At 41.3% G+C, this 72,089-nt stretch overlaps 2 protein-coding genes and 1 long non-coding RNA gene across 5 annotated transcripts; 1 reads left to right on the forward strand and 2 right to left on the reverse strand.

Moving 5' to 3' along the window:
• Positions 1–20,908: 20,908 nt before the first annotated feature.
• Positions 20,909–43,392, forward strand: LOC127600284 (DEP domain-containing protein 1B-like). 2 transcript variants are annotated; one of them, XR_007962307.1, is made up of 12 exons: positions 20,909–21,070; positions 26,648–26,913; positions 27,658–27,799; positions 32,310–32,437; positions 32,512–32,642; positions 32,720–32,767; positions 34,553–34,693; positions 34,770–34,936; positions 36,867–36,972; positions 37,424–37,493; positions 37,961–38,069; positions 38,153–38,346. XR_007962307.1 is itself a non-coding variant. In XM_052064747.1 (11 exons), exons 1-11 carry the CDS (start codon positions 21,023–21,025, stop codon positions 41,977–41,979), a joined length of 1,596 nt encoding a protein of 531 aa, XP_051920707.1. In that variant the 5' UTR covers positions 20,909–21,022; the 3' UTR covers positions 41,980–43,392. The 2 variants fall into 2 exon arrangements, 1 of the variants encoding a protein (XP_051920707.1); XM_052064747.1 differs by lacking the exons at positions 36,867–36,972; positions 37,424–37,493; positions 37,961–38,069; positions 38,153–38,346 and adding exons at positions 39,269–39,445; positions 41,530–41,712; positions 41,815–43,392.
• LOC127600407 (uncharacterized) lies at positions 35,243–36,871 on the reverse strand. The gene is made up of 2 exons (XR_007962353.1): positions 36,527–36,871; positions 35,243–36,487 (listed from the first exon to the last, which is right to left on the reverse strand). It is a non-coding gene; the product is annotated as an uncharacterized LOC127600407 (long non-coding RNA).
• Positions 43,393–62,849: 19,457 nt separating the features above from the next.
• On the reverse strand, positions 62,850–70,006 carry galr1a (galanin receptor 1a). Of its 2 annotated transcripts, XM_052064814.1 has the most exons (3): positions 69,006–70,005; positions 68,855–68,920; positions 62,850–63,540 (listed from the first exon to the last, which is right to left on the reverse strand). In XM_052064814.1, exons 1-3 carry the CDS (start codon positions 69,663–69,665, stop codon positions 63,220–63,222), a joined length of 1,047 nt encoding a protein of 348 aa, XP_051920774.1. In that variant the 5' UTR covers positions 69,666–70,005; the 3' UTR covers positions 62,850–63,219. The 2 variants fall into 2 exon arrangements, with proteins under 2 accessions (XP_051920774.1, XP_051920775.1); XM_052064815.1 differs by lacking the exon at positions 68,855–68,920 and having other exon boundaries at positions 69,006–70,006.
• Between the last annotated feature and the right edge of the window lie 2,083 nt (positions 70,007–72,089).

Below are 72,089 nucleotides of genomic sequence, written 5' to 3' on the forward strand. Positions count from 1 at the left end.
GTATCTCATATCAAGACACCAAACACGCCCTTCTGGTCCATTTTATTGTAATTTACTCCCATATTGTGAAATGTTGTTTTACTGCTCACTGTTTTATTGAGCCAAAGGAGAACGATAAGAAGACACATTAACATTGATCATCTCATGTGAACCCTCAGAGGTACAACCAGATGCGGTTAAAGGAGAAATAACCAATCACAACTCGGGCTTCACTGAAAACCTTAACATGATTTGCAGCTAAGTTAGAGCCCAGTGTGCATGTGTGTTATCCGATTTTCAGTGTTCTTTGGGATTGAAGTGATGTTCCAAATCATCTTATGGGCACAACTAATGCAGTTTCAATTGATTACAGGTTTGAAGAAGGACCATTTTCTCATTGTCTTCTGGGTGCCTGAGGGAAGTGTGGACTAAGTGTATAAATGTAGTATACAGTTTACAGAATATGAGCAAGGGAGAGTTTTTTTTGGGGGGGGGGGGTTGTCAATGCACAAAGATTGTAGGCTAATCTCCATTTACAGAGAGCCCCTCTTCCTAGGATATAAACCCCAGTTCCCCGTAAACCCCGGCGGATCAAATAAAATACTGCACTCCTCTGTATTGACTGGGTGAAATGAAATAATCTATGATGCATGAACAAGCTCTAAATGAAATAATAATGTCTTTTGCGGTGAAAAACGAATTGCCGGTACAGTAATTGAGCAGATTTATTTCCACCCTCTAGAAAATAGGAGGAGAGTGGTGCAGTGGTATACTGCTGAAAATTGCCCTGCTATTTTATTTAATCTCATATTGGAGGAATTATTGGCTGGTAATCTATTGTTAAACACCATTTAGGGTGATGGATTGAGACCGTCCAGCTCCCCTCCGCACGTAATCAATTCATATCTCATTAGCAGGTATTATTTATGATTCTCATAATATCCCAGAGGGGACAAGGCTGGGAGAAAGCTGGCGCTACTGGAGGCCTCAGCTGTTGCTCAGATGAAATGCGGCCTACTGTAGCTGATGACTCAATATATAATACTGTACTCTGTATAAATATCATTGGGATTCCACTGTTGACTGATATCTGGCCATTTCATAAAATCATAGCAATCATTGGATCCCGCTTCCCCTTCCGCTCTGAAAATTAAAGGAAGAGAAAAAGAAAATGTTTGCTTTCCGTATGATAACATGATCAGGGAGACAAACACCCAAAGAAATATATGTATTAGATGAGCTATTATATACAGTATATACATACTGTATATACATATATATATACACATATATATAGAGAGAGATAGATAGATAGATAGATAGATAGATAGATAGATAGATAGATAGATAGATAGATAGATAGATAGATAGATAGATAGATAGATAGATAGATAGATAGATAGATAGATAGATAGATAGATAGATAGATAGATAGATAATCTATATATACATATATAATCTCTATATTATATAGATATACTATTACAATTAGATGAGCCTATCAGTCTCATACCTAATGGCAGTGTGTGGGAAAAAAACATTTTATGTCAAAAAAGGGAAAACTGTCATGATTGGCTGACCACTCGACCAAAAGTAATTGGTTGCATGAGTAACACTTGTGCTGCACAATAATACGATATGCTTGCCATAAGCATGTAGAAGTGTGTTTCATTCGTCACAAATTTCCATTTGGCATCAATAGTGGATTGATTTACGTGAACGGTTTGCGATCATTTCAACAATTTTGCAAGAAAAAAACAATTACGAAAATAACAATTGGACAAGAGTTAAATTGTAATATTTGTGTAAAAGCATACACACATTCAAGCACCTGCATTAAGATGAGAGCCATAGAAGATGTTGTCAAATTACACTTTTTCGAAAAAGTTCACAAACAATGAAAATGTGCTGCTAGTTTGGCATGTGGGTTTTGGTCAAGCTCATGCCACATTTATACAGCTAACTGTCATGATGTCGAAAGACAAATATAAAAAATTCAGATTTGTTGTGGATTTTGGATGGAAGAAAGGTGCTCATTTCTTTCCATCCAAAACCGTTGTACTTTTTAGAACACTGATTGTTTCAGATGAGGTAATTGCAACCACCTAAGAAGGGCCAATTGTTGCTTGGACCTGATTGGCCTGAAGCTCAAGTGAACTCCCTATAAAAGATGAATGAGGAAGTCACTGGGGGGGCGGACAATTTGGAGAGCAGTGCTACACGTGGGCTGCTCAAAACAGGTCAACTGTCACTCCTGAAAATAAAGAAAACTGGAAAATCTCCTTGCTGAATCCTGGCTGAATTGCCTTTTTATTCTTTTTCACCTGGCCTGCTGTTTCGCCACACACTAACATTTCTCACCACTTTCCTTCCATCCATAAACTCTAAAATTCAGGCTTCTTACACGGAGGAACATTATTACAGCTCACAGCACCAGCAAGGTAGACATCACGGACACGTTGTGATATGTATTTCCTAAAGTGTGCGTCCTCAACCTTTGCTGACCATTGACCATGAATAGAAACGAACATCAAGTATATAAAATTTCAATTAGTGCCTTTAGGGCTTTAAAAACCACATACCCTAGGTATGTACAATGTTTGTGCTTTATTTGACTGATAATAACAGTTTTAGGGTCGATGCGTAAAATGGTCTTACAAGTAACATTAATGCAATAAAAAGCAAAGAGGTCTTCCAGAAAATGTGCTGATGATCTCCAAAAGCGTGATTACACAGGATGTTGAGATGGTCATGCACTGTCAATAATGCATGACACGACTTGCCAGAAAAGAAAATATCCAATCAAAAAGGAGGCCTACGTAACAAATGTTACTGTGCTCCCGTAAAGTATACTGAAAGAAAATGGGATGTTGAATTGACTCAATTTTATTCTGTCGAGTGGTTGCACACAATGGAATCATTCTGGATTTAGCTCCATTTTTTGAGTCAGTGTATAATCTACTTCAATAATGTATCTGGATCCATATGATTTGATTTCATGAAACCACTTAACGAAAGGCAATTGAATAAAAACCAACACCTTTTTTGTGTTGCTGTGACATTTTAAAAATGAAAGAGGCACATGGATTTTTTCCCCCCCTCAAACACACTTGAGAGGTCTTAGGACTGAGATCTGTGATCAATATCCTGGACAGGAGCGCGGTGAGCTGCATGAGCTTTTCCCTCTGTTCACTGAGCCAGCACTGCAAAGGAAAAGTGTCATATTGTGATCTTTATCCAGTAATCGTCCTGACACAGAGTCAAGTGATATACCGGTATATGTCTGCTCCTTTGCTCCAAGGCTCGATGGCTGTCCAGAGTATGGTGCAGCTAAAATCTCGGCTGCTGAGACCTGGCAATGGCTGGCGAAAAGGAAATCTAAGAGCTGGAGGAATAATGAGAAAAGCCAATTATAGATGAGTTGTTTTTCAATTGTAACAAAGCAGTCAAGAAATGGATGGATCCTGATAATAAGCTTCAGGTTCAGTCAATGTTTATTTCCTGCATCCAAACAAAACAAGTTGTTCAGACAAGTAGATGCCATAGTCTGTTTGAAGGACAAAAAAAAAAACTCGCCCATTTGCTGTATGGAGTGGAGTCAAAGCAAGCTCTTAAAACCGTTTCGTATTAGCATGACACATCCTTTGGCTTGGCTTCTTCAGCTTCTTCCTATGTCTCTCTTCATATGTTGTCACAATATCTCGTCAGCTAACAAAACAGTCAGCAATGAGTGGCAGAAGTGAAGTATTTCAACTAGTGGAGGAGGTTGAGAGCAAGCTACCTGTGTCAATCCCGATTCAGCCCTTCTCACTACCCCCTTGCACTCCACTTTCCCTTTCTCCCTTTGGTGTAGTGACAGCATGCCCTTATAAAAACCACAGCCTGATGGTGCAGTTGAGTGCCAACATAGACCAAAAGTGATTTACAAATATGACAACAAAATAGCCAAACAACTCCGCCCATTGCTGAGAAAAATGCCCTGACAGAAGAAACAAAATGGTCAATCACCGAAACTCAAATGGTGGGTGACCGGTTCACACATAAGCCTCACAGTCCCTCAGGGCAGGGTTTGATTCCGGCTCCTGCCTTCCTGTGTGGTGTTTGCACGTCCTCCTCATGCCTGTGTGGGTTTTCTCCGGGTACTCCGCTTTTCTCTCACATTCCAAAAAACATGCATGGCAGGTTAATGGAATGCTCTTTATCATTTGTGTCAAACATACGGCCCGCGGGCCAGAACCGGCCCCCAAGGTGGTTCGATCAGTCCCACAGGATAATCTAAAAGTGAAAAAAATGTATAAAAGACACGGAATTAATATTTTTAATAAGGTGCCACTCATGGCGTACCCGCTAGGGGACACTCTGTTTTTATCAGAGACAAAGACAACAGCAGCCTCAGTCTGTCACTGAGACAGACCCTACACAGCAGGTGCTATCAAGGACATGTCAATACCTTCGTCTACACATTTAATAGCACTCTCCTTAGTTTGTAAATGTTGATTTCATATGCACATGTGTAAATGGTTTAAAAATTACTTTATAAATCTTGTTTAATTTTAAAGTACATTACTATATTTTTCAATACCAATTACTTGTTAAAGTTTTGTGCCTTTGTACAATCAGTGGGATCAGTTGCAATACAGTAATCCCTCGTTTATCGCGGTTAATGGGGACCAAAACCACCCGCGATAAACGAAAATCCGCGAAGCGTCCAATTAACATAAACAGGTAAAAAAAAAACCTTTTTTAAAGTCCGCAAATGGTCCGCGAGAAGCTGCAAAACAACAGCGAGTCACATAGAGCAACATATACAGTACTGTACTCCATGTATATGTAAAAAATAATAACAATATTTATGTTTTTTAATATGTTTGAAAAAATCCGTGATACATTGAACCCGCGATTAACGAACCGCGAAGTAGCGAGGGATCACTGTACATATATGTCAATGGTAAAAGTAAATTGCACATTTGTCTAAATAAATCTTAGGTGCTTCATGAAATGTTTTGTAAAATATATGTTCATTAAATTTCAACATTTTCCTAATGTTCTTGTGCTTCTTTAGACCAAAACAAAGGAAAGACATATTATTGTGGTTATTTATAGCAGAGTATGGTATAATTTTAATGGTCCGGCCCACTTGACATCTACCGAGGCCGTATGTGGCCCACAATGTGAAATTAGTTTGACACCCCAGCTCAAACTTGTCTCTAGTTGTAATTGTGAGCGTGGATCTTTGAATGCCCTGTGATTGGCTGGCAACCAGTTCAGGGTGTCCCTCACCTACTGCCCCAAGTCAGCTGGGTTAGGCTCCAACAGCTCCCCCGCCTCTATGGTGTCCCCTGTGAGGATGAAGTGGATCAGAAAATGGATGAATGGATGGATGGATGTAACTCACAAAACCATGCTTAGAATGTGTCATACATCTTCCAATCCAGAAGTTTTATTGACAAATTCTATAAAAGGATACTAATTCAATTAATAAATACATTCAATTAATAAATGTGTGAATTTGAGCATCATCGGTAGTTCCAACACCATTTAAAAACTGGAAAGTTTTTGTTTTTTTTACATTGAATCTATGTCATTTGATACTACTTACATGCACCACCCTCTGCTGGGACACAACAGTTAAGATTAATTACATTTTGACTGACATTTTGCTCGAAGTCTTGGGGGGGGATGTGTGCAACGCTGGGCCATCAGGAAGACACAGGTAGGGCAGTTGTGGTCATTTCCTCAACCCAACACGGCCAGCAAAACACAAATTGGCTGAATAAATGTGCTGTTTTGCTCACATGATGTGAGTGAAGTGATCTAAAGCAGCATAACACCCAGTGAATCAATGTGACATGCCAGAAGAATAGTGAAATGGGGATACGTAAAAAGTGACCGTGACAAGAAAATTGTGACAAGAAATGCTTTGTAATGGTGTGTTGTTGTTTTGATTTGTTTTTTAACCAACATTCAATTATCTAAATGCAATTAGAGCAGTTAAACAAAGTGCGGCCAACAAAAAATGCCTGCAAGCATTCAGGTGTCCAGTTAGGCATACACTCGTGTACTGTCATACAAAACGGCTTCTTGGTTCTTAGCCCCCCACCCCACACCCCCCTCGATTCTCACTCATGCGCAGAGACACCTGTGAGTGGCTTGTCAAGCGCTCACACACTTTTTCATTACTGTCATGGAGAGTTTTTGAATGAAAAAAGAAGTAAATTCGTTTTCATCTTCAAGTATTCAAAGCAACACTTAGTCAAGAGGATAACTTTTGCCGATGCGAGCTATGTGTTTCTAAGAGCTGAATTTTCTGGAAACAAATTATCCCTTGACAAAATAAAACATGTTTGTCAGAACATTTTCTCAGATAAGTGCACCAAAATCACATCTAAAATTAAAAAGAAAACAATGTCACGTTCTTTCTTTTTAAGAAGTGAAAATATGTAATTATCCGAAAGATGCCTTTGAACAATGATTCCAAAGTATATTCCACCAAAAAGATTGGTGAATCCAGCTTTACGAATACATGTGACAATACATAATTGGCAGAGGTCAGCAGCTTCACCACACTTTTGCTATGAATGAGGGGTACCGCAATAATGTGCCACCACTATGTGCCTTGCTCTTAAGAAATATGACTGATGATTATATTTTATATAAATTGGTTTCAATCTCGGGTCTGGAATTTGTGTTTCTCCGAGTGCATGATAGATGGATAGATGGATGGATGGTTATTGCGCAAGTATTTTTCATTTTAAAGTACTGTAGTTGATGACTAGGGTATATGGAACAATAGTCAATCAACACAAAGCTTATGAATATTAAGTGCTATATATTTGGAGACTCGTGTCCATCTTACAAGCTCGAGATTAAAAACGTTTGCTCGGATAGAACCTTTGTCTTGTAAATGCTCTTTACCCGATATTTTATCTCGTCACCAAGTCCAAATAGAGCGGCAGGGCTGGGAGTTTAGCCGTGCCGTCAACATTTCATTATACAAATCTGACATCTACTGGCCAGAGGCGGTACAGGGGAAACCCAAATGCAAGCCTATAAAAAAATAACCCCCATCCCCCAAAAAACGTACATGTTACACTGAGAATAAAATCAAACTAAAAGCTGTTTAAGCCCCGTAGCTTGTGGCTGACAAATAGAATTAAAACATTATGATAAAGAGCAGGAGATAAGTTTCCTATGGCAGTGTAGTGTAATTTATTGAACTGAATGTAAAGAATAAAGCCAACCTTATGCTGACACTCGGTGTCCTGATATTTAAAGCTGCCACGCATTGTATTGTACTGAAGCGTTCCGTTACTCTTACATTTGAGAGGCAGCTGCTGAGTTATTCATCAAGCCCCTTTACTCCTAATTTATTTTTAATTAACTAGACATTGCCTTTATGCCACAGTCAGGTTTTCATGAAATAAAATACACACACATTCAGAATCTTGCTCAACACACTCATAATACAAGTAGGATAAAATCTTAGTGAAAAGCATTGTTTTGCTGAGCTTAATGTATAAATGATGCCATTTTACTTGTCCATGCCTTGTTTATAGCGTACTTCTTTCTCATACATTTGCTAGCGAACACCCAATCAGACCCAACACCGTTTTGCATTGTGCGATTAGTAAATCTAAAAAAAGTAATTTCATATTTAAGTACAATATGAAAGTCATTGCATTGTATGAAAGCATGACTCCGATATGTTAAACGGCAATTTCTCAGTCATGTTGTTTGCTTGTTATGGGGTGAAAATAAATAATATAATTGTAAGCAGGTGCAAGAATGACATTTTTCATTCTAAAGGGAGATTCTTATAAAATGTGTATTTAGACATGATTCCTGGCTAGCACATAGGTCTCCAAACTGATGTTGATTGGTTCACTTTGCTATCTATGTGGTAAATGGATAAATTGGGCTGCTCCCTCGAAATTGTGGGCCGTTTTTTGGGGGGGTACAGTGGAGGAAAATAGTAATGAAATAGCACAACGGGCATCTTCCCTGTAAGGCAGATGGCCAGTCCTGGAGGTGACATCGGTGGGGTAGAGTGTGGTTATTTCAACATCCATTTAACGCTAATAATAATATTATTATTAATAATAATAATAATAATAACGCTAAATAATTAACTAAACACAAATATGAGTAGATATAGATCTATCTCTAGATAGATCGATATATATCTATCGCTAGATAGATATATATCTACTGTGATAGATATGTGATGTGTGTGCTAGATGATGTGATAGATGGATAGATATTTTTGTCTGTCTGATGTATCACAATTTAATTTTAACCGGTGATGTGTGATGAATTTCAGGGCTGGTGAGATGCTGACATTTGAGTCAAGATTTACAAGCTTGTGAGTCAGTCAATGTGATGTATTTGCCAGTAAATGAGCAGCTTGATGTAAAAAAATGTTCAGTATAAATAAAAAAGTATTATTATTATTATTGCTTAACATTTTATTCGCTATGTTTTATTTAATTTTGGTTTCGTTTTTGAAACATTTTAGCTTGTATTCGTTTTTATGAAGAGAGAGGGAGGGAGAGAGAGAGAGAGAGAGAGAGAGAGAGAGTATTTGTTGAATGCAAAATGAAAAAAAATCAAAATTGTGCAATCAAATAAAGTAAACTATGATTGCCAAACAACTGTTCAAACGGGCGGCACCGTGGTCGACTGGGTAACACGTCCACCTCACAGTGCAGAGAGGTTCCAGCTCCTGCCTTCCTGTGTGCCGTTTTCATGTTCTCCCTGTACCTGTGTGGGTTTTCTGCGGGCACTCTAGTTTCTCTCTACATTCCAAAAACATGCATGGCAGGTTAATGGAACACTCTAAATTGTCCCTAGGTGTGAGTATGCGTCCGTGTGGGATCGATTCCCACTCAGTGACAGTTTGAATGTGGGTGTGGATAGTTGTTTGTGTCTATGTGTGCCCCATGACTGACTGGCGAACAGTTCAGGGTTTATTCCGCCTGAAGTCAGCTGGGATAGGCTACAGCAACTCTCACGATCCGATTCAGGATAAGCGGTGTTGAAAATGGATGGTGGCCATGTTCGTTTCTCATGTGGCCTATCCTCCTGACTACCAGTAATTCAAATTTGTCCTCTGTAGAGGACATTTGTGAACCTAAATATCTCCCACCCAGTGCATCCAATCGCATTAACTCCTTTTGTTACCCGAAAGAGGACATTCAGTGCTTTCCAATGATACCAAATTTGTAGGGATTAGAACAAGTAAAAAAAATGGCTTCCCTCAGTGCAAGCACTTCTTATGGGAAGAGGAAAAGTAATACAGTGCACTCCGCTTAATAGAACACCGGTTAATAGAGTAATCCGCTTAGTAGAGCAAAAGGCTCTGGAACGGATTTGCCTAATGCAATTTACTATAAAGATACTCCGCTTAGTAGAACAGATCTCCGCTTAATAGAACAGGCCGTAAGCAATGAAAATTGTAAACTAGTGGTTTTCGAAGTGTAGCTATCGCGATACTGTACCACTATCGCGAGAAAACGCGGTAGTTCTAGCCGTATACAGTAAGAGGTAGCACGCGTCACTCCACACATAGACACACGCACGTCACAATGGCTTCAACTTCATTCAAGAGACGAGGGCTATCACCTGCGGATAAGAAGGACATACTCAGACGATACGATGCATTGCCGGATTCTCAGAAGGTACGCCCGCGGTTTCCAGGACTTCACTCTTATCCAGCGCATTGAGAGGGAAGTCAACCGCAAAATTACGGACTCCTGTTTCCAGACAAAAGTAACGAAATTTTTCTCGTGATTTGAGATGTTTGACTGAAGTTGATTAAAGTTGTTGTTTTGTTGTTTGATTAGAGATATGGACGTCCACAGTCGAAATAGCTCTTCTAACTCGTCAGCAGGGGTTTTTCTGCGTGCATAACTTGGTCGTCGACGTGTCTGAAGGTGTACCTAATAAAGTGTCTCCGGTTAATAGAAACCCCGCTTAGTAGAACAGAAGCGCTTCAGCCCAATGGTGTTCTATTAAGCGGAGTGCACTGTACTTTACTTTAATACTTTTTATCAAACACATTTTGTCTTCAAATGCTGATGGCATTTTATTTATAAGAATCTTATGAATACGTTAAAGTGTTGTTTGAGTTGTTTTAAGTGTATTTGAGCCTAGTATTTAAGTGTTTAAAAAATGCAGTGGAATTTCAAAAAAATCTTTTGGAGTAGTCCAATTACTTCACATAGATTGAGGAATTTCAAAATAAAAATGGACAACATTTTTTTTCCTGATAGTCAGGAGGCTATTTGCAAAATCAATTGCCCACCCCTGCTTTAGTTGTTTTTATTAACATAAAATGTAGTTTCAATTTTTGGGTTTTTTTTTGTCAGTTTCCATTCACTATAATAACATTCAGACACATACAAACAAATCTCCAATTCAAAAATTCACCATGGTTGGTCACTAAAGTGCATTCTCTCGGTGCTCAAGTAGGCTATCCACTGGATAAGATTTAGTTAGATCCATTCGTACTCTTCTAAAGCACTGCTCTTTTTAAACTTAAGCAAGTGACACCTGCATTTATTTTCATGAAAATAACTTCCTTGATTGACTTTCAAGAAGGAAGCCTCATTCCAACACGACACCTGTCTCTTATCTCCTTCTTATCTGTCAGGATCGAAGCATGCAGACTCTTGAATTACCTGCCTACACAATGTCATTTATTTGTCCCCCAAGATAGTGTAACCCAACCTTGAAATCAGAGCCGCCTAAACTGAATAAATGAAACCCTAATCAGAAATGCTGCTCTCTTTTGGAAGGGCTTCAGAGAGGAAGGATGAGACACCCAGATTTGATTTTCTTTTCTAAACCACATGATGCATTCAGAGAATTAAAATTTCACCAAGTCTTTCGCTGATACGTTGTGAGTGAGTGCCGCTGCGCCGAGACGTGGTTTTAGATTTCTTGTGGTTCTGCTGAGACTCTGAGGGCAGGTTGTTTATTTTGTCTAGTTTCTGTGTCCGTGAAAGCTGTGTTTCACCGAACCAAGTGTCTGGAGTCAGAAAGCAAGGTCAAATGCTTCAAGGACCAGTGAAGAGACCCAGCTGACTGACTGCAGGAACCCCTTTTGGCCACTGTATTAAATTCAGCTACACAACATCTATTCAAGGTCAACACACAAACTTGAAACGTAGCAACAAAAGTAAGGAAAATATTTGTTTAGCAGATAATTCCCATATTGTAACAATGTTTTGCATATCTTTCAAACGCCTAATAATTAGATTAAATTAAATTAATTCTGCTACATTTGGCAGTGAAATGTATTGGTAGGATCAGCATGATAGCTGAGTATAGGGGTGGCACGTTTTGCACAATCTTTTATGCTAGGGGTGTCAAACTCATTTTTGTCGTGGGACAGATTTTAATTATGGTTTCCCTTGGAGGGTCATAATAAACCATATAAAGAAGTCAGGAATAACGGTTTATTTATCTATTGTTTAAATTACCTTAATGAGGAGTTTGGTCACAAGAAAATGAGTACAGTATGTTATTTATTGCAAATGAGAATTTGACATTTTGATCGAGATTTTAGAAAGTAACATGAAAGTTGACATCTTTGTTTTGCTTTCGAGGGCCACATAAAATGATGTGATGTGCCAGATCTGGCCCCTGGCCTTGAGTTTGTCACTTGTGTTATATGCCATTTTTCTTCTCCTGATTATTTTCCTGTATTGCTTGAATCTTTGGAAAAGAACTGACCAGTAAGTGTACTAAATAATGTTTTCACTACTAATATAAGATCTGTTTGTGTGAAATCCAATTTTAAGTGTAAGATGTTCTATTGTTTTTACTTTTAATGAGTATATTGGTTGGCAATGACAATCTACCGGTACTCACATTTTGACTTGAAATTTAGATCAGAATATATGATATCCCCCTGACTACCAGTAGTTCAAATTTGGAAAGACAGCTGGCGTATCTACCAGCTCACAGTAAAAGAGGCCAAAAGAGAATATCTGTCGGACCTTATTCTAGCCAACCGTCACAACCCTCGTGCACTATTTAAAACGATAGATTCTGTACTCAAACCCCCTCTGCCTACTTGCTCGGATTCTTCAGCCGAGATGTGCAACAGATTCCTTCAGTTCTTTATTGATAAGGTCTCTACAGCTAGGATTCCGGTCCCAAATACCGCATCTGACCCCTCTGTCCATGTTCCATGTTCAGCTGTCCTAAATTCTTTTGATACTGTGTCCTTGGCGCTTTTGGAGGATGTAGTTCGCCAGACGAAGCCATCTGGCTCCCCTTGCGACTCTCTTCCCCCACGCTTCTTTCAGGAGGTTCTCCCGAGTGTTGGTGCATCGGTCTTGGATATCATCAACAGCAGCCTTTCTTCTGGTGTAGTTCCCCAACAGTTTAAATATGCTGTGGTCCAACCCTTGATCAAGAAACCTGGTCTTGATCCAGATGAGCTGTCAATTTACAGACCCATTTCCAAACTGCCTTTCATTTCCAAAATTCTGGAAAAAGTGGTGCACATGCAGTTGAAACTTTTCTTGGATGAACATAACATCTTGGAGGTCTTCCAGTCAGGTTTCAAGACGATGCATAGCACGGAGTCAGCCCTGTTACGCGTTTCTAATGACATCCTCCTGGCAAATGACTCTGGAGACCACGTGTGTCTGGTTTTATTGGACTTAACTGCAGCATTTGATACAGTGGATCACAGTATTCTGCTGACTCGTTTGCAGCACTTGGTGGGCATTGGCGGCAGTGCTCTTGAGTGGTTTAGGTCCTATCTAGCTGACAGGACCTTTTGTTTCAGCCTTGGCTGCTCTGAATCACGCACTGCTCCCCTGTCATGTGGTGTTCCACAGGGCTCAATTCTGGGGCCTCTGCTGTTCTCGCTGTATCTGCTCCCATTGGGTTCCATCTTAAGGAAACATGGTATTCCTTTCCACTGCTATGCAGATGACTGCCAGATCTATGTCCCACTGAGCAAGAAAGACACCTTCTCATTAAGGCCACTCCTATCCTGTCTGGAAGAAATCAAAACCTGGATGGCACAAAATTTCTTGAAGTTCAACGAAAAGAAGACAGAGGTGATATTGTTTGGCCCCAGTGGACCTTGTACATTCCATCCTGTAGACTTGGGCCCCCTATCTCCTTATCTGAAATCAACGGTCTCAAACTTGGGACTTAAACTGGACAGTGATTTCAAACTCGATCGGCAAATTGGTGCCGTTGTTAAATCCAGCTTCTTTCACCTTAGACAGCTGGCCAAAATAAAACCTTTCCTCTCACATGAACACTTTGAGACAGTAATTCATGCCTTTGTCACATCCCGGCTCGATTACTGCAACGCCCTGTACTTTGGAGTCAGCCAGTCCTCCATCAAGCGCCTTCAGCTGGTACAGAATGCCGCTGCTCGCCTCTTGACTGGTACTCGTAAGAGGGAGCATATAACTCCTACTTTGGCATCCCTTCACTGGCTCCCCATTCATTTTAGAATTATTTTTAAGATCCTCCTCTTTGTTTTCAAATCTCTGAATAATCTCGCGCCACCTTACCTCTCTGAGCTCATACGCCCCTACACCCCTGCCCGGCGCCTCAGGTCTGTGGACCAGTCTTTGCTAGACGTACCAAGAAGTAAACTGAGGCTCAGAGGGGATCGAGCCTTTTCTGTTGCTGGTCCATCTCTCTGGAATGACCTCCCACTGAACATTCGGCAAGCCTCCTCGCTGCCCATCTTTAAAGCCCTCCTCAAAACTCACTTGTATTCTTTGGCGTTTGACTCAGCATGACTTAGATTTGCTAATGGTTTTACTGCTTGGTGCTTTCTACCGCCTTATTACTTATTACTTATTACTGATTCGTCTTACTGTTTATTGTATATGTTAAATCGCTCCATGTACAGCACTTTGTATGCAGCGATGGCTGTTTGAAAGTGCTCTATAAATACTGTTGACTTGACTTGACTTGACAAATTTGTCCTCTGTAGAGGACATTTGTGAACCTAAATATCTCCCACCCAGTACCTCCAATCGCATTAACTCATTTTGTTACTCTAAAGAGGACATTCAGTGCTTTCCAATGATACCAAATTTGTAGGGGTTAGAAAAAGTAAGAAAATGGCTTCCCTCAGTACAAGCACTTTTTATGGGAAGAGGAAAAGTAATACTTCCTATGAAACACATTTTTTCTTGAAATGCTGTTGGAATTTTAATTATAAGACTCTTGTGAACACATTAAAGTGTTGTTTGAGTTGTTTTAAGTGTATTTGAGCCCGTTAAAAAAATGTGGTGGGATTTCAAACATTTCTTTTGGAGTAGTCCAATTACTTCACATAGATTGGGGAATGTCAAAATAAATGTGATTGGACAACATTTTTTTTCCTGGTAGTCAGGAGGGTATGATAGATGTGGCAGTAAGACCGTCGGAACTCCTTCAAATTGAACAAACTTAGCACTGTGTGCATGTATGTGCGTGCATGCGTGCGTGCATGCATGCCCTTGCATGTCAATGACTGCTCAAAGAGGCTTGTGTGCATTCACTTGTGGAAGTTTTCACTGCCGAGTTTGGGAAGACTGTGTTCAGATAAAAGAATCATGCAAAATATGATTAAGACAAAGTCATCAAGAATAATATGCTGCACAGCAACACTACAGAGGGAATAAGACCAGATAAGGAAGTGCAGCAGTCCATGACACCCTTTTACCTGCAGGGGCCCATCCAGAATAAGAGTGACAATGGAGATGAGGTCATCAAAATAGGCCTTGGCATGTTGTGTTTGAGAGCATTGCCCAGCTGGGGCCGAACTGCCGATTTAGTGAGCAGTGAAGCCTGACAACTCCACTACAGGCAGTGCATAATTCCCAGCACATAGAGAAAGGACATGAGTTGGAAAAAGTAACCGTATGGTTAAACCATAAATAATGAAACGCAAATGAGATTCTATACCTCCTGGCTTACTTTGCAGGGCTATTTTGTTTTTCTAATTCCACTCCATTGGTTTTGTTTCTCATTTAATTTTAATCTCAGTAAAACAAAGCCCGCTCTTCAAAAGCAAGTCAACAAGAAATAACTCAATGAGCACTCCTTAAGGATTCAAGACTTACTTTCTTAAAAAGGAGTTTTGACCCTATGTAAACAAACAACAACCATGTTTCTTGATCTTCAATTTCCGAGGGCTTGGTAAAAGTCATTTCAAAAACTTCATTATTGTGCTTGATATTACAATATCTAAACAAACTCCGATTGCACCACAAATACTAGGTGATGGATACCTGGATAAAAACAAACTATACACATATATTTTTTCAAGGTTTAGTGTATTTATAAGCGTAGGGTGGCGTAGTGGTACATACTGTATGCCTGACTTTGGTCAAGGCAATGTCGGTTCACCTCCAACTCAGCGATGGTGTGAACGTGAGAGGGAATATTTGTTTGTCGTTATATGTGGCCAACAACTGAGTGGTGAGTAGTCCAGGGTAGAGTCTGCCTTTTGCCTGAAATCAGCTGGGATAGGCTCCAGATAAAAGGCAACCTTGAAGAGCACAACCAGTAGAGATAATGGTTCGATGGATATAGTTGTAAGTAGTGATGTGTAGACAAACAATCATTTATACTCACATTCTCATCTAAGGACAATTTAGAGCCGGGGTTTTCTCTTTAGTTTCTCAAGTGTAGGCAGGGATTAAAGTTAGATTTTATATGCCCATTTGTAAATCATTTAAAATTTCCTTTCTTTATATTCATTCATTCATTCATTCATCTTCCTAACCGCTTGATCCTCACTAGGGTCGCGGGGAGTGCTGGAGCCTATCCCAGCTGTCTCCGGGCAGTAGGCGGGGGACACCCTGAATCGGTTGCCAGCCAATCGCAGGGCACACATAGACGAACAACCATCCGCGCTCACACTCACACCTAGGGACAATTTAGAGTGTTCAATCAGCCTGCCATATTTTTGGAATGTGGGAGGAAACCGGAGCACCCGGAGAAAACCCACGCAGGCCCGGGGAGAACATGCAAACTCCACATAGGGAGGCCGGAGGTGGAATCGAACCCGGTATCTCTGCACTGTGAAGCCGACGTGCTAACCACTGGACTACCGGGCCGCCCCCTTTCTTTATAAATCTCATTTAATCTTAAAATGGATTAGTACTATATTTTTCAATACCAATTACTTGTTAAAGTTTTGTGCCTTTGTAAAATCAGTGGGATCAGTTGAATGTGTGAATGAGAAAAGTAAATTGCACTTTTGTCTAAGGAAATCTAAGGTGCTTCATGAAATGTTTTGTAAAAGATATGTTAATAAAATTTCAACATTTTCTGAATGTTCTTGTCATACACTCTACCAAAACAAAGGAAAGACATGCTATGTTGGTTATTTATAGTCGAGTATGGTATAATTTGAATGGTCCGGCCCACTTGATATCGACCGAGGCCCACATTGTGAAATGAGTTTGACACTCCTGTGCTAATCAGTCAACCACCATACCACCAGTCCAATATATTCTTCCTAAATTGCTTTTTTGCCATAAAAAGGCATGGATATTGTTTAGAAATATATTTGTTTTCAATGATGGTTTTGGATTAATTTTGGAGAATAGGGCATACATTGTGTCCCTCCCGCCCCCCTCGTCTTTAAAGGTAGAATTTACAGTTTAAAGATAAGTAAACTCTTGCCTTCAGGCAGCAGTTCCATTAAATCCTCAATGAATGAAAACATCCACCATCCATCCATTGATTTATCGGATACGCTTATCCTCACGCGGGTGGCAGGCCTGCTGGAGCCTCTCCCAGCTCTCTTCGGGACACACTGAACTGGTTGCCAGTCATTCGCAGGACACATTTAGACAACTAACCATTCACACTCACAATCAGACCTAAGGACAATATAGAGTGGTCAATTAACCTACCGTGAATGTTTTTGGAATGAGGGAAGAAACTGGACTGCAAAAATGCTCCACACAGGAAGTCCCCGTGAGGTGGACGTGCTAAGCAGTCGACCACCATGTCACCCTAAATGAAAACATGTTCCCCATATTTTTGTGTGTCCAACCTTTTATAACAACAAATATTTTTTAAACCTCTTTGACATTTTGTAAATTGTCTTGTGAATTACTTTTTGGGGGAGATAATTTGCACCCTCATTTTGTAAATACTGTATTAACTAATAATACTAGACTAATATGATATATATATATATATTAACCATTAATGACACACTAAAATGTAAATGTTAATTTAAGTTTTCAAAAAGCGATCAGCTTGAAGAGGGACCGAAATGTAATTCCAATAGCAGTCAGTTATTTTGCTCAGTTATGGACCAATATTTGCTTTTCGTCATCACGCTGCCATCAAGTGGGTGCCTGTACACACTACAATTGATTCAAATGCATGGTTTTCAAACGCATGGTCATTTCAACATCTCTCTCTCTCTCTCTCTCTCTCTCTGTATACAGTATAATATACTGTACATATATATACCGTGTGTGTATAATATATATATATATATATATATATATATATATATATATATATATATATATATATATATATATACACACGCGCACACACACACACACACACACACACACACATGGACAGAAACCCAATTCCAATGAAGTTGGAGCATTGTGTTAAATATAAATAAAACAGAATACAATGATTAGAAAATAATGTCCAACCTATATTAAATTGAATACTACAAAGAGACAATATATTTTATGTTCAAACCGATAAACTTGATTGTTTTTCACAAACAATCATTCAACTTTAAAATGTTATGGTGCAACACGCTGCAAAAAAGCTGGGATAGCTGGCAAAGAGGACTGAAAAACTTCAGGAACGTTCAAACACCTGTCTGGAACATCCCACAGGTGAACAATCTAACTGGGAACAGGTGGGTTAAAAAAACAAAAAAAGGCCAATCGATAATTCAACAAGAGCCTCTGCCCAAGAAGAAAAGAAAGGTGCATTACACAAACAATACAGGAGACCTACCGGTACTTGAAATCTGGCCGCCAAAAGGTGATTTGTTTCCAAGCGCCAAGCACACTCTGCCCAGTATGCGGCGAGCGGCTCTCCAGTGAGTCAACAAAGCTATCAAAACTGATTTGCAAACAACTGCCCCGAGAGTATTATATCTAGTGGCTAACCGTATTGGATGGAGAACACAACTGCGGATTTGCATTGACTGTGTTGTAGCAGAAAGCATCGCATGGGGTTTGAAAAAGCAAAAAAATAGAAACACGTTTCCTTGGTCATCATCTTGAACAAAACCGTATTCAATCTCATCACGGTCATCACAACAAGAGCAACCATGGATTGACACAGCCCACATGCAATTCTGAACCCAGACAAGACTGTGGGATCCACTCACCAGTTGAACTTTCTTGATTGTTTGTGAATTGAGGGGAAATACTTAGATGTCAGCATGTAGCGCCTAAGGAAGTCAACATGTGGTTTGTTTTCCTTTTTGGGTGGTTGTGTGTTGTCTGTCAGTGGTGTGCGGGTGTGTTTAAAAACAACATTGGGATCACATTTTTTTGCTTTCGGTCACGCATAAACATTAAGAAGCAGTTTCACTGAACAGCGATAATACCAAAGACTGTTGTGTTGCCATTTCTTTATGGAAGCAAATTTGCCTATTTTACAGAATTGCAGTTCACTTTTGTCACCAACATTTTGTCAAAACAAACCATTTCATTTGAAGCCATCATCATACGCTTTTATAAGATACAGTATTGTATTTGTTCCATATTTTGCTGTATTAGGTGCACCTTGTTCGTTACTCAGGCACCTGAATTATATATTTTTTATGTAAATAAGTCATATCAGTCAAATCAATCATCCCCATGGAACTTTTACTGACATTTTAAGGATTACATTTTCCAACAGAAAAAAAGGTTCTCTTTAGAATGAAGAATAGTACTACGCAGGAAATAATTTTGGAATACTTAATTTAGAAACATTAGTTGGAGTAACGCGTGGCTTGTTCCTTTTAAACTCCTCATTACAAATACAGTTAGAGATTACATTTAAAAGTATTACATACTATACCCAACTCACACACTCACGCACATTTCACGTTGAAGCATTCTTTTTGTACAGCTGAACTTGAAAGTTTGGCACATTTCTTTTTGACTACCCCTTTACCTGCATTTTGGAAAGATTTGGAAAACTATATACATATCACAAATTACTGTGTTTGAATCTGTCACGATGCATGGTGGTGGTGGACCCCAAAAAGCAGGCAGGAGAGAGGAGCAGGGTGTATTTGAAGATGTGTATTGATAAAACACAGAAAACTAAATCCTAAGCAAACAAAGTCTAAAGTAGCAAACAAAAATCATGACTGAAGATAAAACATAACAACCAAAACATGACTCAAACAAACATGACAGTGGCAAAAGCAACAATGACCCGACACCGAGTCTGCGGGCAGGAGTCCTTTTATAGGCCTGATTACCGATGACCAACAGGTGTGCAGCTGCCAGGGGAGCGCTACAGTGCCACCTCCCTAAACCGAATCGTGACAGAATCTAAAGAAAAATATTGTGTCCTATTGTTAATTTTTACGTTTTCACATCCATAAATGTAAATGTTTGAATTCCACTCCGTTATTTAAATTATTTTTGTTTGGGGTAGAATTATTTTAAGTCTCTTGATCGAATAAAATGAAAATGTGAATCAAGAATTGCTATACATTCAGAAATGTTTAAAAAGTGCCTCACATTACAATTACTTTACATATCATTTATTTTTTTGTTATACCATTATGTATGTATCTATATAAAATATGTTAATTGGATTGCCTGACGTATTGAATATATTTTGTTTATGAAAAAAATACTTTAGCCATGGCACGTCAACGCCAGCAGGGGGCGCTGTCTTCCTGTGCAACTTCTCCAGTGACGTTGTTTTTCGCAGACTCGCAAAACTGATGCAAATAGACACTGGTTAGAACAGTCATTTCATTTTAAATCCATCCTAGTCAATGCTTCATGGTTATAACAAGAGAAGAGACACCAGATAATTGCTGGGAGGTATTTCCTCACATTTCGAAAATAATTAAATTAAATTAAACGCATGATGACTTCTTAGATAGATTTCCCAATAAACTCTCTACCAATAATCACATTTTTTGTCAAGAACACATATATATATATATAATATACACACACACACACACACACTAACACTAACACTAGAAACTCGAGAAATACCAAGGGCTCAGAGAGGAGCTGGAGAGAGCCTGGAAGGTAAAGGTGACAGTCGGTGGTCGGAGCACTCGGGGCAGTGACCCCCAAACTAGATGAGTGGTTGCAACAGATCCCGGGAACAACATCGGAAATCTCAGTCCAGAAATGTGCAGTGCTGGGAACAGCAAGGATACTGCGCAGAACCCTCAAGCTTCCTGGCCTCTGGTAGAGGACCCGAGCTAAATGAGGGACGGACACCACCCGAGGGGTGAGATGAGGATTTTTAATTAAAATATATATATATATAAAATATATATATATATTTTACGTGGCTATTGCTCACATGGCAGAAAAGTTCATATCTGTTAAAAAGAGATTGTTGCCATGTTCAAATCGTTTGAAAAAGGTGGAGAATGAGTGCGAGTGGTTTTGCTTTTATGAGAGCTACGTGTTCTGTTGTCAACTGACATTTGCAATAAAACCCAGGAAAAAATAAAAATTCAGTTCCCAATCCGTGACTGTGTGAAACTGAATCAGTTTCCGGCCTAGTAAAGTGTGCAGTCATTTCCCTGCGTAATGGCTGTAAACTACCTCGCCACCCTCCACAACACGAAGCAATAGCAGGAAAAATGCTAGCTGTTTGCTTGTTGTCACAGCAACATCGACCTCGCGTCATGACCGCTGTAGGTCACATGCTCAACTCCACACCCAATCACGTTCGTCAATTTATGTGACGTTGCAGATTCAAAGTTGGCGACGAAGTTTCTGTCCGTCGTCTGGGGTCTGGTCGTTATGTTAATCGGCTAAAAGTTATTTCAATGTTTTGGGACTAATAAAGATTATATCCGTCTTGTGCCATGGAGGGAAGAGTTATCGGGCCAGGTCCGTACAGGGCGACAAAGCTGGTGAGTAATGTTTAACAAATCAAAAAAAAAAGATAGTTTGTGTGTTAAGTTTTAATAACCTTGAAGTAGGACGAACTACGGATATTAAACAACCAGATAACGCACTCTCTACCTAAATGTAATTTATATGCATTTTTAGTTGCATTAGTAATAAAGGTAACGTAGTTTCATTTCCAAAAAAAAGTGGACTCTCGGTCCAGTCTCAAAATACAGAACTGAAATGATACTCAAATATGCCATACATTATAATTCTAATAATTTAAAAGTAGGGCTGCATAATTTTGAAAAAATATGCATATGCGACATTTGAATGTCAACATTATTCATATATGAACCCGCAGAAAAACATCTTTACGATCTAATTAAAGAAAAACAATTCATGCGGAAAAATATTAACATATTCTTATCACTTAAGTTCCTTATTGCTGGTAATGCCCATTAATACTTTTCTCTTATTGGATGGCGATGCATCTGATTGATCAAAGTTACCTTAAAGCACGCAATTCTGTATGAATTTCTTGCATCTTTTTACATGCTGCACTACATTTGCCATTATCAAAGTAACAACATTTGTTCAATACATTGGGCAGCCCTTTTTATATTATGCCTCCTCTGTATGGGGAGAAAATAAAACAGACGAAATAAAATAAGACTCACTGTCTTTTGAAGTCTTACCTTAATATGACCATGTTCTAAATAATACATTTTCTGCAGAAAATCCATCTTTAACAAAATATTTCTTGACATCTCTTCAGTGTAATAATGTACATAGTGATAGAGCAGTTTCACAGTGATATGAACAAAGAAAAAAAAGTCACTTCAGTCTTTAGTTTTCTTAATTATAAATGTTTTCCGACTGGCACCTTTATTAGTCAAGTCAAGTCAACAGTATTTATAGAGCACTTTAAAACAGCCATCGCTGCATACAAAGTGCTGTACATGGAGCGATTTAACATGCACAATAAACAGTAAGACAAATCGGTAATCAAGGCGGTAGAAAGCACCAAACAGTAAAATAAAGAACAAATCTAAGTCATGCTGAGTCGAACGCCAAAGAATACAAGTGAGTTTTGAGGAGGGCTTTAAAGATGGGCAGCGAGGAGGCTTGCCGAATGTTCAGTGGGAAGTCATTCCAGAGAGAAGGACCAGTAACAGAAAAGGCTCGATCCCCTCTGAGCCTCAGTTTAGTTCTTGGTACTTCTAACAAAGACTGGTCCACAGACCTGAGGCTGGTGTGTAGGGGCGGATGAGCTCAGAGAGGTAAGGTGGCACGAGATTATTCAGAGATTTTAAAACAAAGAGGAGGATCTTGAAAATAACTCTAAAATGAATGGGGAGCCAGTGAAGGGATGCCAGAGTGGGAGTTATATGTTCCCTCTTACGAGTACCAGTCAAGAGGCGAGCAGCGGCATTCTGGACCAGCTGAAGGTGCTTAATGGAGAACTGGCTGACTCCAAAGTAAAGGGCATTGCAGTAATCGAGCCGGGATGTGACAACGGCATGAATTACTGTCTCAAAGTGTTCATGTGAGAGGAGAGGTTTTATTTTGGCCAGCTGTCTAAGGTGAAAGAAGCTGGAAGACATTGAAATATGTACGTGTGAGCTTTCTTGTTACCTTTATCGTGTGTAGTAACAGTCCTTGTTCAGTCAATGTCGAGTCAAATTTATTTATATAGCCCTAAATCATAAAAAGTCTCAAAGGGCTTCACATGCCCACAGTTGACAAATATTTCAAGTCAAGTCAGGTTTTATTGTCAAATATGCTCTATGTGTAACATACAGCACAGATGAAATTACTTTCCTCTCTCAACCACAGTGCAGACATGTAGTGCATTGAATACACACAGCTAAAATTTACATATAAATTCCACAGACATATATATATATATATATATATATATATATATATATATATATATATATATATATATATATATATATATATATATATATATATATATATATTAAATATGAATAAATGAACAATGGCAACAACAGACAACCAAGGGCACTTGTGTGGATTGTATATTCGTAGTTACTTGTTTGTGCAATAATCGGATGTCAGATGCTGGGGGAGGGACACCGATTGTGGCAGGAGGCAGGGTTACGGGGGGGGGGGGGGGGGGACATGGAGGGAGTTTAGTCTCCTGACCGCCTGGTGGAATAAACTGTTCTTGAGCCTGGTGTATTAGCAGAGAGACATCGCAGCCTCCTCCCCGACGGCAGCACGTCGAAGAGGCTGTGAGACGGGTGGGTGGGGTTACCTGCGATTTGGGTGGCTTGGCGTGTCAGACGAGAGTTGTAAGTGCCCGCAAGTGGAGGAAGAGAGACTGATCTTCTCAGCTGCTCTCACAATGCGCTGTAGACTCTTTCTGCAGGACACAGTGCAAGTGGCGTACAATACGGTGATGCAGCTGGTCAAGATGCTCTCAATGTTGCCTCTATAGAAAGTCTTCTGATCTTAACCCCCAGGCGGGCACGGAGAAACTAAAAAAAAACATTTGGACAAAAACGAGAAACCTTGAGAAGGGACTGCAGATGGGTGATTCCCTCTTCTCGGATGACCAGGCTTCAATGGATGCAAAGTGGGCAACATAAGACAATTTTGTGCAATACAATGTTAGAATGGTTATAAATGTCCATTTAACGAGATGAAACGCTGCAGAAAGACGCCTTTGGAGAGGTGGGTGCTCATCAAAACCCGGCCCAGGTGGTCGATGAAGAAATCTTCATAGCAGCGCCTCTGAGTAGGTGGTCCACCCCAGATCTTGTTCAGCTCAGTCAGTGCAAATTTTGTCCGGATCAGTCAGAGCACAATCCTCAACTCTGAACCACAGTTATTTGGCTTGTTCAAAAGGTAAATGCCACACACCTCTCGGTCGAGTGACTTCAAGCACAGCAGTCAAACACAGATGAATGAACAGGATGTCTTACAGCTTGCTTATTCAACTGGGGCTTTGTTCCATCCCATTTCAGCAGCAAACATTTGGCACTTACCATTGTAACAGCGCATTTATCTTAACTACTACTACTTGTTTTCGTTTTTGGCTTGTACCGTTCCACCAGTGTCACATCACACGCACAGGTTACAGTGCACTTCGCCCCACATAAAATAAAAAAATGAATACTGCACTTCACCTCTCATTTGTCCCGCAAAACACCAGTCAAATTAAGCACGTGCTAATTGGACCCATAAAAACCAATTCAAGTCGGATATTTTCATGAATTTATAAAATCCTCCTGGATGCCCGGACAGGGTGTAAAAAAAAAGTGTACATGTCTGTACAAAAGAGGGTGTGCCATCACCATCAGTAAAGGAGCTACCGGGTACTCTTTTTAACTGTCCTAGCTAGCTAATATAAATAGTTTGGAATGAACTGTTTTCCCAAACTCAAATTTAACTAAAACCCACTTTAACATAAATAGTGATAATTTTGCTATACTTAAGAAGATGCTGCATTACATTTGCATCAGGTTACATAAATCAGGGGATCAAAACACTCAAATGAAAGTCTCTGCCAGAAAAACGTGAGTTACAAAGTTAAGTGTCCCATAAGAAATGGAGGTGAGGAATGATAATAACGACCACATTTCTCGTGTATTTCGAAAAATGTTACAAAGTGTCGCATGGCTATGCTGCCTGAATAGTACCAAAAGTACTAAAGCTACTTTTACAACTAAAGTTCACAAACAGTACTGTATGTGTTCAATGATGTATTAATATACTGTACATTACCAATACAGTAGTTTATTGTCTGCATTCTGTAGTGTTTCTTTTTGCTGCACCGCTTCCATCATGTATGTGGGTGTGAGCAAGTTTTTATTAGCCTGAGTCTGCTGCCAAGTCCATCTCACATGCTTAAGGCCTTCAAAATATCAGGCTTTGTGAGACTCTGAGATATGGACAAAATTTCATGTCTTGATATTCAGGCCAGATATCTTGATTATGATAAGAATGAGAAAACCTTTATTCGTCTCACAATGGAGAAATTCCCAATTTACAGCAGCAAAGTTATGAAAGGAAGAAAGTAGAAAAACAAAACATATAGGAGCTGCTGTAAATTATTAACTATTTTATTATGGGTTACCTTCCTGTATGGAGTTTGCATGTTCTCCCCGTGCCTTTGTGGGTTTTCTCCGGGTACTCCTGTTTCCTCCCACATTCCAAAAACATGCAAGACAGGCTGATTGAAAAATTGCCTAGGGACAAAATTGTCCCTAGGTGTGATTGTGAGCGCGAATGATTGTTCATCGATGTGTAACCTGCGATTGGCTGGCAACTGGTTCAGGGTGTTCCCGGCCTACTGCCCGAAGACCGGTGGGATAGGCACACCCTGCGACCCTTGTGAGGATAAAGCGGATCTGAAAATGGATGGATGGATGGATGGAAAATATCAATCAAAAGGATATTGAAAGTGCAGGTTTTTTTAGAGGTGCAGTGTTTAGAATTTAGTGCCATCTAATGGTGAACTAATAGAACTGCCGTGCCTCAGAGAGACCACATTTCGCAAGCCGACCACCAGTTTCTTCGGCAGTGGTGCAAGCAAAACGTGCTAGAACAGATTTTTTTTTGTATATTATTGAAATTAATAGTGGGTCTTTGAAATAAGAACAATGAAAGCTCAACACACTTTGACACATTGTCACTGACAGTCAATGTTGATAAAGTCAGCAATAAAAAAAATCAATACACATACAGTATATATATTCATAAAAATACTGCATCTGTGCTTTAATGATCAATAAATTTATGCTACAATATAGGGCTGGGTGTAGATTTAGGTTTCCAAAATCTATTTAATTCGATTCATGAGGGCCAATTCAGTTCACATGACCAAATCAATACAAGAAGAATATCCATCCACCCATTTTAAAATCAGCTTCTCCTCACAAGGATGGTGGGCGTGCTGGAGCCTATCCCAGCTGTCTTCAGGCAGTAGACGACGGACACACTAAACTGGTTGAGTGAACACAGTAAACTCATAACATTTACATCCCTGACTGTCTCGCAAAATTTCAGTTTATTGATGTCTTCATGTTTTTAAACCCCCATAAACCACTTTCAAGCTTGTTGGCGCTGATGTCGGTGCTTCCACCATGTTATTTTAATATGCTCCTCTCGCATGCTGAGGTCCCCTGAATTTATGGGGAAAAGATTTATGTTTCAATATCGGGCTATGAAAAGGAAATTCATCCATCCATCCATTTTCCGATGCGCTTTATCCTCACAAGGGCCGTGGGGGGTGCTGGAGCCAATCGCAGCTGTCTTCGGGCAGTAGGCAGGGGCCCTGAACTGGTTGGCTATGAAAGGGAAATTCAATTCAAATCGAGTATTTTGTTGTTTTTTTTAATGATGACTGATATGATAATTACCAATGCAGAACACATTTATATTGGAATTTTAAACACAGGGTGGCGTGGTGTGGTTACCACATTGGCCTCATAGTGCAGAGGTGCAGGGTTCGATTCCGGCTCCGGCCTTCCTTTATGGAGTTTGCATGTTCTCCCCATGTCTGCGTGGGTTTTCTTTTTAAAATGTGGCAATTCCTCATTTGTGGACTATTTCCTGTTTTACAGTGGAATGAAACTATTCAACTCTTCCGTGCTGGCATGCCATTAAGAAGACACTGGATGCACCTCCGCTACTATGACTGGACTTTTTCAGGATCGGAGGCTGTGGATTATCTCCATCAGCTTCTTCGGCACAACTGCAACTTTGGGCCAGAGGTGACTCGGTACCAGACTTTGCAGCTGCTTAGGAAGTTCCTCAAGGCTCATGTCATCGAAGACATTAAGGGACGCCATGGGACGGAGAACTTTGAAGATACCTGTCATTTGTACAGGTAAACATACTTTTTAATGGAGGTGTGAGACTGGACTGCTTACTCTAGAGACACATGTTGGCTTTCTAAGGACCATAAATTGACCTTGAGCAAGGCATCCAACTACCAGTTGGTGTGGGGTGCAACCCCTGTGCACAGCCCCATTATGTTCGCTAACCGCATGCTTGTTAAATGTGAGCATCAAAATAATTGTTCCAAAATTGGTACAGTATAAGACAATAATGTACATATTTTTTTCAGATAGCGCTTTCACAATAGCTGCAGCTGTAACAAAGCGCTTGACAGAACATTGAACATAAAATAACAAAAATAATACAACAGAACACGACAAAAGACACAGACAATAATCCAATTGTAGCAAATATTTCAGCATGCGCCTTGTTTGAAGCACTTATAGATGAAGTAGGAGAGAATCAAAGTGTTAGTACAGTAGTCTGAAATGTTCCCCTCCTTTCGGGATGAAAAAAATTGTATTTTGTCTGGTTTCCTTTTGTCTTTCTTCCAATACTTATCCTAACTTTTGTCTTTAGCACCATTATGATCATCAGGAGGAAAAAAAGCAAATGTGTCATTGTTTGGAAAAGTGCATATGCTATCCTCTGTTGCATGAATTGACAATGATCACTTTTTTGTTAATGGAAACTGTGTGACGGATGATTTTATGAAGTCAGGTGATACAGTGAAGCACGTGATTTTATGTGTGTGGTACTCCACTAAGTGCGTTGATGTCTCTTTTTTGTATAGATTCCCCAGTTTGTCTCCCCTCAAATCTCTTCCATTGAAATCGCTGTCTCGACACAGCACTGACCTGCCAAGACTCATCCGCTGGGATGACTATGAGGAATTACCACAGCAGGAGAACGCAGCACCTGTGAAGTCTAGCATGGTGAGACAGTAACAATTGTGCACGCTCAATTAAATTCATAACTGAATGTGCAGGATGTAGTGGAAGCCTTCCAATTTCATTTTAAATTGCTGCATAGCACAAACTTCGCTTTACTAAGAGTTCTTAACAACGGCTTCCTGCCAAATGACTATTGACTAAATGAGTACTGCTGTGATGCGTTTCTTGTCCGGCTGGAGGCCCTGTCCGATACAAGATGTTTTGTACCAGGGGTGCCCACACTTTTTGGACGGCAGATCTACTTTTCGATCAATTAAGCTCCCGGGAGCTACCCTTACCGGCACACACACACACACACACACACACACACACACACACACACACACACACACACACACACACACACACACACACACACACACACATACACTCACGTGCACATTGCAGCCTGTTAACTATCACGCGTACCGTTTTAAAGTGGTTCCATGGACCCTCATAAATTCCTATTCTTTGCCTGTGCCTTCGGTGAATTGTACACGAATCAAACTCTGAATGAGAATAATGACGATAAAAGATAGATCGCAACAGCTCTGATTGCAGACTGCTGAGCGCTAACAGCTTCCGGTGATGTAATCACGCGCCATCGTAAATTCAAGATTTACCTGCTTTATTTTATTTTAAAAATATTTTTGTGTGAAAATGAGACTGATAGGATGATTAGGGTGCAGCGTACATTAACACAAAAAATATATATTAGTGACATGTACAAAGACACACAAATGGTTGTTTGTTTTCTCCTCGACACTCCTCGGATCTACTTGGGACCTGTCTTAGATCTACCGGTAGATCAGGATCGACCTAATGGGCACCCCTGTTTTATACTATGCCCCACAACATCTTAGAATCTCAGTTACAGCAATTTGTGCATCAGTGGTAGCGTTCTGGATTGGTCTAGATCAGGGGTCACTAATCATTTTGAAACTTAGAGCTACCACTTTGCTCCTGATTAATGCGAAGGGCTACCAGTTTGATTGGCACTACTGAAATCATAAATAAGCTCAACATCAGAACATTTTTGTACTAGAAACATTCATTCATTCATTCAACTTCCGAGCCGCTTGATCCTCACTAGGGTCGCGGGGGGTGCTGGAGCCTATCCCAGCTGTCTCCGGGCAGTAGGCGGGGGACACCCTGAATCGGTTGCCAGCCAATCGCAGGGCACACAGAAACGAACAACCACTCACACTCACACCTAGGGACAATTTGGAGTGTTCAATCAGCCTGCCACGCATGTTTTTGGAATGTGGGAGGAAACCGGAGCACCCGGAGAAAACCCACGCAGGCCCGGGGAGAACATGCAAACTCCACACAGGGAGGCCGGAGCTGGAATCGAACCCGGTACCTCTGTACTGTGAAGCCGACGTGCTAACCACTGGATTACCGGGTCGCCTTACTAGAAACATAATTATGTTATTGTTAATAATGATACTTATTGATGTGAAGATCTGATGTGAATTAGGGCTGAATGATTCATCGAAATGTTATCGTGATTTAGGTTTTGGATTCGATTTAATGGAAGAAAAACGATTCAGAAGAGCGCGGTGGATTTGCGAGTTCCAGATGTTGTCAAAGTACCCTAGAATGCACAATGTTGCTTGAGTAGCAAGCATGGAGCGCATGTAATTCTGTCCGCCCTGAGTGTGCTTCAAGTTGTTTAATGACACCCAATTACAGTTTATTGTAAAACTAAACATACAACAAAAAACTACAAACATTTAAATACAAAACATGTTCTGTTTTTAAAACTGGGGTTACATTTACGCTAGCTGTAAGGAGACACATCTTCCAAAAAGTTCCACTATAATCCAAAAGCCCGAGATATCATTCTGATGCTTTTTTGAAAAGGTAAAACCGGCCTCTATGTCAGAACTGGGCAAAGTATGGCTCAGAGGTCACATCCAGCCCGCCCATCGTCTCTGACTGGGCTTCACAGTGACCATTAAGTCAAAATGAAACACAAACTTTGCTGTGCTCTTCTTTTGAAAGTTATCATTTTATTTCATGAGTACATGCGAGGATACCAGTTCAGGCGAAGCAGCGCGAGCAAGAGCTAACCAATCTGCAGTGGTGCCTACTTTGCGACGTTTTCACTAATTTGAGTGATCCCAGCTATATAGCGCCAGTCAAAACTCATTTGTTTCTCATTCAATAGCCCTAGAAACCGGAAGTGTGTGCGAACACACAGATCATGTTTATAATTTATTGCACTTAATTGTCAAGCAATGTAGGAAAGATTCATGTCAAGATCAAGATGCAATATTTTCTTAATGTAAAGTCGAAGAAAGTGTTTGCATTCCTAGAACTTGGCACTGTTTCATGACTAGTAAATGATTTTTACAACATGCAGGTGGGCTACTCATGTGACTCATGTGGTCTTTGCAGGCTAACTGGAGCCCGTGCTCAAAATTGGATGTTGGCCTGAATGTGAGTGTGAGTGGTTGTTTGTTTCTGTCCCCTGACATTGGCTGGCGATCAGTTCAGGGTGTACGCCGTCTCTTGCCCAAAGTCAGCTGGGATAGGCTCCAGCACATGCATGGCCCCAGTGAGGATAAGCAGGATAGAGAATAGACAGATGGATCTTTGTCTGCATGCTGTATTCACATGTTTGTTGCTATCTTTACCATTAAAGTGGGGAAACTAAAAAAAATAAAAATTCAGAAGAGGGCAAAATTATAAATTGGTTAATGATGATGATGATGGTGATTAGTCGTAATAGTGGTACCGGTACTTTTTTTTGTAGTAGTAGTAGTTGTGGTTGTATCTGGCAGACATAAGTACCGGTAAGTGTCTGAGTTTTCATAGTTTTTAGTCCCAAACTGCTCCACTGTCTTTTGCAGTTCCACAGGATTTTAATTCTTGGTGTATCTACTCCGGTCAAGAACAACGCTTCGTACTGATGTCCACAATGGTTTTATTTCGCTTCCATTATGGAACACCGTGAAAACTAAAACAGACATTCCAAACATCAACAATCAACATTACAATAATCTGTTTGATAACAACATTAAATAAATCAGTAAAAATAAGATACTGTGTGCACCTTGGAAATCGACAATAGATAAATTGAAAACACAGTCAACCAGATGATATAATTTTCTCTCTCTCTCTCTCTCTCTCTCTCTCTCTCTCTCTCTCTCTCTCTCTCTCTCTCGCTCTCTCGCTCTCTCGCTCTCTCGCTCTCTCGCTCTCTCTAACTCCCACGCACCATCCGGCATTCGTGACCACAAACCAGAAGAAATCTTTCAGAAAATATCTCAAATAATACTGTAATTTGAAAAGGTTTCAAGAAAAAAGACACATATCAAGGTTCGTATGGAAACAAACACACTTTCACCAAACAACAACCTCAAATAAATGTTAGATCCTAGTTGTCATGGAAACCAAGTGAAACCAATTACGGGCGCCAGCTACGTGTGGACTTCACCTTGCGCAGGCATGCAATTTCCTTCCGTCGCTATTCTCATGTCACTCAGGTTTACTCTTTCTCACTACAAAGAAAGCTGTTTTCTTCATAGAAGTGCTTTTGTTGTGAACTGAAGACATGAAAGCCTGGATTTCCTTGAACCTTTTTTAGATTTTAAAGAAAAGAAAAAAATAAAGTGATGGTTTTTGGTTGGTCGCAGTGTTCAACCACCCACCACCAAGCTCCGACCCGTGAGCGTGGACCCCTTCCCACACGATACTTCGGAAACAGCCTCAAACTTGGGTTTTTAGGTTGGGCTGTGATTTTTAATTGGATCAGCAATTTGGCACAGCAGTGACTCCATCTTATTTTGCCTTTGGCTGCTGGTAAAGGTGAAGCTCTTTCTTGCACGGCAGCGCTTTGAATCAGTCATCTGGCCTTCATCACATCTCAATTGCATCACTGTAATGCACATTACATTCGAGTCAGCCAGTCCTACCTCAAATATGTCCACTTGGTTTAAAATGGTGCTGCTCTACTTTTAGCTAGAACATTTAAGGCGGAGCAGATAACTCGTAGACGAGCCTCTCTCCACTGGCTACCAAAGCCCTTTAGAATTCATTGTAAGATTATTTTATTTGTTGTTAAAGTGTCGAAATGGTTTTGCCCCTCCTTGCGCTGCTCCAAACCTACGCTCCTGCTTGATCCCTATGCTCCTGCTCCATACCTTATGTCAGCTGACCAGCTGCTCCTGTAGGCCCTGAAGTCAAAGCGGATGTTCAGTGCAGGTCATGTTCTTTCTGGTGTGGATCCCAGACTGTGGAATGACCTGCCAGAGCACCTTAGACAAGCCCCCTCATTGTCCATTTGTAAAACACATTCCTGTTCCTTGACTCTCAACTCAGCATGAGACTCTGCCTTTGTTTCATTTTTGCATTTGTGTGTGTGTGTGTGTTCTTTAATTGTTAAATGTCTTGTGTTCTATTCTGATTTATTTACAGCACTTAGTTTCATCAGTGGTTGTTATTTTAAAGTGGGGGTTGAACCAAAATGTTTGCAAAACGTTTACATCTCTGTCCTTTTGAACAGACTTCCGATTTTTGGACCAAAAGGCACAGTGTAGCAATCGGGGATGTGCATGAATGCAAGCTCATTCGCAGAAAAGATATTACTCCCAAGGAAGTGGACCACATCTGGAAATCAATGACAGCTGCACAGTACGTACCAATCCCTCTAATGCCATTCTCAATGTTGTTGTTTTTCTCAATCTACTACATGAATTGACTTTCAGCTTACAGCAAGTGCTGGGTTTAACAACATTGGATGGTGTATTAAATCCAGCACACGTGAAAGGCAAATACATAGTTCACAACGTCTTCAACATCAACAAGTCGGGCATAGTTGTGTTGGAGAACAATGATGGTAATGGCGTTGGACTTAGAAGTAGTTTGGATGTGATGAAATATCTGACTATTATCCGTCTGATTCCCTCTTCCCAGATGACATGCCCTACTGGGTGATATCAGCAATGAAATGCCTGGCCAAGTGTAAGTATACTCTTGTTTGCAACAACAACAAAAAGGCACTGAACTGACACTTGTTTTTCAGACTACAGCAGACAACATTTGTGTGAAGGATGTCTAAAAATAAAAACACTGTAATGAGACACAAGCATTTCTGCAATTATTTTTTTGCCGCAGTGAGATCACTTTAGGAAAACTCCTGTTCTGTAACAACTGTGCAGCAGTGCACGAAGTGTGCGCTCTAAAAGCATGGTTGGATGAGTTTGGTGTCGAAGAACCTGACTAATAAACAGGAATTGCATACTCAAAACAGTAAAATACATGACTGTAATTGCACCGCAATGCCAATCCTTATCAAAACTGAAAAGATTCTTCCATGGCCGTTGCACCATTCATTTACAACCGTGGTTCTAAAACGTTTTACACAAAGTGCCAACATCATAAACCGATTAAAATACGCTTGGATAGTGGGCCTAAGCGTTCGTAAGAATTAGGCAGAGGTTTTATTCATAATTATTCTTTAATATTCAGTGATAATTTTACAGTTTGAGCCCTAAGAGTCCGAGGGACTCGCTGATCCGCAAAGTATGAGTCCCATTATGCATTTTAGAGGGTCCCACATTTCGAATTCTGAAATGGTCTACTTATTCAATTGCATATGATAATAACAAACAACAACAATATACATTGATAATAGGTTTATTTCTGATAAACAAATGCTGCAAAAATTGAAATAATTCAGCCATACACGATTTGCTGAGAAATAGGTTCTTATTTCATCCCATGGCTCAGTCTTTGAGTTCATAAATTCTCCTCTCTTTACTCTGCTTCCAATGATGCAAGGCTTTCTCAAAGTCAACTTATTATCGCAAAAAACGATCCAACTCTAGCTCTGTGATATCACCGCAATAAACTTTCACAACACTTGTTCGCAACACTTGTTTTAACATTACACAATTTGGCAATCGTCTGCTTTCCGTGAGGTTTGAAGGCAGATCTCGCGAGCTTACTTAATGCAAGATCAAAACAAGAATGGCGGCGATTGTCGAACTTCGACACAGAGTTGCTGGGGAAAAAAATATGTACCATAATTTTATTTGTTTGTTTATTTATTTATTTGGGGACTGAGAAATTTCCTTGGGTCCCAAAAACACACATTATTTGGAACTGTGCGTCCCGCGGGAAAATTGTGTGTCTAGGACGCGGGATGCAGAGGTAACAAGATGACTGATGAATATTGTACAGAGTGCAAGTCACTGTGACATGATGCAGTTTGCCTTCCACTCAAACAGTAGTCCTTAGATTTCCTCGAAGAATGTGTACCAGAAGGTACTTAAATAATGATTGGATCAACATTCATTGCACATAAAAGTTAAAGAATTGCCCACATCTCTTGAACATACTGTTCACTCTACTTTGTTCTTCCATTCTCCACATTCCCCGCCTCCCTCGTTCAACCGTAAATCATACTCGGTACCCTCATGACTGCCCAGACAATGAGAAAATATCAAACTCATGAACAATCTGCTCAACACAACATGTTCAATGATTAGCTTGCATCCTTCCAGAGAGAGCCCCGAATACCACATTTTGAGAATCACCGCTCGACAGAACATTTTGAAAACTGGTTTTGTATTTTTTGTTCTCCTGCCAGTTCTGACCTATTGTTTTACCATGTCAAAGTGACTACTTTTGACAACCGTCATGAAATGAACAACGCTCGTCCTTTTGCATGGTATTTTATTTTGCAGTGGTAATTTCAGTGAAGGGAACACAAAACAATTACCGGTCACTCTTTTTCTGTTTAAGGGCCGAATGGCAATGACACCAAACAACCAGTGTACCCGGGATTGGAGAGAGATTACTTGAAAACCGTGGCCGACTACTATCAGCGACTCAAAGAACCCCTTCTGACTTTCCATCTTTATGAAGTCTTTGTCAACATTCTCAGTGAGCTAAACGTTTTACAGGATCTGTACCCCCTCGAGTGAAAACTTTACCTTTGCCTGTTTGATTTCCTCCCCAGGTCTACTACAGGAGCAAGACTTGGCTACTGAAGCTCTTCAAGTCAGCACTCTTTTGCTCTCGCCGCCCAATCGACGTCATCTTCAGCTATTGCTGAGACTCATGGCGAGGGTCTCGCAGAACCCCCATCTGCCACCACTCAATGACACTATTGCCACACGCACACTGGTATGGATTCCTTACGAGTTATTTTCTTCATGTGTTTCAATCATTACTCTATCTAGTGCCAGACAAAAGTTTGGAAACACAAAAAAATTAAGTGTTGATTCGTTATTTGAAATAAATAAATACAGTAATCCCTCGTTTATAGCGGTTAATGGGGACCAAAACCACCAGCGATAAACGAAAATCCGCGAAGTAGCGTCCAATTAACATAAACAGGTTAAAAAAAAGTGTGTTTTTTTTTGAAGTCCGGAAACAACAGTGAGTCACATAGAGCAACATATACAGTACTGTACTCCATGTATGCAAAAATTAAAATGTTTGGAAAAATCTGCAATGCACTGAACCCGCGATAAACAAACCGCGAAGTAGCGAGGGATCACTGTAAATCCAGATTGATACATAACAGGGTTCCCATGGGTCCTTAAAGTTAATAAAAATCAGGAGAAGCTTCTAAAATAAGAATCCTTAAAAAATAACCTGTGGTGTTCATTTCATTTGTGTGTGTCATTTTCCCCACCCTTCCAATTAATAGTTTTGTCGGAAAATCTTTTTCCTTTGCCCTCAAATCCCGCTGTCGGGCTACATGCCTTCCTGGTTCCCGCTCTGCTTTTCCCGCCATCTCAGATCAGTTTCAATGATGATCATGTGATCAGTACGGGTTATTTCGGGCCAATTTGACAAACAGTATGTCCAATAAAGGGTTAGCTGATTGCCCTTAAAGATATGCCCTTCCTTTGGCAGCAATGATTTGAACACCAGCTCAGTGATATGTGACTTTCTGTTCTTTAAATCCACCGTGAAAGCCCTGCTAAATGGAGAAAAAGTCCTTAAAAATGGCTAAATTAGCCCTCAAAGGTTTTTAAAAGGTCCATAAATAGAAAGCAAGTGGAAGAGTCGGAACCCTGCATAAGTCATCGATGTTATGAAGTAATATTGACAGAACTCAGAGATCAATACTGTGACCAATATGCACCACATGTGGACGACTTTACAGGGTGTGGTGGGAAGAATTTCATCAGGGCGCACCAGCGTGAGTTCACGTTTCCAAGAGATCATCTTTGATCTATGATCTGTACAGATCACACGCCATAGCTGGGGCAGCACATCGTCCGCGGATTGTTTGGTCAAAAGAAAAAACTGCATTCACTATCGCAAAGCGTAGCAGTGGTTATGATGAGAGGAGGAAGCCCCCCCACCTTCCCAATATTTTAAGAATGGTACAAAAAGTGAATGTCAAGAAGGACATTTTTCGGGGAACTAAGACATGCAATGCAACTTTTTGAATCGGCAAGAAGAAATGCCCACGTACTTATTACTGCCGAGCTCGGCGAGTTTAATAGTGCTCGGAAAGGCAAAACAAGTCCATGGAAGCTACAAAGTTGAAACAAGACTCCAAAAAAGACTCATGGATCACAATAGCCATCGAAGAAATGAGCGTCGAGGGGGAGAAAAAATGGTACGACCAACTAGACAACATGGGCCATTCTTGGACACTGGAGCAATGGATTCTGCTATGGTGCTACTATGAAGGTAAACATGAAATACAGTTCATATCTTTGGGGGAAATTATCATAGTTTTTTGTCTGTTGACACAATTTCCAGCAGTCTACTTTTTGTGAGTGTGTGTTTTGACTGCCGCACTGCAGTGAAAATGTTTTCCTGTTTCAAGTTTCATCACACAACTATTCATGAAACAGGATAGAGGATTTATTTACACAAAGCGTATTCGTTTTGTCGGCTACTGTAATATTCACTTTGAACGGAAACATTGCATTGACATACAGAGGAAAAATGTCCCACAAATAATGAATAAATGTAATGAAATAAATGTTAAAAGATGTTTGATATAACACAAATGTAAGGATCACTATTACAGGCTCATACAATGTAAGAGTGAACTCTGATCTTATTTGGCACGTATTTTGATTCACAGTTGTGGATGGATATTTGGAGACACTTTCAAGTGAAAGAAGCTCTCCATCATCTGCTACACAGAAGTAAGTCCAGCATCTCCTGCGACTCCAGCATTGCCTGTCCTGGTAAATTTCATTTCACATCACTTATAGGGGGCGGCCCGGTAGTCCAGTGGTTAGCACGTCGGCTTCACAGTGCAGAGGTACCGGGTTCGATTCCAGCTCCGGCCTCCATGTGTGGAGTTTGCATGTTCTCCCCGGGCCTGCGTGGGTTTTCTCCGGGTGCTCCGGTTTCCTCCCACATTCCAAAAACATGCGTGGCAGGCTGATTGAACACTCTAAATTGTCCCTAGGTGTGGGTGTGAGTGCGAATGGTTGTTCGTCTCTGTGTGCCCTGCGATTGGCTGGCAACTGATCCAGGGTGTCCCCCGCCTACTGCCCGAAGACGGCTGGGATAGGCTCCAGCACCCCCCGCGACCCTAGTGAGGATTAAGCGGCTCCGAAAATGGATGGATGGATCACTTATAGGACATTTAACTCATTTACTGTTCCTCACCTTGCGTTTATATGTCATTAGGTAAGCGGAAAACGAAAGCAACCAACCATTTCTTCCTGAATCCTGGATGTGCTACGCTGCTATTTTTGAGGTACAAACTACAGTATTAGACTTACCGAATTACTTAATGTTTGTATTGAGTTTGTCACCTGTTGTCGCAATTATTAGAAGCACTTTTTAGTTACCTAGACTAGATGAGATGCTAAAGCGAAGGTTCTGCCTATACAACAAAGTTTTTACTCACCACCAAACTAGACCCATGCACTTACAGTACCCATAAAACAAGACATATTATTCATCCAAATAAAGTACACAGTCATTAAAGTTATTAGCTGTCAGCCACTGTAATACGCACAATTTGTCTACAACTGCGCTAAGAGTAAAATAAAAGACGTGATTAAAACAACATTTAGTACACGTTAAATAAAACAAAAACAATATACCGGTACCTGAATAAATACATTCAAAGAAAATCAACTGTTTAAGATAAAATGCAAATGTATGCATAAAATCACTTCTATCCTCTTATACCAAGCTGTGACTTTTTTTTCCTGCAAGTTTTTGGGATTTACACGGACAGACACACTGAATACGTTTCCAATGCATGGACAAGTGTAAGCTCTTCTTCCGGCCACCAAGCAGCAGCCCTCATTCAGCATTCGTCCATGTCAGTAAGACTTTTTAATATGCAATAACCTGTCATACAAGTCTTTCTCCAACTGTTATTCATTTTGTGTTTCCATCTCAAAGGAAAGCGCACAACGGATGGGACCTTAGATTCACAGAAAATAGAAATCGCAAGCCAGGTGATTGCCAGGCCAGAAAATGACATGAGGCCAGGCGCACATTCCTCCAAATTGTGGACAATGTCAAGTTGGCCTGAGAGCAGGACTGGGAAGTTTTGTATTTTAAAATGTACGAATAAAAAGACGCAGTGTACAATTATTCTGTTTTTCACTGTACCATTTGTTCTTTTTTTTCCCCCTCAACTTCCCATGCAAGCAACATACCTACATATACCTAATATTTTACGCTGCTGTAATTAAAACAATGAAGTCATTATTTAGTTCATTTCTTTAACCTTCACTTATCTAGGAAAGGTATTTGAAGCGTAGGCACGCTTGCCATGGACCACTCTCAACCGTGTTTGCGTCTGCTAAGTTATGTATAATAGTGTGACATGGTTCCGGATCAGTCCGGAACAGGAGCGGCTCCCACAACTGCAAACAAGGATAAGATCGAGCAGAAAAAGGTTTCGTTACAAAATAAGGTCGCGAGACTGACAAAGTGCAACATAAATGGCTGGAACAAGTAATGCTACTCACAAAAAGAGCTTGCAAGAGAAATGAATAACGAAAAATCACTTGTACAAAAAAAATGACAAGGAAAAGCCAATCAATGAATAAAACAAAAATGCACCAAGATATCAAAGCAAATGAGAGAAAACAAACCAGAATACTATCATGTAAGTGATACCAATTTTGACTTTCCCTTGACCCATTTTATTACGTTTTGAATCTGTGATACTCACATTTCTTAAGTGCATATATCGCAAATGACGATCTTCAGTTCGGCGCTTGCCGTACCTTTCGTTGAGCCTCGAGTCGTTACCAACTGATGAGCTGTTACCTTCCACCCGAGTCGCGATCCAGACCTTTCTCGGCACCACCTTCAGACATTTACCACCATCATGAGGAATCTCATTTGCCTTTTGGATTTTTACTGAAATCTTCCATCACGGTGCTGTTCACTGGCTGGCTGTCAGCTGGTGGTTCAATTTGTTTTCTTTGAATGATGATACATTTAACTCTCAGAGCCATCATAGATATAATGCAAGTACTAATGATTGTACTCACCCCGGCCTAGATGGTGCAAATGTTCTCGCAGTGCGTTTTGGGCTCCCCGGATGAGATGGACTTGGATGAGCTGCTTGCCTCAAAACTGGTTACTTTCATGATGGAGCATCACCACACCATCTTCCAAGTGCCCAACAAGCTGCGCCGTCAAGTTGAGGAGCATCTTTCCCACCTGCGAAGAGTTCAGGTCTGTTATAATATCCATATTATACAGGAATGTATGAGTACAGTATGATAAATCCGTGAATGGTGAGATACCCGGTGCTGTTTTTCGGCATGGGTGATGGCAGCACCGTGAAAAAGTATTTGCCCTCTTCTCAACTGCTTGTTTTTTTTTTTTTTTTTTTTTTTGGCATTACATTTCTCATCTTACTTGAATTGCTTTGGATCATGGCCTTTTTTAGCAGCTTTTTGGCCAACTTTATTTTTATTTTTTAGAAGGGTTCTGTTTAAGCTATTCCTCTATTGAACAGGCCTTATGTGTTATGAGCAAAAATGAATTCCGCTTTCCCAAACTGATTCGCCGCAGTTAATTTTTCACACAAGGCCAGATAGCTTTGAAAAAAAAAAAAACTATCGATAAAAAAGAAAAAGGGAAATTTTTAAAACTGCATTTTATATTTCCTTGGGTTACCTTTAATATTTACATTTGTTTGATTATCTTAAACATTAGCGTGGATAAACTATGCCAAAAGATATTTGAGAAACAGATAAATACTTTTTCGTGGCACTGTAAATAGAGGATCGGCCCTCTCCTGCAGAGGCAACATGGCATGGCCTTACACAATAGTACACCTGCTGTTCTTGGTTTGTCTGTGCTTTTCAGCCGACATGCCTAACAAGAAGTATCTGAACAAGTGTGGCTCCTAATGGTTGTGCATCAGGAGTTGGTCTCTGTAATGATCTGTAGGAGCCTTTCATTGTATTTTTAATGTATTTGTTTTTTAAAGCAGCGAGCTTGTGTCCTCTCTCCCCAACGCAGCACACAAATATTGAATGACTCATGGACTGTGGTGATCATTCTCTCCTTAGCAAGCACAAGAACTGTCACGTTGCATGGTGGTGGTGGACCCCAAAAAGCAGGCAGGAGAGAGGAGCAGGGTGTATATGAAGATGTGTATTGATAAAACACAGAAAACTAAATCCTAAGCAAACAAAGTCCAAAGTAGCAAACAAAATCATGACTGAAGATAAAACATAGATAGCAGCAACCAAAACATGACTCAAACAAACATGACAGTAGCAAAAACAACAATGACCCAACACCGAGTGTTCGGGCAGGAGTCCTTTTATAGGCCTGATTACCTATGACCAACAGGTGTGCAACTGCCAGGGGAGCCCTACAGTGCCACCTGTTGGTCCCTAAACCGAATCGTGACAAGAACAGGATGAAACACCTTACAGCGTGGCAGAGAATTGATGGATATGATTACATACTAATCATACAGTGGGAGGTGGCGCTTATGGACATTACACAAACAGTTTTCACACGGAGACAGACCCAATGACACCGTTTTCTTCCGCCTTTATTGTACACATACCCATAATCTTGTTATTTCAGTTAATTAAGGGGGGAAACATGATTTCATGTAATCAAGCTCGCATACAATATTTGAGGTGGAGCTGATTTGAACGTCAAAGGCAACCATTTCTTCAAGTTCAAGTCAACTTTATTGTCAAATGTGCTCTATGTGCAACATGCAGCATGGACAAAATTTCTTTCCTCTCAACCACAGGAGAGAGAGGAGCCGCTGCGGGTGCCCGCGTCACCATCAACAGAACAGTTACTATAAAATGACAAAATAATACCACACAGCACATAAGACACAGACAGTCGTGTGATCTTAACCACTTTTTCCGCATACACACAGTTGTTTGAAGCAGTTATAGATGAAAGAGGAGAGAAAGTGTCCTTTCAACAGTGGATCAGAGACGTCATGCTGAAAATGTGCACGTCTGCTACAAGCTAAGTTTGAAAGCAAACACGAAGCTGTAGCGTCCATTGACGAAAAAGAGATAGGCTCACATCTCCTGTCCCATGTAAATCCGCTTCAATTCCAAGCGGCGACTCCCAGTTCCCATATGCATCTGCGCTGACGCTTCTTTCTTCTCATCGTCGGCTCCACAAGCCATCTATCCATCCAGCCGCAGACTCTCCAACAGCACCGACTTTTCCGCTGAACAAAACGGGCTGTGAAACATTCTTTAGTGTTCATACATGCGCAGACAGGCATAACTTTTACTTGCTTTTGTTTTTTTTTCCCCCATCAGATTAAATATTCAGGTTCTGATACAGACTTCAGCACATCTCCAGCATTTCACAAACAAATTCAACGGGTGGTGTCAGAGGAGCCAAAGGTGATTGGTACCCAGACTCCCCTTCAGGAGCTACTGGAAGGCCTTATCTCTGACAAAGAGCTTCCTGCCAAGGACAAAAAGAAAAGACTAAAACAGGTATGCCCTCATGTGCACAAATACGGATCTAATATGCCAGTTTCGAGAATGCGACACCCTCCCATTTTACTTTGCTAAGTCTGACGCCTACTTTTATTTCAGTTTCAAAAGTCTTATCCTGAAATCTACCGCAATCGATTCCCCTCTGAGGAAAGTAGAGCTGCTGTCATGCCTGAGAAAAACCCTCGCCTCAAACCTCACCTCCTGTTTTTCAACCTCAAGAAACCATCGAACCCTTTTCAGAGGAGCTGGAGTTTCAGGGCCTGAAATACCATCGCTGAGTCTGGTTTAGTTAAGCATGGTGTGTAACGGTACCCCAGAATGATTGTTCAACAAAACTTTGTTTCACAAACCTTTAGAGAAAGGTTGATTAAAAAGGTTGGGAAGAGGTTGACACTTTGCCATAAAGTATTTGTGGACTATGTTGTGTCAATTAAATTCATTATGAGCAAATCAGATCAACAAATAAGATCAATCAACAAGTGCTGCTGCAACAAATATGTGAGTGACGAGCAGCGACGTGCAGAGGGGCCAAACTGCCAAAGGAGGAATGAATATACTGTATCTGACCTTCAAACTTTTATTTTCTGCTCACACACGAAAAGAAGTTCTTTATTTTGAACTAGCCATGATACTGTTTTAACTTGTGGTTTAGAAAAGTCCAAATTTAACAGAAAGGGAGGTAGATAAAACCACTAACCATACTGAAAATGATAAATAATAAATAGTTTTACAACATATTTATGTTTACAATTCACGAGCGTTAAAAGAACCACTGCTGTTTGTTACAATGTATTCAAGGAGTTAAGCACTTATTCAGATTACGATTAAAATTGCATTCATTCATTCATCTTCATTCGTTCAGCCACTTGATCCTCACTAGGGTCGCGGGGGGTGCTGAAGCCTATCCCAGCTGTCTTCGGGCAGTAGGCGGGGGACATCCTGAATCGGTTGCCAGCCAATCCCAGGGCATTAAAATTGCACTCAAGTGAAATATATGCATTTCAAAAATATGAAAGTGTTACTGGGTCTAAACATCGTTGCACGTGAAAATCAAAAGCTTCGTGTTAATTTTCAACTGCATTCAATAAGTCAACTGTACAGGATACAAAGAAGAAACCAGCTGGTACACAGTTGCATGTTTCATTTGTAATAATCATGATGATCACACTTTCTTTAAATTACAATTGAAAATCAGCAAACAGAACCCTTTTCTACAAAAACGAACTTTAGATCTCATTTGATGTGCACTCTCAAACATGTTTTCCTTTTTAATGTATGTATGTACGGGTGTGTCGACTTTCCTAATCGGTACATATTTCAATGTATTGTAAACGGAATTATTTTTCACACTGCTGTGTCGTCAGTCATGTTCACTTCGAGGCTGTCTTAAGAGATGTTTTATTGTCATAGATGCTACTGTTCTTGATTAATACACTCAAATTGTTGTAATAATAATAATGCTGGAATGACTGTTACACTTGAGCTTAGACGTTGCTGGTAAATGAAATTCAATGTGTGTTTGATGTAGATTGATTCTATAAATCTTCGATGTATTTTGGTTTGTCCTCTAATATCCCAGATTAAGGGCATTATTTCCCACTGTAGGCTCAGAGCATAACTATGATCTTTGTTTTTGTTTTTTTAATACAATAAATGACACTGCAAGATGAAAAAATATCTCTTGTCTCCGTGTAAATATTTGTACCTTATTTACATTTTTTTCATTCATTCATTCATCTTCCGAGCCGCTTGATCCTCACTAGGGTTGCGGGGAGTGCTGGAGCCTATCCCAGCTGTCTTCGGGCAGTAGGCGGGGGACACCCTGAATCGGTTGCCAGCCAATCGCAGGGCACACAGAAACGAACAACCAGTTCTGGTCAAACCAGTTCTGGTCAAATACTGCCTACCCTCTCTGCTTCCCTTCATCTCAGCCATTATCCATTCCTCTCTGTCGACTGGAATTGTTCCTGTGCTCTTCAAAACTGCAGCTGTCACCCAAATACAGAAAAAAAACGGTTCAGATCCCAATGACTTCAATAACCTACGCCCCATTTCCCATCTTCCCTTCATTTCGAAAATTCTGGAGAAAACTGTCGCCTCTCAGCTCCACTCCCACCTCACCGACAATAGTCTTTAGGAACAATTCCAGTCCGGCTTCCATCCCCGTCACAGTACTGAAACAGCCCTCATAAAAATCGCAAACGATCTTCTCATGGCAGCAGACTCTGGCCTAATCTCTATCCTCATCCTCCTTGACCTGAGTGCAGCCTTCAACACAATAGACACCCCATCCTCCTCAATAGACTCTCTACCATAGGCATCACCAACACCCCTCTACGTTGGTTCCACTCATATCTCACTGGCCGCTCTCAGTTCATTCAACTTGATTCTTTTACTTCACAATCCCTCCCCATTTCTTCTGGTGTTCCCCAGGGTTCTGTCCTAGGTCCGCTCCTCTTCATTGTCTACCTCCTTCCGCTCTGAAACATTTTCCGCAAATTTGGCTTACACTTTCACTGCTTTGCGGATGACACCCAGCTCTATCTCTCCAGCAAACCCGACGCTTCTCTCCCACCCTCATCCCTCTGTCACTGTCTCTCAGAAATCAAATCTTAGTTCACCCATACTTTCCTCAAGCTAAACAGCAATAAAACTGAACTCCTACTCGTCTGTACCAAATCCACTCTAAACAAAGTCGACAGTTTCTCCCTCGTAATTGATAATGCCACTATACCTCCTTCCCCCCAGGTGAAGAGTCTGGGTGTCATCCTTGACAGTTCACTATCCTTTCACTCCCACATCAATAACATTACCCGGTCCGCTCATTTCCACCTTCGCAATATAAACCGCCTCCGTTCCTCACTCACTCCTCACACCACTGCTATCCTTGTTCACAGTCTCGTCACTTCAAGTATTAACTACTGCAACTCACTCCTCTTCGGTGTCCATCAAAAATTCCTCCATAAACTTCAACTTGTTCAGAATTCAGCAGCCCGGATCATCACGAGAACCCCCTCCTTCCATCATATCACCCCCATCCTCCGACAGCTCCACTGGCTTCCTGTCAAATTTAGAATCAACCTCAAATTACTTCTCTACATTCAAAGCCATCCATAACCTTGCGCCCCCCTATCTGTCAGATCTTCTTCAAATCTCCATTCCCTCTCGCTCCCTCCACCTTTTTCTACCCTCTGCCCGTCTCAGTACAATGGGGTGCAAAGCCTTCAGTCGCTCTGCACCCAAACTCTGGAACTCACTTCCTCCCAACATTCGTAATATTGACTCTCTTTCCATATTCAAAATCCAGCTCAAAACCCACCTATTCAGACTTGCCTACCCGCCTTAAATCTTTCTTTATTTATTATTTTATCTGTGTTTTACTATTGCTCTTGGTTGTACAGTGTCCTTGAGTGTTATGAAAGGCGCTTACAAATGTGATGTATTATTATTATTATTATTATTATTATTATTATTATTAGCCTCCAGCAACCCATTCTGACTGATTATGGGCAGCTTTCTTCTGAAGCAGTACTAACAGCCACTAACTTTATGGCCACAAGAGAAATGCCTGACCTGAATGCAAAGCAGGCCAATTGTTTTATTTTTTTTTAAAGCTACTGCTTCAGTCCCTCTTCACAAACCCTGGACATACAGTACATACTGTAGTGAAATTGTAGTTTTATTTCATGGACGCTTCTGGTACTGGATGAAAAGACACATTTGCAGATGCAATAGGCGGGAATAGGGTTCTTCTGTGGCATGTGTCCACCTTTGGATCCAAACTAGACCAGTGTGCCATGAGCGATCATGAAATTTTACTCTACTGATGTAAAATGTCATTATTTATGACAAATAATTTATCTTTGTTCAACAGTCTAAGGAAATGATATATTAAGATGAGAAAACCTTTATTTGTCTCACAATGGAGAAATTCCCAATTTACAGCAGCAAAGTTATGAAAGTGAGAAGTAGAAGAACAAAAAGCATAAATATAAATTATCCACATGATTTTTTAAATGCTTTGAACGACCTTTAAAAAAGAAAAAAAAAAGAATGTCATTTTTAACCTCGATTCATAAGCACTTACATGCTTTTTTGGTATGTTTTGAATATATATGTAACCAGGTGGACCTTACTTAGATGCTTGTAGTGAAGGCTTCCTTGTTTAACAAATGTAGCACTGTCACTTTAAGAGCCACATTAGATCAAAACACGTGGGAACATATGCAGCGTGTGAGAATCAGACCAGAAAGGGTGACATGCACGTAAAGGAGGGTAGTCGCTGAACTGTGCCACTGCTTGTCCCAACTTGATACACCCATGATCGTCCTCGTAACCCTGGCGATATTCAGGTAATTGGTAACTAGTTTACCATGACGCATTTTAGGTATTAATTTTGGACAGATGATTAATTAGTTGAATGGTATTTGTAGAGCACAATATCTGGAGTGGTTTGGGTTGGAGTTTGAAATCTACCACTAGTGAGTCGTGTGAACAGCTGTATGGTTTTTTTTTTACTGTAAATTATATGAACTGTGTTATCTGTTCTTTAGAGGGGAGATCATTTGTGTTTGACCACGTGCTTTGTACACACCCAACACACCGGAACATATCGAGTAAGTGTGGCTGCTAGTGATGTGTCGTTCGCGAACGAGCCGGCTCCCAGAGCCGGCTCTTTGAAGTGAACGATTGGGGCCGGCTCCCACCTCATTGGGAGCCGGCTCCTCATTGGGGAGCCGGAAGGGGAGGGTTACGCACGCACGCACGCACACACGCACACACACACGGCCTGCAGTTTAGAGAAGGGGGAGGGGTTAGAGAAGAGACACACAGTCAGCAGCACACTGAGCAGCACGCGAACAAGACAGACGAGGAGACGAGAGAGCTAGTTAGTGAAAAAAAACAACACGGTGGAAAGTGGAAAAGTGAGAAAATGGATAGGAAACGCAGTGAAACATGGACTCATTTCAATTTAATTGATAGTTCAAAGGCAGCGTGTAGACTGTGCAAGGTTAAAATATCCCATAGATCAGGCTCCACGAATAACCTGCACAGGCACATCAGAAATGTCCACCCATTAGTACAATTTGAAGAGAAAAGACGAGCAAGGGAACCAGCTATTAATGAAGGTGCTAGTGTGTCTGCAACTGTTGCTGCTACTGCAATGTCACAACTGCCTAGATGTACAACCCAGAGCTCTATGAGCCACTTTATGCAAAAAGCTATACAACCAGCAAAACAGAACACAATTGATGAGGAACTGGGTAAAATGATTGCAAGGGATTTTCATCCATTTTGTGTTGGCTGTGTGTTGTCGCAACATCTGTCCCCTCAGAGAGAATCTTCTCCAAAACAGGGCAAATATTAACAGAGAGGAGAAAGAGGATCAACCCCTCAAAGCTGAGGCACTTGTTTTTTCTTCATGCCAATCTTTGCTAAAGACAAGCTAAAACCTTTACCTGGATGCTGCTTTTTTTCTTTTTGTTTTACAAATTTTAATTTATAATTTCATCCATCCATCCATCTTCTACCGCTTATCCGGGGCCAGGTCGCGGGGGCAACAGCTTTAGCAGGGAAGCCCAGACTTCCCTCTCCCTAGCTACTTCTTCCAGCTCTCCCCGGGGGATCCCGAGACGTTCCCAGGCCAGCTGGATGACATAGTCTCTCCAGCGTGTCCTGGGTCTTCCCCGGGGTCTCCTCCCGTCGGGACATGCCCGGAACACCTCACCAGGGAGGCGCTCAGGAGGCATCCGAATCAGATGCCCAAGCCACCTCATCTGGCTCCTCTCGATGTGGAGGAGAAGCGGCTCGACTCTGAGCCCCTCCCGGATGACCGAGCTTCTCACCTTATCTCTAAGGGAGAGCCCGGACACCCTGCGGAGAAAACTCATTTCAGCCGCCTGTATCCGGGATTTCGTTCTTTCGGTCACGACCCATAGCTCGTGACCATAGGTGAGGGTTGGGACGTAGATCGACAGGTAAATTGAGAGCTTCGCCCTTTGGCTCAGCTCCTTCTTCACCACGACAGACCGATACAACGTCCGCATCACAGCAGACGCTGCACCGATCCGCCTGTCGATCTCCTGCTCCCCCTTGCCCCCACTCGTGAACAAGACCCGAAGATACTTGAACTCCTCCACTTGGGGCAAGATCTCCTCCCCGACCCGGAGGGGGCACTCCACCCTTTTCCGACTGAGGACCATGGTTTCAGATTTGGAGGTGCTGATTTTCATCCCAACCGCTTCACACTCGGCTGCGAAACGCTCCAGTGAGAGTTGGAGAGCCCCGTTTGAAGGAGCCAACAGCACCCCATCATCCGCAAAAAGCAGGGATGCAATACTGAGGCCCCCAAAACGGACCCCCTCAACGCTTCGGCTGCGCCTAGAAATTCTGTCCATAAAAGTTATGAACAGAATTGGCGACAACGGGCAGCCTTGGCGGAGTCCTACCCCCACTGGAAACAATTCCGACTTACTGCCGGCAATGCGAACCAAACTCTGGCATCGGTGGTATAGTGACCGAACAGCCCGTATCAGGGGGTTCGGTACCCCATACCCTCGAAGCATCCCCCACAGAACTCCCCGAGGGACACGGTCAAACGCCTTCTCCAAGTCCACAAAACACATGTAGACTGGTTGGGCGAATTCCCACATACCCTCGAGGACCCTGCTAAGGGTGTAGAGATGGTCCACTGTTCCACGGCCGGGATGAAAACCACACTGCTCCTCCTCAATCTGAGGCTCGACTTCCTGACGGACCCTCCTCTCCAGCACCCCTGAATAGACCTTACCAGGGAGGCTTGCTGTGTGGTATTCAAAGCTTACTTATGTTGTTTTACTGTAAATAGTTAAAAGCTTATAAATATACATATTCAGAGATTGGAACTTTTTGACGACCTTGTTTTGAGATGGGTCTTTGTACTTTGTTTTTATTTTTGTAGCACTCCATGTTGAGTATGTTCAGAAGAATATAAATAAAGCCATATAAATAATAAATATTTGATATAATGTCTATTTTTTGCATTAGTAATTCATTTTACACATAATATTACGTTATTTTTGGTATTAAATTAATTTAAGCAACAAAAAAACTGAGGAGCCATTTGGGAGCCGTAAAAGCCGGCTCTTTTTAGGGAGCCGATCCAAAAGAGCCGGCTCTCTAAAAGGAGCCGGAATTCCCATCACTAGTGGCTGCATCTCAAAACATTGGGTTGTAATGATTATTTGTTCTGCACTAAGAAGTATTGTGGCTTGGAAATAATGTATTTTTATTTCTGTTTTCCTATTAAGCAAGCCACTGCTGTTGTCTATTGTGGCCTAATTGTCTGTAATCTGTTAAATGATTTTCTTTGATCTCTTAGATCCCTTTTCGACCTCTTTTAAAATTCAGTTAACATCTCAGTCTTTCATCTTAATGCTGAACAATTTTTCATTGTTCAGTCGGGAATAAAGCCCACCTAAAAATTATTTTGTGTCCAGTCCAGTCTTTCCAAAGACCCGGCTACATATACATTCATTCATATACTATAAGATAAGATCAGAAAACCTTTATTGTCTCACAATGGAGAAATTTGCAATGTAGAGCAGCAAAGTTCAGAGGGAAGAAGTAGAAAAAAATAGAAAAAAAGTATTGTATTAGCATGCACAAAATATATATATTTTTTTCAATGAAAAAATTGTCTGATAATAAAAGATACCAGGGCCGTATCAAACACAAGTACAGAGTAAGGGTGTGGAAAATTATCGATATAAATCGATACATCGATGCGCATGTGCGCGATGCGAGTGCATCGGCTCATTCACTGGGTACGACGCGATTCACGGGTGAAATCGAGATTCATCACGATGCATTGGTAGGTATCGGTAAAATCCAATTCAAGCGCAGTTTTATTCATGTTAAACGTCACCTATCTGCCCTTTCCTAGGCGTAATGAATGCACCATCATTGTTTTGCGTTTTGTGTTGAATACGGACGGTAGCCGTGCGTCACATACAGTCCAGTACACAACTAGCGAAACACTATGGAAGTTCGCGCAAGCAGCATCGAGGAAACTACTGTATTTAATGCAGCCGCAACATTCAGATCTTATTTTTGGAAATACTATGGCTTCGAATAAAACACGGAAATCTTGATAAAACCTCTGTAATTTGCAAAGAATGTCGCACTACAAAGCCATACAACGGCAGCACCACAAATATACAGACCACTTAAAACGATGGCACCACATCACCGACAAGTTTCCCACCCCCTCCCTCGCCTCCCCGTCCGGTTCCTCGTTGGACACCGGAGAAACTCTTGGCAAACCAGGTCAGGATCAGAAAAAAATTGCCTTATTTTGGGGGTCCCCTTGCATCTCACTGTGACCGCGCAAGGAAAAACTATATATGGATGACTCTTTTGGACATTTCATTTTGACACTCAGTGAGAGTGGTCTGTGTACGCTACATTACACACAGCAGCTTTGAGGCTGTGACTGCCACATTGTTTCAATTGTATTTTTTTCTGTCCTATGGAGATGGATATTTCATATAAGACACTCGGTGAGTAGTCTGTTTGTGTTTACACTGCAGCAACAGCTGTGAGTCTCAGGTACCAAATTGTTTAAATTTTCTTTGCACAAAACCCAATTGTGAAAGGGCTTAAATAAGTTGTTTTACACATTCTACTGTTTATAAGGAATAAAGTGGTCTACTTTTTGCAATACCATACTGAATTCCATCTTTTTTTTTAAACTTTTTTTCTTTGCGTATTTGCATCATGTTTAATTACACAATATCACAACAAATTGCGCTGTATCGTATCGGATCGCATTGATTTGAACTAAATGTGTATCGTGTCGTATCACATCGTGAAGACGGTGAAACGTATCGCATCGTGTCGCCAGAAAATTCCATTTATCGTTTAAGTATCGCATCGCTGGTAGTGCATCGAGATGTGAATTGAATCGTCCTCAGTGCTGAGATTCACATCCCTAGTACAGAGACAATACCGATTTTGAAGTGTGATTTGCGGCCTGGGGCATATTATGCACATGGAATGACACAAACTTCTCTCCCTCTACTGTACATGGCAGAAGGTACGTAACATAATGAAACTGTATCTACTTTTGTGACATTTTTGATTGGTGGTTGTGCCACTCGGATTTTTTTTCAAGTTGACTATGGACATCTGTTGGGAAGCATCGATGTCAGATGTGAACACAAGCATGAATTAGCTTTTGGGCAAGTTCTCCTCTTCGAACGGAAGCTTCACCATTTCTAAATAAACATTGCATTTCATTTACTTTGATATCTGTTTCTGTTCATTGATTCCATCAAGATAATTGCAGTTCCCAACGCTTGTGTAGTTTCCATATCCTTCCAGCACCCTGGAGCAAATTATATTTTTGGCCTAATTCCAGTCAACCAAAATAGCATTGATTATCAAAAGAACAATTGTTTTTGAGTATGCAATGAAAGGCAATTACCGGTAGATCATTCACCGATTAACTCTGAGGCTGAGCCTATTTGCTTATTACATCGTGTAACAGAATGTGTAAGATTGAGGCACTGCCTGCTGAACTGAACTGGACTGCACTGAAGGTTCACACGATTTCTCCATAATAGGCTTCTGGGAATAGACTTGCAGCTGTGGCTTTTGAAAGCTTTGTCGTGTCCATGTTGTGCACGAACACATTGAGGGTAATGTGTTCCTCTGTGTGTTATGTTGCACTGTCATGCAAAAGTACAGCATTTTGATAATCATACGCCAGCCAAAAAGTGATTTGTCTATAACAGCACATGACGGAAAGAAAGGTAAACGGTCACATCTTTCCAACGTTCAGTATTCTATGTCCTTCAGTCACACGTGAGTTGCGTTGTTACAGCAGCAATTGTGTTTGCAGCACGAGCCTTTTCACGCAAGGTGCTGCAGGTGATTGAGTCAATAAAAATGATTGACGGAACACAAAATTTCAAGACAACCTTTGTTAATGTTGATCTCAATCAGTATATGACATGAACAACAAATACAAAATGTCATCTTAATGTGTGCCAATCCACAAAGGAAAATTAATACAGTGATTATATTTTCAAAGATCAGACAAACTTCTTCAAAGAAGTTTTCCCTCAAGGCACTTTTTTACCACCTCAGTGACTTCGACCATAGAGATGGGAGAGTCCACCTCCGAGTCCCCAGACTCTGCTTCCTGTGTGTTTGTGGAGTTGAGGAGGTCTTCAATGTATTTTGCCCACCGACTCCCAATGGCCCGAGTCGAGGTCAGCAGCACCCCGTCCACACTATACACAGTGTTAATGGTGTACTGCTTCCACTCCCTGAGACATCGGATGGTGGACCAAAATTTCCTCCAAGCCTTCCAGAAGTCGGCTTCTATGGCCTCACAGAACTCTTCCTACGCTCAAGTTTTTGCCTCAGCGACCACTGAAGCTGCATTCCAGCGACCGCTTGCCCAGCCAAGACCCATCAGCTGCCACTGAGGTTCCACAGGCCTTATAGGACTCTTTCTTCAGCTTGACGGCATCCCTTTATGTTCCCCCACCATTGGAGTCAACTCACCACCAGGTGGTGATCAGTTGAAAGCACCGCCTGTGTCCAAAACATGTGGTCGCAAATCTGATGCTACAACCAGTCAATCATCGAACTGCGGCCAAGGGTGTCCTTGGCACCCCCGCGCGACCCTAGTGAGGATCAAGCGGTTCGGAAAATGGATGGATGGATGGATATAGAGGGCTTCAGGCTTTTCAAAATTCGAATGCACAACGCAAGGGTGTGCGTGTGTGTGTGTATGTGTGAGTGTGTGTGTATATATATACACACACACACTGTACAGGTAGATATACACACACTGATTTAATCATCATCCAGTAAACCTTTAGTTGGAAATCCAACATTTAAAAACGTGCTCTATGTGGATTAAACCTGAAATACTGCCATTAATTTATAGACGGTGCTGTAATTTTACTTTGTAACGTTCATTTGTTTGAGCATGTTCCCACAGCTACTCTTATCACTGGAGGGGAAATCCATTTGGAGATATGATGGAGATTCTGGGTTTAAAAGCTTGTTTTAAAATTGCTAAGACCTTTTTTCAATTATTATTTTTTTAATAATGTGAGAGTCAGGGATTCAATTATGAACTCTATTGGTGATTGCCTTTACCTGAGAAAACCTTAACAGCTTTGTCAGAAATGTTTTGATCAGAAATCAACAAGATGGGTAAGGTAGGGGAAATTTTTACAACGAGGTTCTGGATAAATGAGCTGCAGCATTTCTGTTAATCTGTGCAGCCGTCTTATTTGTTGCTTGCCATGGCACTGCACAGATAAATTGGATTGCTTCTGCAGAAAACAGAGTAACCACACAAGCTCTTAGGCAAAAGTATTTGTTCTATACCTACAATTATAAAAGAAGTTGGTTTGCATGCATTCAAGTCTTAAACCACATCAGATTGGAATAACTCACCTTATTCTCTTAGATCAACCACTTTTCTGATTTTCAAATCATCTCTACATATCCATTGTCAAATATCTAGCTATTGTTTGCTTTCTGTTGTGTACCTTACATCAAAATACATTTACTCTGCCTGTGCTTGAAGTTGTATATACTCTTTATAGCAAGGGTGCCCATTGCGTCGATCCTGATCTACCGGTAGATCTAAGACCGGTGTCCCAAGTAGCTCCCAAGAGTGTCGAGGAGAAAAACAAACAAACAACCATTTGTGTGTCTTTATACATGTTAGTAATATATTTTTTGTGTTAATGTACGCTGCACCCTAATCATCCTATCAGTCTCATTTTCAGAAAATAAATATTTAAAAAATAAAATAAAGCACGTAAATCTTGAATTTACGGTGGCGCGTGATGACGTCACCGGAGGTTGTTCGCGCTCAGTAGTCTGCAATTGCAGCTTGTGATCAGAGCTGTAGCGTTCTATCTTTTACCGTCATTATTCTCAGTCAGAGTTTGCTTCAGCGTACAATTCACCGAGGACACGGGCAAAGAATAGGAACCTAGGAGGGCCCAGGGAAGCACTTTAAAACGCGTGCGCGCACGTGCCGGTAAGGGTAGATCCCGTGAGGTTAGTTGATCGAAAAGTAGATCATTGGTCCAAACAGTTTGAGCACCCCTGCTTTATAGCGTGTATTATTATTTTCATAAATGTCCATTTGTATGTTGAAATATTGGTGGCTGGTGAGAGGCGAGGCTTAAGGGCAACATTAAGCGTGGGTGATTAGGTGTGATCGTGTTTGGTATCCAGTAGTCCCTCGTTTATCGCGGTTAATGGGGACCAAAACCACCTGCGATAAACGAAAATGCGTGAAGTAGCGACCCCCTCCACCCTTGTATAGGTACATGTACATGTCTATGAGTATAAAAAAATATTTATAAGGCCAAATTTAATGGTATACATGCATGTAGAAGTAAATGTTGTCATAATTAACATTACTTAATGCTGTATACTAATAGATTTAAACATGTATAAGTTAGGTTAGTGTATGAATAACAAAATACAATAAACATATTCATGTAGTACTGTATATGTTGCTCTATGTGACTCGCTGTTGTTTTGCTGATTTTCGCTGCTTCTCGCGGACCTTCTGCGGACTTTTTGTGGACTTAAAAAAAAATTAAATTCTGAAGATGTTTGAAAAAATCTGCGATGCACTGAAGCTGCGATAAACGAACCGCGAAATAGCGAGGGACCACTATACCTCTAAGTGTGTTCGTGTTTGTTTGTATCATGTTTTGGCTTCACTTATAATCATTATTTAAAAAATCAGCCACACACACACACACACACACACACACTCGCGCACAAGCACACACACACACACGCACGCACGCACGCACACACACACACACACACACACACACACACACACACATACACACACAAACCATTTCCAAACGAACTATGAGACTACATTTGATATTTTCATCTAGATCAGATGCACCCAAAAAGAAAAGACAACACTCTTTGTTCAAACCCACCCATTTTTCATGTGGGCACTGTACTAGTTACAGCTGTAACCAACATGAAATCCAGAGAGCTGTCTCTTGGTCGAAGGACAGCCGTATTGCCAATCTTCACGTCAAACGTTTTGAAAGATTTGAAGAACAAAAAAATCCAACCATGTCTGTGAGATAACACGTTGAAAGGGGAAACGAACAAAAATAACAGCTCGTGAGAAGATGAACCTCTTCCAAAATGACAAAAGTTTTCTTGTGATTCAAAACATGTAAGCGCATTGTGTTAAAACAAAGTGGTGGCTCACATAATGGTGGCAGCCAAATAAACTCAGAAGTCTCCAGAAAACATTTTGTGGGCCACTTAAAAGTAAAACCAAACAAAGGGATTTTGAAGGTGAGAAATCATTCAATAAGACAATGGCTCAAAATGCATTGCAAAAAATTACAATGGAGGCAAATTTGACTCTCGAGTCATTCTCCCGATTTAAACCACGTGGAGGTTGATTGATTGATTATCTTCTGTCAAAAATAAATAAAAAACAGTAATTACAAAATTGTACAGGAAAATAAGCCACAGCTTATCAAGTCCATACATCTTTTTTTAACAAAACAAACATTTATACTTCAACAAAAGCAAAGTCAGCAAAGCTCCAACATAAATGTCATCATCTTTCGGACTGAAATTAATTAATTCCGTAATGAATTAATTTTACTTGCTAAGGTTAGGAGACTAGAGGGAGTTTAAAAAAAAACATTGTGAATTTCTGTTGGTGTCAGTGGGTTGCAGTAATTGCATGCAAAACATTTGCCACTCTTTTACTATTGAATTAAAGTGAATGTGACTTCATTTGTATGAGCTTCACTTGCCTCTATTTCAAGGAAACGTATGTCAGTATTTTTGCTCACCTAAAACCGCGATGTTCCGTGAAGGCTGTGAATCCATTTCAGATGAAAGGGCCCCGAAAAAAAAAAAGAAATGTCGATCTCTTGTCTCGAGTTCATCAAGTGATGTCACACCCAAATGTTTTCGGTCTACTTTTCCAATACCTCTGGAGGTTTTGGAGTTTAAATATTTTGTTTAAAAAAACTTTATTCATATACAGTTCCTGTCTCATATAAATCAACCATCTGCAAATTGCCATTGTCACAGCCCACTCTGATCCTTTTTTTTGTTTTTGTTTTTTGTAAAGACAGTCTATAATAGAACACTTTTCTTTTCCCAAATATTCACCCTGTGCTATCCAATAGGCCTTGCCCTTGCGTAATAATTCTTGGGATCAGGTCAAGGCCTTCAGATTACGACGTCCACAAATGCCCTCCACTGCTGTGTGATCAACAAAACAAACTGGTGGTGGAACACCAGTGATGGGAACCTTATCTGCTATTTTTCTTCAGCTCATTGTGGGAGCAAAGGAAGTCTAAATAATCAGTTGGTGCTTTCACTGGGAACCAAGAGAAAGCTCCTTTTATGGAAATGAAGTAAAATGGAATGAGCAAACCAAATTTCAATTCAACGTAAACACAAGGGAATTTTAAACATGAAAACCACCGATTGAACTTGTAATAACAAAATACGTATTGGTGGAAATGCCACAGATTTTATTACATACACTGAATAAAGACACCGTTAATCACAATATCAGATTTGGACCACTGCAGGGAAGTGAGCTTCTCTCACATACTACACAGACAACGGCAAATGACAAGAACGTGTGTGTGTGTGTGTGTGTGTGTGTCACACCTTTATTTTGCATCCAAAAATCAATAGCATGCTTTTGTGTGTGCGCGGCTTCCTCGGCAAAGGCTGTCGTTATCTTTTTTTCTCTCTATTTATATTTGATAATGTTTACAGAACAGGGGCACGAATCTCACATAAAAAGTGACACACATGCCTGAACTTTTCACATCTTTCTACATCAGAATATATTATGCAAGAACACATACAAGCCATTTTACAATCATGATTCATGAGGAAAAATGACAAAAAGGAAAGCTTCTGAACAATTATCCACACCTTGACAAGTCCAAGAGCTTTGCTCAGTGGAGTAGACTTTTAGACAGATTACCTGTACAAAAACCAATGGCCAACAGCAAATTTGAACCAGAGATGGCTTCATCTCGCCTGAAATGTATGGATTTTTTGGGCACTGATTTGGAAAACGTCTTCACTTTACTCGAGCGCATCGAGTTTTTAGGATATTTTCATTTTTATAATTTTATGTTTGGCTTATAAAAGCTAACACATTTCATTATGCATTCCAATTTGTAGCAACGACATTTCAGAAAAAAAGTTGACCTGTTGCTATTTCATAAATATTAGTAAATATATTACTATATTACATATCGTCACCATCCTGTGAAAAACACGTATAAACATGTTTTTTTTTTACGTTAATGGGGTGTCTGTGTTTTTCGGATACGTGATTTTCACAGGACAATGACAATATTATTATTATAATGAAAACCAGATGTGCTCGAAAAAAAACAACACCAACAAGGGCAGATTCTGCACAAAAAAAATAATCTTTAGTATTTTTTAAAAAATGTACGAATGTGTTGACCAGTGTTATGATCAGTCTTTAATATTTACAGTAGATCCTATTTCATGGAGAGGTATTTTCTACATGAACAATGGTGCAAAAACAATGGGGAAAAATAAAATAAAATGAATTTTCTAGATACACTTTTGGGGGTAAATGAGACGATCAGATACATGTCATATCGCCATCATAACAGCTACAGACTCCAGCATCAAACAATGTAGTAAGAGCTCACAAGACGTAAGCAGGAAATAGCAAACAAAGCAATAAAGTACATCACATTCCAGTGCTCATGCTGTTGGAGTGTACTTGCTGCAGCAGAGAGTTAGAAACATTGTTCTGTTGCAGCACACTCAACACTCCACATTTATTTATTTTTTTCAACATTCAAACATTTTTCGCTCATAAAATGAAAATGATTCAAATTCGATATCGAGTGTATGAAGGAAATGTGACAAATCTCAAATCTTACAGAATACTGTAATATGGACGCGAGTAGCAAAGCGTTACTTGTGAAAATTTTATGCTGCTACTGAATTTAACAGTAGACGCCTCACGATTCTGAACCAACAGTGCCACCAGTCATTGTAGTAAGGGAAATCTTCAACACCGACCGGTTAGTCAATTTAGTCAATCAATCCATCCATCTATTTTACGATCTGCTTCCCCTCCGAAGGGTCATGGGCGGTGCTGGAGCCTATCTCAGCCGTCCTCGGGCATTAGGTGGGAGACACCCTGAACCGGTTGCCGGCCCACACAGACCAACAACCATCCACCCTCACACTCAGACCGAGGGACAATTTCGAGTGTTCAATCATCCTGCCACGCATGTTTTTGGAATGTAGGAGGAAACCGGAGTACCCGGAGAAAACCCACGCAGGCCCGGGGAGAGCACAGAGAGGACTTGAACCCCGTACCTCTGTAGTGTGAGGTCGACGCGCTTACTACTAGACCAACGGGCCGCCCTCGTCGATCAATGTATAATAATTTACAATATAATAATTTGTACAATGACAGTTTTATCCATCCATTTATTTCCTATATAGTTTGTCCACAAGGTGGACTTGTTGCAACTTGGAAAGGAAAACATTTCAATCCCGCTTCCTAATCATGTAGCGGGGTAGGAGGATGACGCGCGCACACACACACACACACACACACACGCACACACACACGCACACACACACACGCACACACACACACACACACACACTCACACACACACACACACACTCACACACACACACACACAAAAGAGGCCAGCAACATTACTACTTTCTGAACTCTGTCACTTAAGACGTGAGGAAATGAGCAATCTCAAAAGCTCAGCGCCTACACAGTACTTAGTTGTGTTTTGTTAAAAGAGGTTGGACACACTCTTATTTAGCTTAAAGAAGACAGGAACCAATCAAGTCTACTACTTCCCTCTGTATGTGATGCACATGATCAGGACAATAAATCCTTCGGGTCACCGCGATTACTACCTTGGACAGCTTATCATGTTATCTATCAGGTTACAATGTGCATGAAAGGGGTCATGTAAGCAAGCTTCACATCCCTCGATATCATAAAACTGCGACCAGTCTTCAAAGTGATGTGAACGGCTGAACTTTAATATCAACTTGCAACGTCAACCATTGCAAGTATTAGAACGATCAGCCCCAATATTTCGAATTTCAGGAGTCTTCTTCTTCGCCACATGCGCTCACGACAGCTTGCTGACAAAAAACACTTACTGTCCATAAAATCCAAAATATTGCTACATTTTCAGAGGATGACTAATGCTACGGTGTGGTATCTCCCACACATAAAAACAATACCCGATGTTCTTGTGAAACTTGGCTCCCAGCGAAACTTCTCGGCAATGCAAGAAGATGATTACAAAGTTCAACGTTGGTCTGCTGGTGCTGTGCTCTTTGTCCACAAAATGAAAAAGACCACAGGTACAACGTTGCGGCGGTGATCTTTTCAAATGAAGATTCTCAGACGATTTTTTTCAACTTCTTCTTACCATCAAGAGCACAACAACCTCACATATTTGTCAATGCAATGGGGTTTATGAAAAGGAGGTGGGTTTTGTTGTTGTTGGGTTTTTTTACATAAACTGCTCCGCGAAAAAAAAACCCAGCTGTAATTTAAAATCCCCTATGTGGTGTCTGACAGGAAGTCACGAACATAATCATTTCTCCATGAGTGCCCTCGGGAATAAAGTGGATGGACAATTTAGTGCAGGGATCACCGATATGGTGCCCGGTGGTATTTGGTCGCCCCTATGGGCCTCATGATCCACCCACTGGGCCTGTTCCAAATACAGCTCACCAGTGATGGGTCATTGTGATTTCCTAGGAATGGTGTTGAAATGATCATTGGAAAATGAAAATGCTTGCAGCGAATTATGGAAATCAAGTGTTGCATATTGACATCTATTCATTGCTACTTGTTCAATTGTTGTTGATAATTATTCCAAGCAATTATCAACTTGATCAGTGTCTTCATTTCAAATAATTCATAGTGAAAGGTAATTTGTGTAAATCTGGTATTTCAGAAGTGTGTATCAAACTCATCAGGTAGAAGTAACTGAGCCAGGTAGGCAAGATTCAAACACTAAACCTTTAAATTGTGAAACAGTTGTCGTAACTATAAGGCCACATGCCTTCATGAGTTTTTTTTTTTTTTAATGCTTGACAAAAATGTTAGAAGCTTAAAAAAAACTGGATAGTCTTCCCTGGAAAATTCACTTACCTGACCTATAGCTAATAGAGCGGGATTTTCACTAAGTAAAGGTGAGAAGCAAGACCAAAAACGAGCAGCAAGTGATGGTGAATGCAAGTAAAGGCCTGTCAACGATTCTCCGGGAAGAAAAGTCTCTTTTCCAAGTACTTCTGAACCATAATCTGGCTCTGACCTAAATTTAGGAGCCTTCATTGTTCCATCGCGTCACTACCAGCATAGTTCTTCATCAAGGAAGAACATTCAAAATGCTTGCCAAACTAGCATAACATTATTATGCTAAGACCAACAAAACATTGGCACGTTCTGCTGCGCTCTGCTAAACTGAAACCTGGCTCAGTGACCGCGATCCAGATCCCGCGCTACATCTACCCGGCTTCCGCCTTCTCTGGGCCGACCGCGACACGGAGCTATCAGGGAAATCGAAAGGTGGTGGGATTTGCTTCTATATCAACGAAGAATGGTGCACTGATGTCACGAAGCTCGACGCACACTGCAGCCCGGACCTGGAGTCGCTGTCTTTAAACTGCAAGCTATTCTACTCGCCACGTGAGTTCACCTCCTTTTTACTAGTCGGTGTTTACATTGCGCCACAAGCTAACGCTAACACGGCGATACAAACGCAAGCCGAACAAGTAAACAAACTCGAACTAAAATACCCAGAGTCACCCCTGATCATCTTGGGCGATTTTAATAGAGCACATCTTAACCGTGAACTTCCCAGATATAAGCAGCACATCGACTGTTTCACCAGAGAAGGCAACATTCTAGATCACTGCTATACAACAATCAAAAATGCATACCGATTGGTCGCCCGTGCAGCATTGGGTCTTTCTGACCACAATTTAATCCACTTAATACCTACATACAGACAGAAACTCAAATGTGTTAAACCGGTTGTTAAGACTGTGAAAAAATGGAAAGATGAAGCAAAGCTAGCTCTACAAGAATGCTTAGACTGCACTGATTGGGGCGTCTTTGAAACTTCAACGGGCACACTGGATGAATACACAGACACTGTAACATCATACATCAGTTTCTGTGAGGACATGTGTGTACCAACGAAGTCCTTCCGTTCCTTCAACAATAACAAGCCATGGTTTACTCCCAAACTCAGGCAACTCAGGAAAGAGAAAGAGGCCGCATTTAGAAGTGGAGATCGGGCACTGTACAAACATGCCCGAAACCAACTGACAAAGGAAATTAACATCGCAAAGAGAAGCTATGCAGAGAGGCTGAAAAACCAGTTCTCTGCTAACGACTCTGCATCTGTATGGAATGGCCTTAAAGCAATCACTAACTATAGAATGCCATCCCCCCAAACAGTGAACAATAAGGGTCTTGCTAATGAACTAAACATGTTTTTCTGCCGATTTGAAAAGGACACCCCCATTTCCCACTCACACCCACCTCTACCAGAAACCACTCTACCTACCCCCCCACCCTCTTTTTCTCCACTACAGATCCACGAACAGGACGTGAGACGGCTCTTCAAGCAGCAAAAGATCAAGAAAGCTCCGGGGCCCGACAAAGTGTCCCCCTCCGGCCTGAAAGTCTGCGCTGACCAGCTGGCTCCGGTCTTCACACAGATCTTCAACAGATCCCTGGAGCTGTGTGAGGTCCCATCCTGCTTCAAACAGTCTACCATCATCCCAGTTCCCAAGAAATCGGCAACATCGGAACTGAACGACTATAGGCCTGTCGCCCTGACGTCTGTGGTCATGAAGTCCTTTGAACGCCTTGTGCTGAACCACCTAAAGAACGTCACTGGACCCTGCTGGACCCTCTCCAGTTTGCCTACCGGGCAAACAGGTCTGTGGAAGACACAGTCAACATAGGTCTGCACTACATCCTCAAGCACCTCGACAGCACAGGGACCTACGCAAGGATTCTGTTTGTGGATTTCAGCTCTGCGTTCAACACCATCATCCCGGAACTCCTCACCCCCAAACTACTCCACCTCGGTGTGTCCCCTGCGATCTGCCAGTGGATCCTCAGCTTCCAGACGGGACGGACACAACAGGTGAGACTGGGAGCAACAACATCATCAATACACACCACCAGCACTGGAGCCCCACAGGGATGTGTCCTCTCGCCACTGCTCTTCTCTCTCTACACAAACGATTGCACCTCAACAGATCCAGCTGTCAAACTCATAAAGTTCGCAGACAACACCACGGTCATCGGTCTCATCAAAGACGGCGACGAGTCTGCGTACCGCCAACAAGTGGAGCAGCTGGAGCTCTGGTGCGGCCGACACAACCTCGGGCTGAACACGCTCAAGACTGTAGAGATGATCGTGGACTTCAGGAAACATTCTTCTCCTCAGTTGCCCCTCACACTATCCAACTGCCCTGTGTCAACCGTCGAGACCTTCAAGTTCCTGGGAATCACAGTCTCCCAGGACATGAAGTGGGAAGTCAACACCATCTCCATCCTGAAAAGGGCCCGGCAGCGGATGTACTTCCTGAGGCTGCTGAGGAAGCATGGCCTGCCACAGGAGGTGCTACGACAGTTCTACATGGCAGTCATCGAATCAATCCTGTGTTCTTCCATCACGGTTTGGTTTGGGGCCGCCACAAAAAAGGACAAAATCCGACTTCAACGGACAGTTAGGACGGCAGAAAAAATCGTTGGCACCGCCCTACCCACTCTTGAGGACTTGCACACTGCAAGAATCAAGACAAGGGCACGGAAAATCTTCCTGGATCCCCCGCACCCTGCCCACCACCTTTTTCAGCCACTCCCCTCAGGCAGACGCTACAGATCCATGCGCACCAAATCCAGTAGACACTTAAACAGCTTCTTCCCTCTAGCCATTAACTCCTTAAACAGTCACTGACATAGTCACTCTTCTTGCACCACAAAATGGTACTGCAAAACTACTGGTTACTCTAAAATGGTTCAATGATTTTGTTGTTTACGATGATACTAGTGCAGCGTGTTATACCGGAGACAAATTCCTTGTGTGTTCTACATACTTGGCCAATAAAGATGATTCTGATTTGGATTTGTGAGAGTGCATGCCTCAATTTCAGATTCACCCAAAAGAAAAAGATTAGACATGAGCGAATAACATTTGACATGATTATGTATCATATCGAAAACAATGTGCAAATCATTTCAACCTTACAGCGCTTAAGTGGAACAGCCGTGGCTTCATCCACGGAATATCTGAAATTTGGCCTGTCACTGTGCCCTTCAATTCAGTCGGAGTCTAACAGTCGCCGTGAATTATATGTACGCTTCTGTGCACACCTTCTAAATCAAACGTTGGTGCAGTTCGTTGAAGGCGGTGCGTCTGCCTTGCTGCGGATCTCCTTAATCTCATTAAACAGCACGTCCTCTGCGCCAATTTGGCATTTGAACACCTGCGTATAAGCCTTCCTGAAGTTTTCTGACAGGAAAGCGTAGATAACTGGGTTAACAGATGAGTTGCTGTACGCCAGGCAGTGGGCGGCAATCCGCAGCAAAAAGGAAGCCTGGTTCAGTGGGAAGGTCCCGAATTCTACCCAGAGGTGAACCACGTGATGAGGGAGCCACGACAGACAGAAGACCACCACCACAACCAGCACCGTCTGAGCTGTCTGGGAAGCCACCACATGAGGAGGAGAGAACACAGAATGGCGTTAGTGGATCAAAGGTAGCAGTGAAACAAAGTCAATTTGCTTGATGAATTGAGCTTGTCATTTACCGTTGTTTTTTTTTATCTCTGACGTCATCAAAATTGTGTTCCGTGTATTTCATTGCAAGAAAGCGCTACAGAAGAATCACTTGCAAAATGAATCCGTTTCAATCTATTCGTATTTGACTGAGGCTCTTCAATACGGAGGACTTAGGAAAGAGAAACATTCTTCTGTAATTGGGACGACCCCTCCACAGAAAATGTTATTCAAAGTTTGTAAAGGTCATCTCAAGCTCGGTAAAATTCAAAATGAATGTCAAAGGTGTACAAGAGAAGAGGAGAAAGGTTACATGCATGGCCACGCAGTTGGCACCCAATTACCTTATTTCAGAACTAGGTTTGACGAGAGTTAAGGATTCCAATCATTCAAAAATGTAAACATTGAAAGTGGGCAGAATTAACCATTAATGTCAACAAGAATAACCGGACATCATACATTTGTGGTTGTGCGATTTCATAGCCAAGTGTCTAATGATGACTGAACTGCAAAGAGATATACACAATGACTGTTAGTCAAGCAGCTGGAATGTGTCAGTGACAAAAAACAAAACAACAAAAACAGCACAATAACAATAAAATTCAATGCGTTCTCATCTCAGCCAACGAGCTTTATTCCAGAACGAATTAGTCTCCATTGTGGCAAATGGAACACGATTAAAGAGCTTGAAAAAATGTGGCTCTTTTCCTGATGGTTGTTTTCGAGAGAGGCTAGAAATGACTGCCAATCACATTTGAAAGAGAATTCAAATGAAACAATAATTTACATGATGTCTTTGGCCCAAAACAGTACACGCAAAGTGGACAAAAGCATTGGTACACCAAGCAAAATGTAAAGGGAAGAAAACGTTCTAAGAGCACGCATGTGGTCAGAGGTCACTGCTGTGGCGGTGAGAAGAGAATACAGGCTCACAATTGCTAAGTTCATGGCATTGTGTTAAGGTCGGGCATTTAAATTCGTTAAACGTTAAAACACACACACACACACAGGCAGATATCACTTTGTTTCATCTCTCATCTATTCTCACCTTTCATTGTCACTAGATTTGACGATATGCGAAACATTATTCAAATAATGACACTGACTTTCCATTGAAAATATGCTGTCTCTCAATCCTCCGTCTCACAGTTGCAGTACAATATATTTTGTCCTTCTCTTCATGGCTATCACCAGTTTTTATTTTTGCTGCCATTTTCATGAGTCGAATTCAAAGATCTATAATCCTTCCATGCATCCTGTAACCTGATTACATGATGAGCTGTCCACTGTTGTAACCGCTGTCCTTGAAAGGCGTACACACTTTGTTTTCTCGTAAATATAGACAAAAGCCCCTTTCTCTCAAGTAACGTTGACAAAACTGTCTCAATCTGTGTTCGTGAATGCTTTTCCTTTGCCAAAATAATCCATATACATGCCATGTGTAAATGTTGATTAGATAAGTGTTTTTCTCAACTCAACTCAACAGTATTTATAGAGCACTTTCAAACAGCCATCGCTGCATACAAAGTGCTGTACATGGAGCAATTTAACATCTACAATAAACAGTAAAACTAATCGGTAATAAAGACGGTAGAAAGCACCGAACAGTAAAACCAAGAACAAATCTAAGTCATGCTGAGTCGAATGCCAAAGAATACAAGTGAGTTTTGAGGAGCGTTTTGAAGTTCGGCAGCGAGTAGGCTTGCCGAATGCTCAGTGGGAAGTCATTCCAGTGAGGGACCAGCAACCGAAAAGGCTCGATCCCCTCTGAGCCTCAGTTTAGTTCTTGGTACTTCTAATAATGTCTGGTCCGCAGACCTGAGGCGGGCAGGTGTGTAGCCAAGGCACACTTTTTTCATTGAGAAAAAATCTCGCGGCACACCACTAGCTGAAAATGTGACGAAAAAAAAACACCACTTATTTTAACAATTAACGTGTTATGTAGTTTTGATAGCCGTTTTTAATGCTAATGCTATATTTTATATTGCACTTGTATAGAACTGTGTACAGTTCTTTTCTGAAACATTTATTTTGTGCAATGAAACACTTTGTCCCCCCCCCCCCCCCTCCACACACACACATAAACACACACACACACACAATTTTGCTGCTGTAGACTGCAAATTTTACGGAGCCCCTAAGGGGAGATCTCGCAAAGTTTTTTTTTTCCTTCAATGTCCCCTTAGGGGCTCCGTAGAAATCAAATGAACACAAAGAAAAAATATTTTAAAATCCTTCATATTTATTGTTTCACTGTTGTCCTGCGACACACGTCATGCGGCACAAATTCGCTTGTTTTAAGTGGTCGAAACACAAGGCAATTGGCTAGCTGTTTCTGCTCCCTAGCGGTGTAGAAAGGTACTACACGACTACTTTCTGGGCGATAGACCGCACAGGCATACAAATAGGATATTTTCCTGTGGCACACCTGACAATCTCTCGCGGCACACCAGTGTCCCGCGGCACAGGGTTTGAAAAACACTGGATTAGATGATGTTGATTGGGCTGTCCACGATTAAAGGCCACTGTAATATGCATACCTGTCAACTCATACGGTTTAGCCATAGTTCATACGGATTTTGTGGTGAATCTTACGTATTTGGCCAAATCGCACAAATCATACGGATTCTGAAAATTTCCGTTAATTTTTTTCCCCCCTAACAGGTAGTTCTGTTTGCTTTTGCCCAGAATGGTGCTAGTCTACTCGAATGCTTTCATTTCCGGTAACTTTCCAGTAAATCACGTGGTTCCTAGTTGAAAACAGCAGAGTATTCATTGCATACTTCAGCCAGTATTATGGAGATCTACAATAAATATCATTGAAAATTTTGTGGGTTTTTTTCTGCCGTTATTTTGACATAAAAAAATGCTTTGGTATGTTATAAGGATTTTTGGCTCTTTATAAGGATTTTTTTTGGTAGTTGATACAGGTTGGCGCTCCGAAAAGTTGACAGGTCTGAATATTTCTGATTTAATTACGCAATACAATGGCACAAATATAAATTTGGGGGGGAGGGGCATGCAATGGGAGAGCTGACACCAGCAATGTCGCGCAAACACACGAATCTTCATTTTTCCACCATAAACTTCTGTACTGTATCTGCAAAGACATTTCAGAGAATTGGGCAGTGCTATCAACCGGCCTGACAAATGCAGACCATGTATCACCACACCAGCCCGCTTCCTCTCTATCCAGCTCGGCCCGCCACCCTGACAGCTGCTGCAACTACAGTTTGCATAACCAAAGAATTCCTGCACAAACTATCTCCCGGAAGCTTATCTGCATGCTCGTCGTCTTCACTGGGGCTTGACCTGATAGCAGTTTATCGTTGTAACCAACTTTGAATGAGGAAATGGCCAAGCTCGATGGCGTCTAGCGTTCGAGAGCTGTTCTATTCATCGTGAATCCTGTTTTTCACCGTGCAGAATAGATGGCAGATGGCACGTATGGCATCGTTTGGGTGAGCAATTCGCCGATGTCAACGCTCTAGACTCAGTGAGCCATGGTGGTGGTGTGGTCCTAATATGGGCGGGCAGATGTAATAAACAGTGAACACTGGTGCATTTTATTGATGGCGTTCTGAATGTATCCAGAGTCCGCCTGAAGAGATCCTGAGAACGGCTGTTGTATGACACTAAACTGAGATTCATGGTGGGGATTTATTATGATTATTTTTTTTTTTTGCCATCTCTAAAGCATTCACTGCCTCTGTTCTGTTGACATAATGCTTAAAAACGTAGACAATGATCTGTACAACTCACATGAGTGCCAAGAAGCCATTAAAAACATGAGTTGCCAAATAAAATCACGCTGTACCAACAAACTGTGACAACCAAAACACAGGGATATTTCAAACTGTTTATCTGAATGTGTTCCCGAACTCGAGTAGCCCATATTAAAAGAATTGTGACATTACAGGGACGATTCAGGAAGAATTTCTTTTATGTTCAATTTGTTTTTTAAGAGCACTGGATATTCCACTGTAAGCATTTTTTTAAGATCCATGAATTCACTCGGCAAACAGCATTTCGCAACGACAGTGGGAGCTGCTTTGCTCTATCCTTCTGTTACTACTAAGTCAACGAACGCATATTTAAAACAGATATGTGCAGTGTAATCCTGAGATTATGCAAACGTAATGAAAACAGCAAAAGCAACTTATCATATTCAAAGGACTTTTTCAGCTTTTGACCATTAAATTGTGACCGATGAAAATCTTATCGACTGTTGGTGATAGATATTATTTTGTCTTAAAAATACTTCACAGTTCACAACTTGAAGGGGAAACTAGGTGTATAAAAAAGTATTATTTCTTATGGCTATTGCTACTACAACCACGCCGGCAATCGGTAGATTGTTGATGCCTGGATTTCAGAAATGCAAACCGGGGGCAGCAGCTCGCCCCAAAAGACCACATTCCTAGCTTGGGCCTGTTCAACATTAACTCACCAGTCGTAGGACATTGTGATTTTCTTCAACTACAAGTCACAAGATGAAAATGTCACCGCTTGCCGAGATTTATTGAATAAAAGTGTTGCATGTGGTTCAATGTGTTTACTTTCGAATCTGGTTGTTTCCCACACCTCAGTGTTTATCTCAAAGGAGTTATCAAGTTGTGCTGCTGAACTGACCAAAGGACACAAGCACACAATGTGTCCGGACAGACACGCAGGCGCGGATGCCCCCCCACCTCCACACACACACTTTATTAAAACCGCACTCGCGTGTTCTAAATGATGTGTTCCCCTGCTGCTGAACTCACTGCTACCATATAAGAACAAAAGATACTAGATGCCACCTTTTCAGATTTTTTTTTTCTATTTAACACATCCAAAACGACTTTTGAAGAGTGCTGCTTTAATAATTCTTGTGATGTATGTGTATACGTGTGTTACTAAAATCGCTCCACCGGCAAATCCACCCCCCCCCCCCCCCCAGGTCCAAAATCCCATGTGCGCCCCTGGACTGCCACCTCACGTCAGTTCATTTCATAGGATCCTTCTGTACATGTGCGGCGTGCGGAAATTGTGTTCTGATGTCTAAAGTACGCCCCATAAAAATGACAAAGCGTAGCAATAAGGAAATATCTCATTATTATTAGAATTAAAAATGACCTCCAGTGTTCAACCAGATTGTTTAATGGCGGTATACTTGACTGTGTGATCTTATTCTAAATATAATCTGTAGTTCAACTCTGTGCTCATCAGTGAAACACTACAAATGCCTCTTCAAACATACCTTTTTCTTTGATGCCTCAGACTTTTTGGACATATTCCTCAGTTTTTTGTGTAAATGTTTTAAAACCTGCAAGGAACGACATAAAGGTAATATCAGATCAGATGTTGGGTAATGCTCAGAATGAGCAAATGGCCAATATCAATTCACTTACCTTTGAATAGCAAAAAGATATGAGCAGCAGTGGCAGCACGTAGCCAAAAACAAAGGAGCAAACCACGTAGATTTTTTTCTGGTTTTGGTCCGGCCACACTTCCCAGCAAAATGTTAGATTTTCTCCCCCATGGATGATGTTCTGGTAATACATGATGGGCGCTGCCATGGACAGGGAAAGAATCCAAATGACCACCACCCCGATGAAGGCATGTTTGGCCACCCTGATCCTGGAAGACTTTCTGGAGTGTACGATGGCCACGTATCTGTCCACAGACATTGCCGAGAGGGTGAAGATGCTGACCAGCATGGAAACCGTGAAGAAATAGTGGATAAATTTACAAATGAAGGCGCCCAGGACCCAGGTTTGCATCATGTAGATGGTAGACTGGAAAGGGACGCAAAAGAGCAGGTAGGACAGGTCTGCGATGCTCAGGTTGAGGATGAAAATGTTGGTGGTGCTACGTGGTTTTCCCGGTTTGCTCCTGGCTAGGACGGTGATCACCATGGAGTTACCCAGCACACCGAGCACGAAGATGAGAGCAAAAATCACCAGCGTGATGAGATTATCCGTGCCGATCCCGAATAAAAGTTGCTCTTCCTCTGTTCGGTTCGGGTTCCACGGCTCTTCCATGAGCCAGCGCGACTCTGTAAGATTCATGGTTTACTTGTGAACTTGAAAAGTTGCCAGACGAATCGACCCGAAGCTCTTTGTGCGCCCCTGCTTCTCTGTGCCTTGTATTTTGTTCGAATAGATGTCAGCTGTCCAAGTGCGTCACGGGAGCTCCCGCACGAACATTCGGACGATTGACCTTTCAGAAATCCCGCGATGTACGCCAACAGTTGCATCACAATACGAATTGCATGGAAACATTCGAGATTTCTTTGGAGCGTAAATCAGCCATCCAGATGCGAGTCTCCAAGTGCCCACCTGATGCGTGCGCAACAGACGCGCGCAACCAAGCCGTGGTTTTTCTTTTCTGCTCCGGCACTTTGCCCGCCCTCGCATTATATCAGGGGCTGGTTTAAGCAGCCACGTCATCAATTAGCATACGTTTCATGCATTTGGATTTTTATGTGGTTCTTTTTATTTTATTTTTTTTAATAAAGGAGGGCTTTACATGTTCATGTAAGATTATGGCATCGATTCAAAATGGTACTTTCTCCTTTTAATTCTGCCTGTGAGGAAATAGGAATTCTCACGTGAATGGATGACAGTTGGGGTTTCTTCTATAAGCGGACGCACAGAGGTTCGTGCATGTTCATCGGGAGGTGATACAAGTTATTAAAGGCACTTTCATTTCGGCCGTTAGGTGGTCTACACACGCACAGTCGAATCCATGACGAAATCGCATCCAAAATGGTCAGTGCTGAGACCAAAGGATGTTAAATTCTATGCCCGGTTCCAAATCACATTTTATGTGCAAATTATGTGCATCAATTTCATGTTGCTTGCTGAAATACCGCAATTGCAAATCGTTTTCACTCTTAAAAACGTTTACATATTTATTGCAAGCATATTTTGTTCTCAATCGCCCCTTTAAAACGAATGTAACATTTGATCAAACAATTTTGACTCGTCTATGATTAACAAAATGCATTCGTGAATGTGTTGTGTATATTAAGTACTTTGTAAAAGCAATATGAGGTGATCATACATTTGGGTTTGGTCAGAACAGCCCTACGAAGGAAACCATAGTTACGATTTGCCCCGCAAGAAAAACTAATGTGTAAGCTTATGTGATATTATTAATTATCATTTTATGTTTGGTCATCATATTATTTCATGTTAAGCGTACCTAAATTATATTCTGTTGTTTAATAATTGCTTAGACATGTTTTTATGTTGATAGGTTCTGATTGGCTGTTAAAGTAAGAAGCAGGACGTGATTTTAAGATTAAGATATCCTTTATTTGTCCCGCAATGGGGAAATTACAATCAGACTTCAGTAAGGAAAACGCTGGGTAGGGAGAGGGGAAAAAAAAACACGCTCGAACTATCCTCTTCTGAGGATAATTTAAGTCCAGGATTAAAAAAAAAAGACCCTAGCACATAAATAAGCATATGACAGTTACAACAAGTCACAAGACATAACATGTAATTAGGGGGAGGATGAATGGGAGGGAGGGGGGGGGGGTGACCGCGACGCGGCCGTCCTGACCAGCTGCACGGGCACATGTGCGCTCCGCAGGTCGAACCACGTCACGGGGGAACAAGAATTGATGAAGACGGTGATAACAGGGATGTGTATGCGCGTGTGGTTGTCCAGTTGTGTATGTGTATGCGTGTACAGGTCATAGCTGCTTCGTCGAGGTCTGCTCATCATGAAGACAGTCCCGGCTTATCAGTCCATGGCCAAAAAGGAGGGGGATGATGGTGGGAGCCCTCGATTCCATGCGTACTTCCATCCAGGGGAAAGGCCAGATAGCGTTGTTTGTTTTGGAGGGACGGCCGCCAACAACTTCAGGCAGCCTTGAGTCCGTGATTTGTATCTCTTCACTGGCGCCGATCAGCCCGAATCCGAAAAACTCTTTCCGCAGCGCGGATTCCAACTTCTCCATGTTGTTGTCGATCGCGCGGAGTCGCTCCAAAACCGCAACAATATTGCGGTTGAGCTCAGTCCCCGCTTGAAGTGTTGAACTGCACACATAATGAGGGCCGTTTTTATTATTGTCACCGTCATTAAGTCAACCTAAAAAGGAAGAAAACTGCCTCAAAATTGTGTGCAGCAGAGAAGTGACAAGTAGAAATGGGACCATTAATGGAACTCATCTCGGCAACATTTTGACAGATTTACTTGACAATCATGACAATAATCTGTTGTTCACACTTGATAGCAGAAAGAGCACCGGGAGTGCTCGTGTACACGGAGGCGATTCTTGTCACAAGGCAAACCAGGCAGCGACTGGGGGCCCACAAACCAGTTGCCTGCCGTTGATGCCATCTAGTGGCACACTACGGCATAATGGCGATTGCGTTTTGAAAATGCATTCCATTTATATTTATTTGCAAATGTTACAAAAAAAGGAAAATGAGTATGAGTATGCAAAAGGTAACTGGCACTTCAATGGTCTTGTATTTTCT

The sequence above is a fragment of the Hippocampus zosterae genome, chromosome 5 (genome assembly GCF_025434085.1).
Source record: "Hippocampus zosterae strain Florida chromosome 5, ASM2543408v3, whole genome shotgun sequence".
Classification (NCBI taxonomy): Eukaryota; Metazoa; Chordata; class Actinopteri; order Syngnathiformes; family Syngnathidae; genus Hippocampus; species Hippocampus zosterae.

Excerpts from the sequence above, each read along its gene's own strand:
- LOC127600284 (XM_052064747.1), top strand. The coding sequence starts at position 21,023 with ATGGAGGGAAGAGTTATCGGGCCAGGTCCGTACAGGGCGACAAAGCTG. Across the intron at positions 32,438-32,511 it reads AAATCAATGACAGCTGCACA|CTTACAGCAAGTGCTGGGTT; the intron begins GTACGTACCAAT and ends ATTGACTTTCAG. Across the intron at positions 32,768-34,552 it reads AATGAAATGCCTGGCCAAGT|GGCCGAATGGCAATGACACC; the intron begins GTAAGTATACTC and ends TTTCTGTTTAAG.
- galr1a (XM_052064814.1), bottom strand. The coding sequence starts at position 69,665 with ATGAATCTTACAGAGTCGCGCTGGCTCATGGAAGAGCCGTGGAACCCG. Across the intron at positions 68,921-69,005 it reads TATCTTTTTGCTATTCAAAG|GTTTTAAAACATTTACACAA; the intron begins GTAAGTGAATTG and ends CGTTCCTTGCAG. Across the intron at positions 63,541-68,854 it reads CTGAGGCATCAAAGAAAAAG|ACAGCTCAGACGGTGCTGGT; the intron begins GTATGTTTGAAG and ends GTGGCTTCCCAG.